At 39.1% G+C, this 72,089-nt stretch overlaps 1 protein-coding gene and 1 pseudogene across 3 annotated transcripts; one reads left to right on the top strand and one right to left on the bottom strand.

Annotated features, from left to right (window-relative positions):
• Positions 1-17,400: 17,400 nt before the first annotated feature.
• On the top strand, positions 17,401-57,026 carry TM4SF18 (transmembrane 4 L six family member 18). 3 transcript variants are annotated; one of them, XM_077765885.1, is made up of 10 exons: positions 17,401-17,485; positions 19,842-19,895; positions 20,007-20,222; positions 31,855-31,977; positions 37,707-37,808; positions 37,900-38,093; positions 41,099-41,188; positions 49,293-49,435; positions 53,551-53,731; positions 54,515-57,026. In XM_077765885.1, the coding sequence occupies exons 6-10, from the start codon at positions 37,917-37,919 to the stop codon at positions 54,527-54,529; spliced, it is 606 nt and encodes a 201-aa protein (XP_077622011.1). In that variant the 5' UTR covers positions 17,401-17,485; positions 19,842-19,895; positions 20,007-20,222; positions 31,855-31,977; positions 37,707-37,808; positions 37,900-37,916; the 3' UTR covers positions 54,530-57,026. The 3 variants fall into 3 exon arrangements, with proteins under 3 accessions (XP_077622011.1, XP_077622012.1, XP_077622013.1); XM_077765886.1 differs by lacking the exon at positions 31,855-31,977; XM_077765887.1 differs by lacking the exons at positions 17,401-17,485; positions 19,842-19,895; positions 20,007-20,222; positions 31,855-31,977 and having other exon boundaries at positions 37,653-37,808.
• Positions 20,017-20,525, bottom strand: LOC144233118 (SREBP regulating gene protein pseudogene; annotated as a pseudogene).
• Positions 57,027-72,089: the final 15,063 nt, after the last annotated feature.

The raw sequence follows: 72,089 nt of genomic DNA, 5'->3' as shown, positions 1-72,089 counted from the left end.
TGTTTATTAGACAAAGCTGAATGTATTGCCTACTGCCATCCAGGAGACTACCATCTTGAAAAAGCTTTCGTTGGAGGGGGAAGGAAAAAGCTGAATTTGAGATTTTGATTCTGGTTCGGGTGAGTGTTTTAGTGTGAAGACTTGAATAGGATTTGTAGAATTATATCATTTAGGATTGTGGGGAAAAGCAAGGCAAGGATTTTTAGGTGTGAGGTTCAAAGACTTCTTAGATAGAAACTCTTGATGTTTTCTATTGAAGAGATGATGGGTCTTTTGTTAACTTCTGTAATGAACATTAAAGTGATTTGTGAGGGCAAGAGTATCCTGGAATAGTAAAGCTATGTTAATGAAGACTATGGAATAATAAAATCATGGTAATATAGACAGTAAGCTGTGGAGCAGTGTATGGTTTTAATCCTCAGTGTCCACGTGGGGGTTGGAAGGTAGGTGGTTTGCATTTGCCATAATTTTGGTATTCATCTGTGTTGTCTTATGTAGCAGCAATTTGTTCTTGTCCTTTGCTGTATAGTGTTTCACTATTTGAAAATAATACAGTTTATTTACCCATTGATTCTATTAATGGATATTTGGGGTATTTCCAGTTTTTGTATCTTTGGAAATATGTTGCTATGACATTCTTGTACATGTTTTTTGATGCATATAGGACTCACAAGTGTTGGTTTGCTTGCTTTTGCCTTGGTAAGGACTCAAACGGCCAGTGGAGGTTCTTTTCTTGTGCTCTAGTTAGCATCCCAGGGAGCCCAGAGTTCCCCCTGGCCCAGCACCCCCCAAGGTTCAGCTCATCTCTTCACTCAAGGGATTGTCAGTCATTAGTGCAGTATATCTGGACTGACCACTATTGGCCCTGTCCTGTACAAGGTGCTGACAACACAGCTGTAAACAAGATTTTACAAGCTCTATGAGGCAGAGTCCTTGACCATGTTGCTCACCACAGTATTCATGGCTCTTAGAATAATGCCCAGCAGGCAGCAGGTACTCAACAATCGGCGGGTCAACAAATCTGGTCTGCTGACTGTTTTTGTAAATAAACTGTTGTGGAAAGACAGCCATGCTCATTTGTTTACATGGTGTTTACTGTTTCCTTCCTGCTGCAGTGGCAGAATGGGTAATTGTGAAAATAAACATATTCCACAGAATCTAAAATATTTACTATCTGAATCTTTACTGCAAGAGTTTGCTGACCTCTAGTCTACTTGGCCATTTGCCTAGTAAAAATGATACTTCCATTACAACAGGAGAAGAATGGGTATTTTTGTTATTTTTAAGCCTATTATAGAAATTAAAAAAAAAAATCTTAATAGGTAGAAAGGAAAAATGAACCTGGTTTACCTACCACCCAGCTAGAAGAATGAATACTAGGGAATATATTAGTTTCCTGAGGATACCATAACAAAGTACCACAAACTAGGTAGCTCAGAGCAATAGAAATTTATTGTCCCCCAGTTCTACAGGCCAGAAGTCTAACAACAATGTGTCAGCAAGGCCATGCTCCCACTGGAGTTGCTAGGGAAGGATTTATTTCAGCCTCTCCCCTAGCTTCTAGAAGTCTCAGGCATTCCTCTTGTAAAAGGACATCCTCTCTGTGTCTCTTCATGTAGACTTGTCTCTATGCATATCTATCTCTGTGTCCAAATTTCCCATTCTTAGGACACCAGTTGAATTGCATTAGGGCCCACCCTATTAACCTCTTGATTAACTTGATTGCCTCTGTAAAAATCATATTTCCAAATAAGGGTACATTCTGAGGTACTAGGTATTAGGACCTCAACATATCTTTCTTGAGGGGACACAATTAAACCCACAACAGAGGAACAGATAGCTGTCTCTGTCTGGGACTTCATCAGCATCTTCTAAACTAAACAGATGTCCTGTGATACCGCTTTGGAAAAAGTCTGGGAAATAGTACACACAAGACAAATCTTCCTGAAGATTCACCACACCCATTAACATTCCATAAACTCTGAGAAGTCTTCTTGTAAAGCCTGTTTAACTCAAAACTTCCCAAATTATTTAACTCTCAGACCCTAGGGCTGGAGCTTTAGAAAGAAAGTAAATAGCAGATAAGAAGGGAATCACAGATCTGGAAACATGATAAACTTGTAAAGTGACAATAGACGATAGAGGTCAGGGGAAATTTTTTTTTCTTTTTTTTTTTCACAAATAGTTTATTGTCAAATTAGTTTCCACATAACACTCAGTGATCATCCCCACAAGAGTCCTCTCCATGCCCATCCCCCCCTCCCCCCCACATCCATCAGTCCTCAGTTTTTGTCAGCATTCAAGAGTCTCTCATGGTTTGCCTCGGTCAGGGGAAATTTTTAATGATGACCAGGAACTTAGGATGAAAGAAAAAAAATTCTCAATATAATTAGTTGCTGTCTATTCAATGGGCAGAAACTCTGATGTGCTTTATCTACATCTGCTGTTCTGGAATAGCTATGCAGGGTTACCTCCCTTCTGGATCTTGCTCCAATTCCCTCGGAGAATATTATGCGTCCTTCAAGGTCCCCAGCTCCCTAGGTTTTGTGAGGAGTGTTGATTTCCAATGTCACAATTTTGGAAAAGAAAGTTTCTACTGTAGTTGTCTTGGTCTCCAAGTGGGAGAGATCTCTGAGTGGGAGAGACCATAGAATTTCAGAAATATAAATAACTTAATTATAAGGCATTTCATCCGTCCATAATTTAGGGTCAAGGCAGATCTCCCACCAACTCCATTTCCAAGTCCCAATGTGTTTATCGTGGGGTATGCTTATATGTGAGTGTGGGCACTGGTACGTGTAACCTACAAGCCCTTGCAAAGATTGAGAAGCAACTTCCCTCTGCATTTGCCCATGCATCCTCTTGTGCATGGGTGTAGAGTTATGGGGAGCAATGACATGCCGTGGATGTGAGGCAGGCAAAGCTTGAGGTTGGAAAGAGAGAGAAATGAAATGACATTAGTAACTAGTTTCTGCAAAGGCAAGTTGGATGATTCAGTCTTTAACACCTCTGGCTAGAGGGTTGGGGTGTCCTGTGAGTCAGGTAATCTGTGAACAATTAGGCGTTTCTTTGGCCCAGGGAAGCATCACACTGGAGGCAATGGTGAGTCTCATCTTGTATAATGAGAGAAGTATTCATGTTTACATCTTCAGGGCTCCCTATGCAGATGAGAACATCAGGGTTTGAAAGCTTGTAGATGTGCCAGGTGGGAAAACAGCACCCAGATGTAGAGAGAAAGTATGAGGGCTGCAGAGGCCCCTTTGGCCTTCCCTGAGCACTGCGCTTTTCTTGGCTCCACACCTAGTCTCCCATGACCTCTGTTTCTGTGGGTAAAGCAAACTAAATGAAATGGTTTTCATAGACCACAAGGGGTGACTCTATTTTCCTTTCTGAAGATTTATTCTTTTTTCTTTGGAAATTATTCCCCCTTTTATTATTATTTTTTTTTAATTTTAAATTTTATTTGTTTATTTTGAGAAAGAGAGTATGAGTTTGAGCCGGGAGGGGGAGAGAGAGGGGGAGAGAAAGAATCCCAAGCAGGCTCCACAGTGTCAACTTGGAGCCCATTGTGGGGCTTTAACTCACAAACCATGGGATCTGACCTAAGCTGAAATCAAGTGTCAGACACTTAACCAACTGAGCCACCTAGATATCCCTCACTCCCCTTTTAATGCCTCATGGAATTAAATGGCAACTGTGCTCTTATTTTGACTTTTGTCAAAATATTTGAATAACTAAAGATCCACAGAAATTTGATTAGCTGACGAACTATGCAGAATGGGTGCTGGGTTTCACTCAAGAATCCAGGATTTGGGTTATGGCGGCTGACCTTGAAGAAGTCATTTTTTTCTCTCTGAGCCTTAGTTTCCTAATTTGCAAAGTGGAGATAATAATGTTATCTCTAACTGCCTATCAGGATTAGGATGGTCAAACTAGATCCTATATGAGATCATTGTAATCTATAAAGTTTTGTGTCATATTATTATTATTTTGTCAATGAATAAAAAGATTAGAATAGCAGTTCCATTCTATTATCACTCTCATTAATTCTTGCCTCCTCATCATCTTCCTCACCTAAATCAGAGCTCTGGGATTCAGTAGCCACCCAACATGTGAAGACTTTGCAAATAATTTCTTCTTCCTTTGAACTCTGAGAACACTAGCTCAACTCTGTATGTTAAAATCATCTAGCAACTATGCACCAATATCTTTCATGAACATAGAAGTTAAGAATTCTCAACAATATAGTAGCAATCAAATCTTAATAATGTATAAAAAGAATTATATATCACAACTAAGTGGGATTTAGCTCATGAATGCAAGGCAGGTTCAATTAATGTAATCTGCCACAAAAACAGACTAGAAAAGAAAAATTACATACTCATACCAATATATGGACAAAATTCAACACTTAACACTCATTCATGATAACGAAACAACTCTTACCAAACTAGGAATAGAGGAAATTTCCTCAACTTGATAAAGAATATCTACAAAAATCCACAGCTAACATCTGACTTAAGTGAGTAACTAGAATGTTTCGTGCTAAGATCAAGAACAAAGCAAGTATGTCCCCTCTCACCACTCCTTTTCAACATCATACTAGAAGTCTTAGCTAATATAGCAAAACAAGAAAATGATATAAAAGGTATACAGATTGGGAAAGAAGAAATAAGCTGGTTTTGGTTACAGCTGGCAGGATTGTCTCTGCAGGAAATCCAAAAGAATCAACAACAACAACAAAAAAACTCCTAGAACTAATAAATGATTTTAGAAAGTTGCTCACTGATCTGTAGCAAGAAGGGCGAATTTCTGGCACATATGCTCCAAACTTATTTGTCCTGTCACCCACAGCAGACCTCACTAACCATTCACAAACTCTTTCCCAGTGAGCCTAGACATGGCCTTAGGATCCTTCTCAGCCCATCAGGCGGGCATCAATAACTGATCAGTTTGCCAAAGGAATCCCCTTTGTCATCTGTGCTTTATAGATTCACCCCATCTCCAAATCAGGGTCTGCTTTGTTGGATCTGCCTCCCCTATTCCTGCCTCCATCTCCATGACTTGAAAAGTTTGGCATTTTCATAGGAGAGCTCTCCAACAGACTCGCTGAACAGATTCTGTGACAGCTCTTCAGGCTTTAGGACAAAGCTGTACCTTCATACTGTGCTTACAGTCTTTAGATCTCAAGCACTTTCTGCAAACATTAACTCATTTATTTAAAAAGTCTGGGGCTCTAAGAACTAATGAGATAATGCTGATGAAACACTCTGTGTTCCCAAGATGAAAGACAGCAGGCTATTCACGTAAAAGGCATTTTTAGAGGCTACTGAAAACTCTCACAGGGGTTGGCTGCCTTTTTTGCTTTGCTGTGAGTATCATTTAAGGCCAGGAGACAAGGCCGCACTACTGTTCTTCAGAGAAGGCTCGGTGATGTGGGAGGGGTAGCGGTGAGACCAGCTTGGTAGCACTCCTGCATCTATCATTTTCTAGTTTTATTATCTTAAGCAAGTTTCTTAGTGTCTCTTAGCTCCTCTTCCCTCCTATGTCCAGTGGGAATGGTAACATATGGCTCAGATACTGTATGTGAGAATAGACACTTGATATCAGCTCTTCTAAGGAGCTGGGCCAGCTTGGGCTGATTTTATAGAGCCACGTATGCAGTATATTTGCACTTTAGTAAGAGGAAATGCAGAGGACGGCAATGATTAAGAATCCGGAAAAGAGCCTTTCTCTAACACGAGGATTAGGAGCACATACATCTTTTAAAAATTTCCTTTATTGATCTATAATTAAAAACAAGATCTATGATGAGTCCAGCATGGCTCCAGAAGTCAGGTTGTATCTGTTCAGACAGTCAACCTCTCTATTCAAAACATATTAAGTGGTTACTCCACACCAAGCTAAATAATGAGGATGAAAAACAAAGCTGTCATTTCCTTAATGTGTGAGAAGAAACCCTTGCTACAAAATACAAATAACACATTTCACCAATTTTAAGATGCATATTTTCCTCACCCTGTAGCATACCTGAAATTGGAGTGCATCTTAGAACCGAAGACACATCATAGTTAAAGTAACAGCACTTCCCTCTTGTCTTAATGTATCATAGAATGAATGGAGCATCTTGCAACTGATGACATTAGATTCAGTGAAATACAGCAATAGCTATCTCTCAGGACTGTTTGAGGGTTAAAGGGGGGTAGACTGGGAAAGCACCTATATTTATGATTTACTGCTGCATAGCAGATTATCCCAACATTTAGCAGCTTAAAGCAATAAAATTTTCTCCCCCTCATGGTTCCTGTGTCCAAGAATCCAGGAGCAGTTTAACTCAGGTTCTAGGTCAGGGTTGCTCATGAGGCTGCAAAGGGAACTGAGTCTACTGTCCTGTGAGGTTTGACTAGGTATGGAGGATCCACTTCCAGGATCACTCATGAGGCTCTCAGCTCCATGGAGGCTTTAGTTCCTGCGGTGTAGCCTTCTCTATTGAGCTGCTTACGACAAGGCATCCGGCTGATCCTAGAGTCAGTTGTGTGTGTGTGTGTGTGTGTGTGTGTGTGTGTGTGTGAGAGAGAGAGAGAGAGAGAGAGAAGGCCCAAGGGAAAGATGGAAGCTAGGCTTTTATACATATTCTTGGAAGTTACATACTGTCTCTTCTGCTATTGTGTCTTGGCCACACAGACCAACCCTGGTACACGATAGGAGGGCGAGGAACACTGGGTGCCATCTTGGAGACTGACTATCATAGTAGCCTGGTAGTATCTTCAGAAATGGAGATACAGAGTAGTTTTGCAGAAAGAGCACTACACTGGGAGTCAGGGCCCTCAGTCCCAGGTTTGCCCCTGACTTGATTAAGTTCACTCTCTTCTCGATGCACATGACATTAGACCAGACCATGTATAAGCAGATTATGGTAAAAACATGCACAGAGCTGGAAGTGGAGATAACTGGAAGGATAAAACACCTCTGAGGGAGTTGGATATATTTCCTATCATGAAGATATTATATTACAGATCTATAACTTCGTTGAAAAATAAAAATGATAGGATGAAAATATATTTGGTATTATTTTATTGTAGCCCTGTAAGAGGAGTTGATCTTTCTTGTATCTCTTCACTTTTCTACTGAGAGAAGGGCAAGTTACGTTTCCTAATACGCCAGGGTACAAAATAGCTTTGTTGACTTCCCAGGGGAGTTTTTCCTTAGGAGGATACATATCAATTTAAACCATAGAAGACATATAAGTAAAGGCTGAGTAGCTCAGATCGTCCAGGGAAAGATGAAACAGAGAGGCCCTTTATGTTTGGGAAGTTGAGGAGGGAGGGAATGGGTGGTGGAAATAACACGGCGACTCCACCTCTTGGGGATCACTGGAGCCAAAGGACTGCGAGAATTCTGTAGACAGTGGAATCAATTCCGACTCAGAGCTTCAGGGCCAGCTCTTCGTGCACAGAAACTAAAAGAGCTGGGATGAAAGGGCGGCCACATGGGAGCCTCTGACAGAGCGAGGTGCCGGAGGAGGGCACTGTCCCTGAAAACCCCTTGTGGCTCCTTCAGAATCGAGCATGCTGACGGCTCCTCACAGCAGAGGAAGCGTTTTAAGGCGAACCAACCGATCTTCAACAGCGACACCATGTGGCTGAGAGAAGTAAAGACAGCACTGGACTTGAAAGATCCAGGGTCAGCCTGCGCCCAGAGAACACCAAGAGAGGGTGTATGTAGGTCAGGAAGAAAACTGACCTTTTTATTACCAGGCTAGGTAAGGGCTACCGCGATTTTGTTCCGCATTGGTACTTTGAGTTTTGGGAGCAGTTCATACTAGTTAAATACATTCTATGATAAATGTTATGAATAGATTTCTGGAACTCTGTAACTACAGTGTTTTGACTTTTGGAGGTTTTGCTGGAGCCCCTGAGCATCACACTGCAGACTACTGAACATAAAGATTATTTGGTTTCCTCTTTCACTGCGTGGTGTATCAACTTGTTTTTTGGAAAGGAAGAGGGAGAATGGAGGACTCAAGTTTTGAATTTCAAATGAAATTACACTGGGGTCATTACATTTTTTTCTAAGGTACCTTTCAGCTCAAATGTCTATAGTTTTATGGAACCGTTTAATGCTTAAGAGTCTCCTGGAAAAGTTATTCATGCTACTCATGAATTTCCAGCAGAATAGCACAGTATTGGTTTCTTAAAGCATTTATTTGTAAATATATTAGGAATAAGACTAACTAGTCAAATGGGTATAGTCCATGGCTATAGACTTGGCTTAGAGTGTCATTCATTCAAACAAATAGGTAATATGTGAGCCCCACTGTGTGTCAGGCATTGTTCTGGTCATGGAAGACAGAATGGGTATAGAACAGAACATGGCATTTCCCTCAAGGAACTTTCCTGGCTAGAGAGACTCACAAGATGCTATAAGAGCAGAGAGGAGGAAGATATGAGCCAGTCTCAGTTACCAGCACTGATTTTGAGGAACATAAAGGCACAGATGAATGCTAACAACCAAGCACAGAACCAGCCCATGAAATCAATAATTTACATGTAGGCAGAGCTGCTCAGAAGTTGTGGTTGAGTATTGGAATCAAGACCACTTGGGTTTGAATCCCAGTTCCACCACTTAGCAGCTATGTGATTTGGGGCATGTCACTAAAGTACCAAGTACCCCTAGTTTCTTACCTGTGAATTGGAGAGAATACCTACCTCAGGAGGGGTTTAAATTAGATAATACTGGTGAAGTGTAATGTTAGCAGCATTGCTGTATAAATTGAGCTTGATTTTAATAATAATATCAAAATTTTGTAGACCAATCAGATCATCAGTGCATTGTTGTTATATTCAAATCAAGAATTGACCCATTTAATGAAGACTTGCTGGTTTAGACCAGATGAGATTTGCCATGTTTCTCTAATTCTCTCGATCTTGACCTTGGCTGTATAATCAGAATCACTTAGAGGATCTTAAAGCTGATGTCTAGAGTTTCAACCCCAGAGTCTGATAGGTCAGTCTGGAGTATGCTTTGAGCCTCAGGATTTTTAATCATGAACTAATGTGCAGCCAAGGTTGAGACCCACTGGTCTAGCTGAATATGAAAAGTGAGCCGACCTGTACTTGGGTCACAGGCAACCAAGGCAGTTACTGATGACTTTCCCCTTATATACCTGCATTCTGAGTTAGAAGTTGTCTTGGAAACAACCAGTGGGAGAGGGTTTAGCACCTCTACCAACCGGTGCTAAAAATTGACAGAAGTACCTGTACTTCTACCCGCATGAGGCATCAGTTAGTACCTATGGTACCAGGACATGTTCCTCAGCCAGCAGCTGTGGGAAGCCTGGAATAGCGGGAGTTAGAAAGGTGGATTCCAGGGACAGCTTTGCTACAGCGCAGCCAAGAGACTATTGACAAATCTTGTGCCTGCCCCATCTCAGTTTTGTTGTCTCTGTCTGTTTATGGAGATGAGAGTATTCTTCCCGCATGCCCATAGACCCGTTCTGGGGCCCGTGAGTTATGTTGGCGAAGCACCTTGCAAACCATAGAATACTATATGAATGAAATAAAATACCCAGTAGAGATTAGACATTGTAGTTTTCGAAACTAAAAACTGCAGTTTTGCTCTAGTTCTCTTGATAGAGAGATTCTTTCTCTCGATTTTGCTCTAATTCTCTGCTGTCCAGAGCTAAGTTTTTAGATACCTTGTACAAAGCTGTGATGATTGAGACTATCTTCTATAGCAGTTCTATGTCCTGGGTTTCACAAAAGCAAAACAGCAGTGAACTCTATTTTCTATCCTAATCAATAGTTCATCATGATAAACCTTTTGCAAAACACCATCTAAGGTGTGGGCCTATAGGGTAAAATGACTCCTTTTTTGTGGAGAAATAATTACTGTAATGAGTTTTTGTTATGTGTGAAGCTCAATAAAGGAAATCTAATTCAAAATGGATTCAGAGGCCAGCAGGTGGAGCTCTCCCACCAAACCACTGGCTGCAGCCCTTGTAGTCCCAACCGGAAGAAACCTATACTTTACAACCCTAGCGGCAAGGAAGATTTTCTCCTTAGGTAGCAACAGCCAAGCCAATGAGAGACTGCCACAATTCAGCCAATGAGAAGCCACTACCCTTTGAACTCCCAGTTTACTCCAATGAACTTTTTGTTCACAGCAGCCTCTCCCAATTCCCCCACTTGCCTCTATAGAAGAACGTTCCTCTCCTTTGTTCTCTGAACTTGGCGTATGGTTTTGGCATAGCTTGCACGTCCTGAGTGAAATTCTCTGCTATTCCCAAATAAACCCATTTTTGCTGGTAAAATAACTATTTTATTCTAAAAGTTAACATATGCAAATATAAAGCACTTGGGGTCATGAGATTTTATTGAAGATAAAAAGTAACCAGAATTCAAATTAAGGCTTCTAATTAGTAGTGTAAATTATCAACATAAATTAGTGAGGGTTTTTTTGTTTTGGATTAGTTTTGTTGTTTTTTTTTTTTTTAAGCAGAATTATTTCCTTCCAGGTTATGTATGGAGACGTTAAAGAACATTTATTTTTGTTAAGAAACAGAATTCAACTAAGTAAATTTTAAAGCTCTTACTAACTTTATTCAGAGATTCATGAATCTGGCAGCACCCAAGCTACCAAATAAAAAGGAGCCCCAAGAAGTTGTACAATTCCAGAGGGTTTATAGACCAAGTGAGCAGGAACAAGAAGTTATACTGGGCAAAAGCAGACTGATTATTGATTGCAAGGTTATCTTCCTTACAGCAAAGGGAAGTCTTGGAGCTGGGTCAGGTTAGCTGTGCTGAGCAGAGAAGCACTGATTGGTTGCCCTGGGCCTTTCTTTCTTGGGAGAGCTGAACCTGGAAACTTAGTTAAAAGTTTTGGTTTGCTGACATTAGACTTAATGTGAGTGACTCCATGTTGAGCCCAAACTCATTACATTAACACCTTCCTAAATCTGATTTGGACTGCCCAGCAAATGTGCATTATTGTATGTTCTTCCAGAGCTGTGTGCGCTGTGTTGTGAGCAGCTAGATGCCGACGTGGAGCTGGTCGGTAGGGACCACTGGAGAAATCTGCAGGCTGATCTCCTCATCTCATGCTGCAGGAAAAGGCTACATGAAAAAGGCAACTTTTCTAAGGAAAAGTTAAAAGTATGTTGAGAGGCAGCCTAAAGTACAGATTCCATCTAGAGTCGTATTGCCCAGTTTGAATCCCAGCTTCAATTTTACCAACTGTGTGACTTCAGGCAAGTAATTTAACCTCTCTGCCTCAGTTTCATCTTCCATTAGATAGTGATAATAGCAATAACTACATCATTAGGTTGTTATAAAGATTAAATGAGTTAATATTGGTAAAATGCTTAAAACAGTAGCTGGGGCATAATAAACATCATGTAAGTGTTAAGTAAAATGTACTTTTTAACCCAGTGTTATGGCATCTATAATGTACTCTAAGGCACATTGGTATAGACAAACTATAGGAGTATAAATAAACTTTAATCGGGGCGCCTGGGTGGCTTAGTCCGTTAAGCGTTCGACTTTCACTTAGGTCATGATCTCGTGGTTCGTGGGTTCGAGCCCCGCGTCGGGCTCTATGCTGACTGCCAGCCCAGAGCCTGGAGCCTGTTTCATTCTGTGACTCCCTCTCTCTCTGACCCTCCCCTGCTCACCGCTGTCTCTCTCTCTCTCTCCTAGAAATAAATAAAACATTAAAAAATAAATAAATAAACTTTAATCTACAAATTTAATCTACAAATTAACAATAAAATGCCTAATTTGAGAGTCTACTTTCTGAAGATGGTTAGAACAGAGCTTCGAATATTGCTAGATAAATCTATACCAGAACGTGAGCAGTTTGATTTATTGTTAAGAAAAAAATAGCGGGGCGCCTGAGTAGCTCAGTTGGTTAAGCTTCTAACTTTGTCTCAGGTCATGATCTTGTGGTTCCTGAATTCAAGCCCTGCATCAGGCTCTGTGCTGACAGCTCAGAGCCTGGAGCCTGCTTCAGATTCTGTGTCAACTTCTGTCTCTGCTCCTCTCCTGCTCATGCTCCCTCTGTCTCTCAAAAATAGGTAACATTTAAATTTTGTTTTTATGTTTTATGTTTATGTTTTATAAAGCGAAAGTCGGACGCTTAACTGACTAAGCCACCCAGGTGCCCCAAACATTTAAAAAGAGAAAAAAGAAAAAATGGCAAATGATGGTAATAGCAAAAAAGCAATTTGTTGAATAATATGCTTCATACTCTGTCATTTACTGAAAAGCACATTTATTCATTCAACATACATTTATTAAGAATCCACTATGTGGCAAGCACAGTGAGAGACGTGAGATACATATTTGTCTAAGATGGATGTAAAGCCTGCCCTTTGGAGCTTCAAGATGAGACCTGAAGGATGAGGTGGTGCCCACCAGCCAAGGCAGGTGGGGATAGAGTTCCAGGCAGTGGGAGCAGCAAGGACAGGACCTGGAAGCAGGTTTGGGCAACTGAAGGGCAACTTGGGTGGTTGGTTAGTGGTGAGCAAGAGGATAGCAAGCAGCAGATGACTCCCTGGGCATGTTTTACTCGATCCTCCTGAAGCACTGGGCCAATTGAACCTTGAAATTGTATCCCCTCAATTTCCATGTTGCCTCTACCACTTGATTTTTTTCCCACTAGGTTGAATAGTTTCCCCAAATTCATATCTACTCAGAGCCTCAGAATATGACCTTACTTGGAAATAGGGTCTTTGCTGATGTAATTAGGCAAATGATTAGTTAGATGGATTAGAGTAGGCCCTAATTCCAAGGATGGGGGGTTCTTATAAGAAGCCCATGGGAAGACACACAGAGGGATGAAGGCATGTTATTATAGAGCCGAGATTGGAGTGATGCAGCATGAGCCAAGGACTGCCAAGAATTGCTACCACCACCATCACCACTGGCGTATAGGCCTGGAACAGAGTCTCCCTCAGAACCTCCAAGGAACCAAACTTGCTGGCACCTGAATTCAGACCTCTAGTTTCCTAAACTAGGAGACAATAAGTTTCTGTTGTTTTATACCATCTGGTTTGTGGTAATTTGTTATGGCAGCCTTAGAAAACTAACATACATCCCTTCAGCTGTACATTCTTAGTCCTTTTTCTGGTTTCTTCTTCCCATTCATACCCTTAGTGTGATACAAGACTTCTATCCTTGTTGATACTCACTTCTTATATCCTGTCCTTGGCACCTCTTGGCAAAGAGCCTTACTCTCCATCCAAGGCAAACAGGAAAGAAGTTTGGGAGTTAGCCAGTAGGGTTTCCTCTATTTTAGTTTCCACATTCAGTTAGCCACCAAGTCCCATGGACACTGCACTCTTTCTAAAAATTATTTTTCAAGAAGAATGGGTAATACCTTTATATGATTTTAAAAGATATAGCATGAATAGATAAACACACAGACCAGTGAAAGAGTAGACATTCCAAAATAGACTCAAGCATATATGGAAATTTATTAAATAATAAAGGTGATCACTAGAAAAAATATCAAAACTTAAAAAACTGGTGTAAGGGGGAGCCTGGGTGGCTCAGTCAGCTAAGTGTCTGACTTTCGTTCAGGTCATAATCTCATGGTTTGTGGGTTTGGTCCCCGTGTCAGGCTCTGTGCTGACAGCTCAGAGCCTGGAGCCTGCTTCAGATTCTGTGTCTCCCTCTCTCTCTTCCCTTCTCCCTCTTGTGCTCTGTCTATATATCTCAAAAATAAACAAACTTTTAAAAAAGTGTTTTTAATGCTGTAGGGACAACTGAATAGCCATTTCAAAAAAAGATAAAACTAGATCTTTGTCTCATACCATGGACCAGAATAAATTCCAAACGAATCAGTAATCTAAATGAAAGAAAGAAAAAGGGATGAAAGTACTAAGAAAACATAACTGGGTTTGGAAAGAACTTCTTAAAGCTATAAAACAAGATCCCAAAGCAACAATAGAAAATCTTGATAAATTCAACCACATAAAAATAAATTTTTTTGGCATAAAACATCACAAGGAAAGGCAAAAGGCAAATGACAAATTGGAGGAAAATATTTGCCACTTATATTGGGACTAATCTTTTTAATATATAAAGAATGCCTAAAAATATAAAAGAATGAAATGTACAACCTGATAGAAAAATGGACAAAATCATAAACAGACAATTTGGAAAAGGGATATACAGTTGACTCCCTTTTTTTTAAATGACTAATTATTTTTGAGAGCAAGGGAGACAGAGTATGAGAGGGGAGGGGCAGAGAGAGGGAGACACAGAATCTGAAGCAGGTTCCAGGCTCCGCAGTATCAGCACAGAGGCCTCCATGGGGCTCGAACCAATGGTCTGCAAGATTATGACCTGAGCTGAAGTCCCATGCTTAACTGACTAAACAACCCAGCCACCCCATAGTTGACTCTTAAACATGTAAAACGATGTTGAAATTTACTTATAATAAATACAAATTAAAAATATACAAATATATCATTTCTTACCTATCAAACTGACAACAATTCAAAAGCTTGGCACATACTCTGTTGGTGAGGCTATGGAGAAATAAACACTGTCATACAATGCCAGTGGGAATGCAAAATGATACAGTCCCTAGTGAAGGGAATTGGGCAATACTTAAAAATAATGATGTATTTTACCCAGCAAAACCACTTCTAGGAAATTGCCTTGAAAGGAACTTCTACAAATATGAAAGAATGTATGGGGCACCTGGGTGGCTTAGTTGGTTAAGCCTCTGACTTCGGCTCAGGTTCGGGTCCCATGTTGGGCTCACTGCTGACATCTCAGAGCCTAGATCCTGCTTCAGATTCTGTGTCCCCCTCTCTGTCTGCCCCTCCCCTACCAGTGCTCAATTTCTCTCTCAAAATAAACAGACATTAAGAAAAACTTAAAAAAATGAAATATGTATGTACAATATTCCTTATTACAGTATGATTTCTAATAGTAAGATAGTGGACACAATCCACACGACCACTAATAAATTAAACTGTGGTACAGCTACAGGAGTACCATGCAGTCATAATAAAAAAAATACAAAATACTTCTATCAACTGATAGGAGTGATTTCCAGGATTATATTATTAAGTGAAAAAAATGAGGTGTAAAAAATAAGGGAAGATTATATATATACTTATTTTCTGCAAAAAAAAATACAGGAAGGATAAAACAGAGGCTGATGAAAATATCTGCTTCTGGGGATGGTGGAAACAGAGTGAAGGAAAGGGATGAGAGTGACACTTCTTTCCCTTTTATATTGTTTTGAGTTTTGAACCACATAAGAGTGGTCCATAAAAACAATTTAATAAAATGTAATAAAAAGATTTTAAAAATCAAAACCTAAAATCAAATATAAAAAGAAGCAAATGAATCTCTATCAAATTATCAAGCTTCCTTTGCAGTCCCTTTTGTCCTTAGAATGTATCTTCGTAAAGATATACAGAAGACTGTGTTCAAGGTGACTTGAATTACGCTGTTCGGTACTATACTGTACCATGATTGCCTATCTCTGGTGTCCTTAATTATAAAGAAAAAAGGAGATTGCAAAGAATCTAAACTCTACTTCATAGATTTAAAGTAACATTAGAATTGAGATTCTCAAGCTGCTTTACATATACAATATTGTAGAATACAGCAAAAAAAGTAAATATGTGAATGCAATTAGGAGCCAAGACTTTCAGAGTGATCATGTAGAATAGTCTTGGTCTCAGAAGATGCCTACTGAAGTTCTTCCAGTGAAGTTTCATGATGTAAAACTTTCTTTTAAATGATTCAGAAAAAAAAAAAAGCATGTAAGAAATGGAGCAAAGAGAAAAATATGAGCAATTGCTGAATCTAGCTGAAGAATAGTGATCTTTGTATATTTCTAATTGTTTCAATTTTTCTAAGTTCAAAATTGCAATAAAAATTTTAGGATAGGCAATATATCTCATTGGCATTTTATAAAACACATGTTTTGCTATGAACTCTAATCAGAAATGCATCACTTATAGCAATAAAAATAAGCTAGATTTTTGCTTCAGTAAGAATCAGCAGCAAAGTATCACGGACTTAGAAAATCAAAGGTCTGTTTCTTGCTCATGCTACCTACCCATCACCCAGTCTATGCAAGAGGAGAAAGAGAGCTGCCGAAGTTCTCCCACAAATAATGAAATGCTTGACTAGAAATGACACACACAACTTGTTAATCACATGGCCTAGCTCACCCTGATGGGGAGTGAGACATTGGGCAATATCTGATGAACGCTATAAATGATAATCACCTTGCTCGTTCACTATGTTTCATGCCACAGTAAACACTGATAGATGTGAGAAGTTGATACAGTGTAGAACTAAGAACACAGATCCTGCAGCCATATCACCAGTTACTAGATCAATCACTTGCTAGCTAGTCTTGAGCAAATTACTTGCTCTCTTTGTGCCTCAGTTTTTTCAGGTGTAAAAATTGGGCCTAATAATAAGTAACTGAGGAAACGTTAGGTAAGTTAACATAGCTAAAGTGTTTAGAACAATGGCTGGCATATCACTATCATCAACAGCATTATTATTTTATAGTATGGAACTCAGTATAATGCATTAAAGGAATTTCTCAGTATCCCTCCTCCAAATCAAACAGCACAAAGATTTATAGTGAAAAGTGAGCTTCTCTCTCACATCCGAGCCTCATCAACCAGTTTTTCTCCCCAGATATGATTGTTACCAGCTGTGGCATTTAGGAATTTATTGCCTTCCATCTCCCAGCTCCCCATCATCTCTCTGCTTCTGATAAATGAAGCCTCTTTCCTTGACTCCTGACAGAATGTTAAGCTTGGCCAGTAGAGGACACTGGTGGGACTCTGGAGGAAAGAAGGGCTTCCTGGGTCCGGTGGGTTTTCTGTTCTTGCACCTGTGGCTGGGCAGGTGTGTGGGAGACCCGGTGATGGCGGGGACCCCAGGTGGCTTCCCCAGGGCCGGTTCAGCAACACTCCTGTAAGCAGTTTGTTTCCTGGCAGGTTTCTGCCGCAGCCAGTTAGTCACCCAGCCAGCTTCCCATCCAGTTCAACAGCATGCCCTATGGCAGTTTCCCCCAAAATTCCCTCCGTAACCCCAAGCAATGACTTCTTTCCTACCAGCCTCAGATGACTGGCTCCTCACTGGAGGTATTTCCAGCTTGTCAGCCCTGGCCTGTCAACCATGGACCAGCTCTGACTGGAGACAACCCAGCAAAATAATGCACCATGCCAGGGAAGGGGCTTCTTCCTCTCCAAGGAGGTCTGGGTCCAGCCTTGAGGCTCCTCCATCTTTCAATTCCTTCCTTTCTTGGGTGCTCTATCTTAGCATAAGGTGTTCTTCAGAGTTCCCTTAGTATTGTTTAGTAAATTATCTTTAAATAACCCCTCTTTTTTTTTTTTTCTTTTCAAGAACAATTTTGTGATTTCTTCAGAAGATTGGCTTCCAGATCACTGTGGACAAGACCCAAGATGCAGTCCTCAGCAGAACCACATGGACAGGTGAGATGGCCAAATTTTATTCTCAGAAAGGATCAGAAATGAAAGTGCTCTGATTTCCCTAAAGCCCTGTTTCAGTAGCGAGGAGGGTGTAACTCTCACATTGAAAAGCAAGTCGTTTCAAGAAAAAAATTCCACTATAGGTTAGTTCTATAATGTATACAATTATGTTATACAAATTCAATGATAGCCGTCCAGCAGAATAAAATAACAATCATAACAGAATAATGAGAAAAAAGATAGGATAAATGAATGAAAGTGCCAGGCAAGCTTTCACCTGTCATTCTTCTCCCAGCATGGACCTGGGGTTCATTCAGTAAGCCTCTGCTCCTGAGTGCCTCTGTGCCCCAAGCATGAGTCCAGTGCTTAAATATCTACTGTTTTCATAGAATACAGCTTCTAACAGCTGGCCAGCTTCTTCATCTGGTGTTCAGCTGAACAAAGGACAAACTTCTACAACACCATAGAAAACCTGGCTGTGCTGGACAGATGGAGAAAACACACCAGTCTCCAGTTTAATATCTCTCATAGGTTTTCACAGGTCATTTCTGACCATAGGAATGTGTGTTCCTCCCCAGAGCTCCATGAACTATAGAGCTGCCCTACCATATCAGATAGGACTCCCCTGGAGCCTCAAAGCTGACCAGAATCAGGTTTTGTCCATATTGTCAAGGCAAATATTTACTGGAAGCCAAGACTAACCCTGTCCTGGGTTCAGCAGGGGCCACCAAAGATAAAATTAAAAGCAAGTCAATCAACCATGCTATACCCCATTTCCCATTCCCTTGGCACTTCCCCCCGTAAAAAAAAAAAAAAAAGAGAAAGACAGAAAGACAGAAAGAAAGAAAGAAAGATCCCTGGAGAAAACATGTTTAATCTGATTGTGCTACCTGAATGAGGTAACTCTTTAATCCTCAGTAGACTAGCAAGGATCAATTTATCCCCTCAGTCTACAGCCCACTGAAGATTGGGGGTGAGGATTCACAGATCCAGAAGGCTCAGCATCTTGGGGAACACAGAGCCAGTTCTTGCTCTTTCTCAGCTTCAGCTTCTTCCCCCCTGCATACAAACTTCCACTGTCCACAGAATGATGCCCAGTTTCAAGAATCTTTGTTGGACCAGGATGAGCTGAGTGCCCCAGGCAGGGTCTGGTGCTCACTCATCTGCAGGTATGCTCAGCACTAAGCACAGCTGATGGCACATAAGCCGAATGGAGCTCAATGAAAGAATGGCAACCGAGTAAAAATGTAACCTATATAAAACACAGGTGCCATATGTGCAAGTCTTGACACAGTCTCATGTCAAAGTAAAAAAAATTAACTGGAGAGCCTTTTATTATATTTTTTAAATAATAAAATTTAAAAAATTTTTAATTTTGAGAGAGAGACAGCATTGGGGGGGGGGAAGGGGCAGAGAGAGAGGGAAGGAGGGAAAATCCCAAGCAGCCTCTGTGCTGCGAGAGCAGAGCCCATTGCAGGGCTTGACCCCATGAAACCATGAGATCATGACCTGAACCAAAACCAAGAGTTGGATGCTTAACCGACTGAGTCACCCAGGCACTGCAACTGGAGAGCCCTTTAAATCTTTGCCAAATTTCTCAAGGAATACCCCCCAAAATCTGTTTATAATGTAAAACAAACATATGAACTTATTATCTCACCTCCATGGCAGCTGCATCTCTCTCAAATTACCCCCAATTTTCCTAACCTTTCTCATTCCCTTCCCATGTCCCTTTCCACACACATAGCTTCCACTCTTTCCTAGAAGTACAGAGTAGCTGCTTAAAAACACAAGCTCTGGGGCTTATTTTGCTGGTTTCAAATTTCTGTCACCATTTAACTGGAGCAGGTACTTGGCATGTGGTAAGTGCTCAATAAATTCAACCGGTTATTTAAACCCTGCTGGCCTCTCCAATATCTTTTTTTTTTTTTTAACTTGACCCCTTTTTCCATTAATACAAAAGGAATGTCTTGTTAGTTTTCCAGGGCTTCCCAAACAAATTGTCACAAACTTGGTGGCTTAAAACAGGAATATATTCTCTCGCATCTCTGGAGGCCAGAAGTCCAAAGTCAAGGTGTTGGTAGGGTTATGTCTCTCCAGAGCTCTAGGGGAGACTCTGTTCTTTCCTTCTTCAAGCTCCTATGGGCTGTCAGCATCCCTGGGTGGCTGCATCACTCCAGCAGCTGCTTCTGTCTCCACATGGCTTTTCCCTGTGCTCATCTCCTCTGCATGTTTCACCGGTGTTTTGTCATTGGATTTAGGGCCCACCCAGATAATACAAGATGATCTCATTTCAAGATCCTGAACTTAATTATTGTATCTGCAAAGACATTTTCTCTAAATAGTGTCATGTTCACAGGTTCCAAGGGGTCAGGATGTGAATGTGTCTTATTTGGCAGCCACGCTTCAACCGGTATGAAATGACCCTGGGTCCTTCCTCTTGTGGGTGGTGGGTGGGGAGAGGACTGGATATGCCTGTGATTTAATTGTTTTCTTTTACCCTTGTCATGATGATGATATCAAGTCAGCCAGCAGCATCAACTATTTGGAAACCCGGGATGAGGTCCTGCAGTTGGCCGAACATGATTCAAAGTGATCTTCGAGGGCCATGAAGAGGTTCTGGAATGCCACGCCTGCCCAGTGGAGGAAGCGCTCCAGAAGTTGCCTGTGGGGTTTCATGCAGGGACATGCAGTACCGGAAAGCACTGCAGCAGCTGTTGGGCAAGCAGCCGTCAGAGAGGTACCGCTTCTTGCCAGGGAAGTTGACATTACAGCAGCCGTTCCTTCCTTTCACAAATGTATCCTAGCTCATCTGGGATGAGGTGCTTCTCTAGAGTGGAGTTCCAGTACTGGTTGCCAGGCAGACAGCTGTGGACCAACTGAAAATGAACTTTCGATAGACTGTGGGGTCATGGTCTTGAACCTGGAGGACATTCTGATCTCTCATTGCCTTCTCCTCCTGCCTGAAGGTGCTGGTGAGGAAGTGGATGAGAGAGAGCCAGAAGACCAGGGCTAGTGCCCACCTCTTCCAGAGGAGCCGGCATCACACTGGCTCACTATTCAAATTATTGGGTCGTTTCTGTCTCCTGAATGGACCCTGACAGATAGAATAGCTTCTGGTCATAGTCTTCCAGAGGGGGGAGTGTGTGTGTGTGTGTGTGTGTGTGTGTGTGTGTGTGTGTGTGTCTGTGTGTGTGTGTTTGTGACATCTCTTTTATTGCATAATTAGCAATATTCTGTACAATGTTTTCTTTTTATTTAAAAATTTTTTAATGTTTATTTATTTTTGAGAGAGAAAGAGAAGCAGAGAGAGGGAAACAAAGAATCTGAAGCAGGCTCCAAGCTCTGAGCTGTCAGCACAAAGCATGATGCTGGGCTCACCAACTGTGAGATCATGACAGGAGCCAAAGTCTGAAGCTTAACCAACTAAGCCAACCAGGCACCCCAGTTTTCTTTTTTTTTTTTAACTCACCAATCATTGCATATCAGCACACATAGATTTTTCTCATGTTTAACAGCTACATAGTATTCTGTTGTACAGATAGGTCATCATTTATTTAACCATTCTCCTACTGGAAAATTAAATTATTTCCATTATTTTCCCCCCATAAATACTACAGTAGTAGTCATTTTTTTGTTTGTTTATTGAGAGAGAGAAGGTGCAAGTGAATGAGGCAGAGAGAGAGAGGAGACTCATGCTTACAAACCGTGAATTCATAACCTGAGCAGAAGTCAGATGCTGAACAACTGAGTCGCCCAGCTGCCCCCACAGTAGTATTCTTATTTGAGAGATCCATATGCCCATGTGTAAGCACATCTTCTCTGAAAAACCACTTCCTGGAGAAGATTCTGCCTCTTAAGTTCTCTCCAAACTACCTCCATGCTTACTGCTTCCACCTTATTATAGGCATTCTTAGTAGTAATTTTACCACTAGGTATTTACTCAAGAAAACTAAAACAGAAGTCCCCACAAGAACTCTGACAGGAATGTTTAGAGGAACATTACTCATAATCACCAAAATTGGAATTTTTTTGGAAGTATATTTAGTGTTTTTTATTAATTAGAATTAAGAAACTATTTTCCATATATTTTAATTTTTTAAAAAAATGTATAAAATTGGAGAAAAACATAACCCAGGGAAGATTATGATCAGATATTTTGAAATAGGAATGCCTACACACACACACACACACACACACACACACCTTTTCCCAGAATTTAAGTTTCTTCTCAAGAATCCATTATGGATTAAAAAAATTTTTTTAAATGTTTATTCATTTTTTTTTTTTGCTTGCAGTCTTGTTACTTTANATTTGCAACTATCTTTTCCCATTCCGTTGGTTGCCTATTAGTTTTGTGGGTTGTTTCCTTTGCTGTGCATGTTTATTCATTTTTGAAAGACAGAGAGAACAGAGGTGCATGGGTCGGGGGGGCGGGGGGCGGACAGAGAGAGAGGGAGACACAGAAGCCGAAGTAGGCTCCAGGCTTCCATCTGCCAGCACATTTCCTGACAAGGGGCTTGAACTCCCTGACAGCAAATCATGACCTGAGCCGAAGTTGGATGCTCAACCAACCTACTGAGCCACCCAGGTGCCCCTCAATTATGCACTTTTTAAAGGTAATAACATTTTCCTCATACTTGTGCCAAACTGGTAGCTAACGTAATAACATAAAAACAAATGAAGAAAATATTTTAATACATTCTGAATTCCTCCTATATATAACTTGATTGATCATTTTATTCTTGTAGCAGTTAACTGGCTGTACCAGGTGCTATCTCTGACATTTATACTTCTTGTATTAGTATATCTGTTTTCTTTTCCTGTTTAAATTTACATCCAGGTTAGTTAGCATATAGTGCAACAATGATTTCAGGAGTAGATTCCTTAATGCCCCTTACCCATTTAGCCCACCCCTCTCCCACAACTCCTCCAGTAACCCTCTGTTTGTTCTCCATATTTAAGAGTCTCTTATGTTTTGTCCCCCTTACTGTTTTTATATTATTTTTGCATCCCTTCCCTTATGTTCATCTGTTCTGTGTCTTAAAGTCCTCATATGAGTGAAGTCATATGATATTTGTCTTCCTCTCACTAATTTTGCTTAGCATAATACCCTCCAGTTCCATTCACGTAGTTACAAATGGCAAGATTTCATTCTTTTTTATTGTTGAGTAGTACTCCATTGTATATATATACCACATCTTTATCCAATCATCCATCGATGGACATTTGGGCTCTTTCCATATTCTGGCTGTTGATGAGAGTACTGTTATAAACATTGGGGTGCCATTGCCCCTTCAAAACAGCACACATGTATCCCTTGGGTAAATACCTAGTAGTACAATTGCTGGGTCAGAAAGTAGTTGTATTTTTAATTGTTCGAGGAACCTCAATACTTTTTTCCAGAGTGGCTTCCCCTGTTTGCATTCCCACCAGTAGGGCAGAAGAGATCCTTTTTCTCCGCATCCTCACCAACATCTGTTGCCTGTGTTGTTAATGTTAACCATTCTGACTGGTGTGAGGTGGTATCTCACTGTGGTTTTGATTTGTATTTCCCTGATGATGAATGATGTTGAGCATTTTTTCATGTGTCAGTTGGCCATGTGGATGTCTTCTTAGGAGAAATACCTGTTCATGTCTTTTGCCATTTCTTCGCTGGATTATTTGTTTTTTTCAGTGTTGAGTTCCTTATAGATTTTGGATACTAACCCTTTATCTGATATGTCGTTTGCAAATATCTTCTCCCATTCTGTCGGTTGCCTTTTAGTTTTGCTGATTATTTCCTTCACTGTGCAGAAGCTTTTTATTTTGATGAGGCCCCAATAATTCATTTTTGCTTTTGTTTCCCTTGTCTCTGGAGCTGTGTTGAATAAGAAGTTGCTGTGGCCAAGGTCAAAGAGGTTTTTGCCTGCTTTCTCCTTGAGGATTTTGATGGCTTCCTGTCTTACATTTAGGTTTTTCATCCATTTTGAGTTTATTTTTGTGTATGGTGTAAGAAAGTGGTTTAGGTTTATTTTTCTGCATGTCACCGTCCAGTTTTCCCAGCACCACTTGCTAAAGAGACTGTTTTTATTCCATTGGATAGTCTTTCCTGCTTTGTCAAAGATTGGTTGGCCATTCACTTGTGGATCCATTTCTGGGTTCTCTATTCTATTCCATTGATCTGAGTGTCTGTTTTTGTGGGAGTGCTATAATGTCCTGATTATTACAGCTTTATACTACAGCTTGAAGTCTGGGATTGTGATGCCTCCTGCTTTGGTTTTCTTTTTCAAGATTGCTTTGGCTATTCGGGGTCTTTTCTAGTTCCATAAATTTTAGAATTGTCACTTGTATCTCTGTGAAGAATGCTGGAGTTATTTTGATAGGTATTTCACTGAATATGTAGATTGCTTTGGGTAGAATTGATATTTTAACAATATTTGTTCTTCCTATGTAGGAGCATGGAAGATTTTTCCATTTTTGTGTGTCTTCTTCAGTTTCTTTCATAAACTTTCTATAGTTTTCAGTGTATGCATTTTTTACCTCTTTGGTAATATTTATTTCTAGGTATTTTACAGTTTTTGGTCAGTTGTAAATGGGATCAATTCCTTGGTTTCTCTTTCTGTTGCTTCATTGTTGGTGTATAAGAATGCAACTGATTTCTGTACATTGATTTTGTACCCTGCGACTTTGCTGAATTCATGCATCAGTTCTAGCAATTTATAGGGATATATCCATTTCTTCCAGATTGCCCATTTTATTGGCATACAATTGCTCATCATATTCTTTTATTATTATTTTATTTCTGCTGTGTTTGTTGTGATCACTCCCCTTTCATTTTTGATTTTATTTCTTCGGGTCCTTTCCCTTTTCTTTTTGATCAAACTGGCAAGTGGTTTATCAATTTTTTTAATTCTTTCAAAGAACCAGCTTCTGGTTTCATTGATCCATTCTGTTTTTTTTGTTTGTTTGTTTGTTTGTTTCAATAGCATTGATTTCTGCTCTAATCTTTATTATTTCCTATCTTCTGCTGGTTTTATTTGCTGTTCTTTTTCCAGCTCTTTAAGGTGTAAGGTTAGGTTGTGTATCTGAGACCTTTCTTCCTTCTTTAAGAAGGTCTGGATTGCTATGTATTTTCCTCCTATGACTGCTTTTACTGATCCCAGAGGCTTTGGGCAGTAATGTTATCATTTTCGTTGGCTTCCATGTACTTTTTAAGTTCTTGTTTAGCTTCTTGGTTAGCCCATATTCTTTAGTCTTCAGCAGGATATTCTTTAATCTCCAAGTATTTGATGTTCTTTCCAAATTTTTTCTTGTGGTTGGTTTCAAGTTTTATACCACTGTGGTCTGAAAATATGCACGGTATGATATTATCTTTTTGTACTTGTTGAGGCCATTTGTGTCCCAGTATGTGATCTACTCTGGAGAATGTTACATGTGCACTGGAGAAGAATGTATATTCTGCTGCTTTAGGATGAAATGTTCTGAAAATATACATTAAGTCCATCTGGTCCAGTGTGTCATTCAAAGTCATTGTTTCCTTGTTGATTTTCTGATTAGATTATTTGTCCATTGCTGTGTTTGTGATTAACTGATTTATATATTTGGGTGCTTCTACATTTGGAGCATAAATGTTTACAATTGTTAGGTCTTCTGGGTGGAATAACCCCTTAATTGTGATATAATGCCCTACATCTCTTGTTACACTCTTTATTTTTTTATTTATTTAAAAAATTTTTTTAATGTTTTATTTATTTCTGAGAGAGAGAGAGAGAGAGACAGCGTGAGTAGGAGAGGGTCAGAGAGAGAGGGAGACAAAGAGTCTGAAACAGGCTCCATGCTCTGATCTGGCTGTCAGCACAGAGCCTGATGCAGGGCTCGAACCCATGAACCGTGAGATCATGACCTGAGCCAAAGTCGGATGCTTAACCGACTGGGCCACCCAGGTGCCCCTACACTCTTTATTTTAAAGTCTAGATCGTTTGATAAAAGTATGGCTACTCCAGTTTTTTTGTTGTTGTTGACCATTAGCATGATAGATGGTTCTCCATCCCCTTTTAATCTGAAGGTATCTTTAGGTCTAAAACTGGTCTCTTGTAAACAGCATATGGATGGATATTGTTTTCTTATCCATTTTGTTACCCTGTGTCTTTTGATTGGAGCATTTAGTCCATTGATGTATAGCGTGAGTACTGAAAGATAAGAATTTATTGCCATTGTGTGTCTTGTAGAGTTGGAGTGTCTGGTGGTGTTCTCTGGTCCATTCTAGTCTTTCTTGCTTTTGGTCTTTATATATATATAAATTATATATATATAATTTTTTTTGGTCTTTTCTCCCCTCAGAGAATACCCCTGAAATTTCTTGCAAGGTTGGCTTAGTGGTCACAAACTCCTTTCATTTTTGTTTGTCTGGGAAATTTTTGATATCTCCTATTTTGAATGACAGCCTTGCAGGATAAAGAATTCTTGGCTGCGTATTTTTCCAATTCAGCATGTTGACTATATCCTACCACTCCTTTCTGGCCTGCTAAGTTTCTGTGGACAGGTCTGCTGCAAACCTCATCTGTCTTCCCTTGTAGGTTAAGGACTTTTTTCCCTTGCTGCTTTCCTGATTCTTTCCTTGCCTGAGGATTTTGTGAATTTGACTATGATATGCTTTGTTGATGGCCAGTTTTTGTTGAATCTATTGGGAGTCCTCTGTGCTTCCTGGATTTTGATGTCTGTGTCTTTCCCTCAGTTAGGAAAGTTTTCCACTATGATTTGCTCATGTAACCCTTCTACCCTGTTGTCTCTCTCTTCATCTTATGGGACCCCTATGATTCTGATGTTTTTCCTTTTTAATGAGTCACTGATTTCTCTAATTCTTAAATCGTGCTCTTTTGCCTTAGTCTCCTTTTTTTCTGCTTCATTATTCTCCATAAGTTTGTCCTCTATATTGCTGATTCGCTGTTCTGCTTATCCATCCTTGCTGCTGTGGCATCCATTCGAAATTGTAGCTCAGTTATAACATTTTTTATTTCATCTTGACTAGCTTTTCTTCTTTTATCTCTGCGGAAAGGGATTCTAATCTATTTTCGACCCCAGCTAGTATTCTTATTATTGTGGTTCTAAATTCTGGTTTAGCCATCTTGCTTGTATCTGTATTGGTTAAGTCCCTAGCTGTTGTTTCTTCGTGCTCTTTCTTTTGGGGTGAATTCCTTCATTTCATCATTATGAAGGAAGAAAAGGAATTAGTGAGGTAAAAAAATTAAAATTAAAAAATTAAAAATAAAGCACACATAAAAATCAAATAAATGGTGCTATATCCTAGGTGTGTTTTGGTCTGGGTGTTGAAAGGAGCTTGATCAGTTAGAGAAAAAAGGGTGGGGGGGAAATGGAAAATATTTGAAAATTGACAAAATGAACACAGTGAAATAGAATAAAATGAAATGATGGAAGTAAAATACAGTTTTAAAAATTTGCAAAAAAATAAAACATATAGTAGAAAAAATTAAAGAAAAATATTTTTAGTCAAAGTTGGAAATGAAAATAAAGTTTTTGTCTTTTTATATTCAAGAAAAAGAAACAAAAAAGAAAAAGAGTTAAAAAAGAAAATTGAATAGACGGACCAGTGAACAGACTCAAATATGATTGAAATTACATTGTTTTCCCCTAGAAGTCTGACTATGAAGCATTTTATAGTCAGTAAAGTAAGCAGGCAGAGGGACTTGTTGTTCCTGAAGAATGGTTGGCCTAGTTGGGTAGGGCTTAGTGTAATGTCTCCATTCTCCACTATGTGGTGCTGCTTAGCTTACTGGGGTGGATTGTTGTGGCACTTGTTGGTGCATATGTGCATGCATGGGAGGGATGAAAATGGCATTACTCAGCTACCCAGTCTTTAGTATCAAACTCTCTTTATCCCAATCAGCAATTCTGCACCCATCCTTTGTCTCTGGCTTCCATCCACTCCTGGCTTTTAGACTGTCTGTGACCAAGCCTTCAGGTTGCCAGATGGCACCTACTCCTCAGTTTTATCACAGATGCGGCTAGATTTCCTGACCCCTCACTTCTGAGGGACTGCGGCTTGACCCATTCTGACCTTCCAGGGGAGGGTCTCAACAAGCAATGGCTGTGTGCTGGACGCACCCAAGAACGTTTACAGGACCGTGCTACTGCTGAGGCCCAGAGACTGCGACTGGGTGCCTGCGACCCCAGAAAAAGCTCACACAATCATGTAGCAACAGCGTTTCAGGAATTATGCAAAACCACAACACACTGTCTGGCACCAGGCTTCACCCTTAATGACCTTATTCCAGCACCAGCAAATGTGGTTGTTCTCTGGGGTTCACTGGGGCCTTTGCCTGTGGGGTGGCTGTAGAGCCTCTACCAAATGTCCTCCCAGCAAGGGAATTGCCTTTCCCTGTGTGGCCTGAGGATCCCCCGACCTCACTGTGCTCCCGGAGATTTGCCCTCTTCACCAGAGCACTGCCAGGTATTGCTAAACTGCAGAGTTTCCCTTGTTTATAGAGTCTTAATGGAATTAAAATCCTCTCCTTTCCCCCTTTTTAGTTCAGTACCTGTGGCTGTTTCTACTTTTCCACTTTCTCTACAGCTGCTTTTAGGGGGTGGGTGCTTTTCCTGTACTCTCCCCCCCATCTCCATCCTCTCTCTGCAAGAAAAATCAGCTCCCTGCCCTCCACAGCTTCTCTCTCCCCCAGTTTACTTCTCCACACCGTGTACCTGCTGAGTTCTGTGGTTCAGGTTGTGCAGACTGTTGTGTTAATCCTCGAGTCAGTTTTCTAGGGGTACAGGATGGTTTCATGTAGATCTGGCTGTATTTCATGGATGAAAGACACACAAAAAACTTCTATGCTGTTCCCAGTGTATCTGTTTTCTTGATCACCAAAACATCTTTCACTTTTCCTTTTCCTATTTTTTATCCATTCAATCTTCATGTCCTATTATTCTTTTTATTTACCTTTTTAAAAAATATTTATTTTTGAATGAGAGAGAAAATGAGCAGGGGAGGGGCAGAGAAAGAGAGAGGATCTGAAGTGGGCTCTGTGCAGACAGCAGACATTGCAATGTGGGACTCAAGGTCATGAACCATGAGATCATGTCCTGAGCTGAAATCAGACACTTAACTGACCGAGACACTCACATGCCCCATTATTTTCCTTTTTTCTGAAGGGAGCTATATTGAGATATAATTTCTGTACAGCAAAATTCACACTTTCTAGGTGCACAGTTTTAATAAATGTATGTAGCTGTGTAACCACCACTATGATAAAAATACTGTATAAAATATTTCCCGATTACCCTAGAAAGTTCCATGTGCCCCTTTGTAGGCAATTCCTTCCCATACCCCAGCACCTGGTAACCACTGATCTGATTTCTGTACCAATAGCTTTGACTTTATCAGAATGTCATATCCATGAAATCATACAATGTGTAGTTTGACTTCTTTCACTTCACTTAAGGCTTTTGAAATTCATCCATGTTGTAGTATCAGTAGTTTATTCTTTTTTATTGCCCAGTATTCTGTTTATGAATATACAATTTATTTATCCATTTACTAGTCAATATTTCTAATTTTGGTGATTATGAGTTATGTTGCTCTAAACATTACTGTCAGAGTCTTTGTGTGGACTTCTGTCTTAGTTTTCTTGAGGAAATACCTCGTAGTAAAATTACTGGGTTGAATGGTAAGTATATATTTAACTTTGTAAGAGACTGCCAAACCCTTTTCCAAAGTGGCTTGCTTTGCATCTTCTCCAGCATTTGGCCTTCTTTATTTCTGATGTAATTACTGCACTTGTCTCTGTAATGATCTCTTAGCTCAACACCTTCTACACTCTGGTCTGTCCCTCAAATGAGCCTCTAAAATGCCCTCCACTCTTAAGTTGTCTGATTTCCTTGGGATAAAGTCCGAACCCTTCAGCCTGACACACACAAGACTCCTGAAGTGCTGAGGTCGTTCCTCACCCACCCTCCCAGCCACATTCATTCCCACTCGGGCAGCTGGACACTGGCTCTTAGTTAGAGAGTCGGCCCCTCTTTCCTAACTCAGTGCTTCTGGGTTGCCTAATGCAGTTGTTGAGCAGAGCATTTATTTGCTACTTTGAATTCCCAGCATGAATACACTCTCTGAATTTTGGGTAGTGTTGGCATTTATCCAACTGAATGTGTCTACCGGGTACTTTTTTTCCAACTATTTTTTATGAAAAATTTCAAAAACTCAAGAAAGTTGAAAAACTAGTACAATGAACACCCAGCTTCAATTCAGTAATGGTTTACATTCTGTTATATTGGATNTTCCAGAAATCATTCTTCCTCCCATCCCCCTCTCCCACCCTCTCTCCTCCTCCTCCCACTTCCCTCCCCCTGCCTCTCTCTTTCCCCTCTCCTCCTCCACCTCCCCCTCTCCTCCTTTTCCTCCTCTTCCTTCTTTTCTTTCTCCTTTTCCTTCTCTTCTTCCTTTTGCCAAACCATTTGCTAAATATATTTCAAATGTATGTATCTCCTAAAAATTAGAACAACCTCTTCTATAACTATACCATTACTTTACCCAAAATAAATTTAAAACCCCTTCTAATATTGTCTAATACTCTCTGTATTCAGAGTTTTGCAATTGTCCTTAAGATATATTTCACCTCATTTTCCAAGCCAAGATCCAATTAAGCTTGATATATTGCATTTATCTACCAGTGAATGTTTAACTTTGATTGAGTCTCATTTTGCCCAGTTACCTGCATCTTAACCTTGGTGACTCAATTCTGTACCTGTCCCTTTAAGAAATCTCCCATGTACACCCAGCTCCATTCCAGTTCCTTGTGCCTTACTGTAGTCCCAAGAAGCCTATGCTTAAATCTACTGAAGATTTGACATTTTGTATCACAAACCTTTTGTTGAACTTTTCTATTTCCCTAATTAGACTCTGAGCACAGTGCATCTTGAGGGCAAAAAAATGGGTGTTCTTTGCCTTCCTGTTAGATGACAATTGCTCAATATAGATTTAAAGACTAAATGATGAAATACAGTTCCTTGGTCCCTCCCTATGAAGAGCTACAACGAATAAATGGACACTGAGGCCTGGGCCCAGAAGGAAGAAGGAAAAGGTCATTTAAAACAAAGGTTTGAGAGGCCGTTCCAAATATAGAATACTGCTTAGAGAGCTTTGAATATGAATTGTATACTCCTTCCCCTCTCTCAGTAGGTAAAACACTAGGTGTTTACCATTAATTAGAGATAAACGTAGAGTCTAGCAGCACCATACACATTTTTGGCCAGATAATTCTTGAGAAAGAATTATAAGCACAAAAATCAATGGCTACTGCAAGCCATTGGTCCATTTCTGTTTATACAGCGGTTCTGCTGCTTTTAATGTGTTTTTAAGGAAACATCCACTCCCAGTGGGTTCCTAGATTGGGCCACAACTAATACTTTATGCCCCTACTTACTGGAGGAAATCACAGTTCATCCACTTTGAACTCCAGGATGAGGTTTCTCCCTGAATATTAGCCTATTCTGCAATTAAATTTTCATCTTTGTGGCAAACTTGTCTTTTCGGTAAACTTGTTTGAGTTATTTCCTTCTTCTCCACTTCCCATCATCTGTAGGATTACTTTCAGGATCAGACATTAACTCTGACTCCAGAGTGACTCAGAGGCTGCACACCAGGACTATTTTAGGTGGAGTGTTTCCTCCTGAGTCACCTTGTCCCCTGGTAGCCAGCATCCTGCGGATTTCCTCAGCGCTGCCGTGAACAGGAAGCCAGTGCCAGAAGCAGCCAGTAAGCACAGCAGCCAGGGACTCTTCCCGGCTTCTGGAGGGTGAACAAGAAAATCTTGATTTCAGAAGAATTCCTTGGCAAGAAAATGGGGAGTTTTCTGGAGACAAATGGCTTCAGAAATATTTTTTTATGAGTATACATATGTTTTTCAGGAGGCAGGTTATAAAAGTGTTCTTAGAAATGAACTTAAGTAAATTTTATTTATTAACTTTGAAAGAGCAGAGCATGTTCTGGAGTAGGGGAGGGGCAGAGAGACAGGGAGAGAGAGAATCCCAAGCAGGCTCCGCACTGTCAGCACAGAGCCCTATGTGGTCACTTAACTGACTGAGCCACCCAGGCACCCCTCCCCTCTTAACAATTTTATCAAGTCTTCCAGCTTGTCATATTCTCTTCATTCACATCTGTCACTCTTACTGAACAGTCTTCTAAATGACACTTAGTTCTGCACCTCCTCAAGTCTTCGTAACTACCTGTGACATAAAAACATCACTGAAGACATCCTTCTGGGCTTGACTAAGATGAGAATATTAGCCATGAGAGTTGCCCTTCTGTGACCCTGTCTCCACAGCGGACATCACTAGTCTGTCTAACTAACCCGTCTGGCCTGTGTGTCTCTCTCCAGCTGAAACCAGGGTGTCTTCAAAATAACATCGCAGGAAGCCACTACCAAGGAATCACAACATACAAATTCAAAACCCATTTGCAATGAAGAGGGGATTGATGCGTTGTAGTGTATCTGGCAAGGGTAGGTGAAGAGTCCAAAAAACACATCGAGTTCTTGGGCAAGTTTAAAAATTTTTTCTTAGATCCATTTATTTCACATGCAGAATGAGATTAATAATGCCTTTGCCTTAGGGTCATTGAACTCATTTTTTGTTTTAATGTATGTCAGGGCTTCTAACACAAAACAGGATGTTCATTAGATACTAATTTGTCATGATTATTTAGAGGGACACCGTGATTGGGGGTGAGCACTCATCCCAGACACTGAAATGTACTAGAAACCATAGCATTAAAACAAGAGAGAAACTGCTCAACGATTTCTCTTCTCCATAAACTTTTTTTTTAAAAAAAGGTATTCCTAGTTACTCCTCTTCAAAGTACAAAATATGAACAGTAGAAATTTTTATAAAATCTCAGCTAAACCCTTTCAATTCTTCACCCCCCCCCTCCCCTGATCCTCTAGCTTCCCACCCTACCTCACCACTCACTCCCATGGCCACACCTTGTGTTAATCTGCTGGGGCTTTTATAACAAAACACCATGGACTAGGGATTTAAACAAAAGAAATTTATTTTCTCACAGGAATGGAAGACAAAAGTCCCAAAACAAGATGCTGACAGGTTTGCTTTCTCCTGAGACCTCTCTCCTTGGTGTACAGATGCCTTCTTGTTGTGTCCAATGAAGGTCTTTTCTCTGTGTGTCTGGTTATCTCTTTGTGTATTTAAATTTCCTCCTCTTATGAGGACACAAGTCAGATTGGATTAGGGACCATCCTATCAGCCTTATTTTAACTTAATTACCACTTTAAAGGCCCCATCTCCCAAATATAGTCACATTCTGAGGTTATAAGATTTAGTGCTTCAACATATGAATTTTGAGGAGACACAGTTCAGCCTATAATACACCTTTAGACTTTATCTTCATCAATTTTGGAAGCATCTTAATCTCAAATTCCAGTATCCCACTTCTTGGTTTATAAATTCTGTCTTTCCACCTCTTTCTCTTTCTGCTACCCCAAATCAGTGATTCTTCAACCACACTGGGACACAAACTCCAAATCCAACTTCTTTGTTTTGTTTTGTTTTGTTACTCTTCTTCACATTCTCTCATGTCCATACTTACTTGCCTCCTTTCTTGCACTGAGTTCCACAGTCCATCATTGTAATCACTCTTACGTACATTCTTGTTTCCTCTGCCCCTCTCTGTTCATGGTACTTGCCTGGCAAAGTCCAAATCCTGGTGATTCCAGCTTTCTTTCTACTCTGCCCGCACCTCTGGAGGTGAACTTCACTAGAAAAAATACTCAATTATGATGCCTAGTCTTACTATAAATTCATGGCCTCATTGGGCCCTCCCTGCCTGCTGGTGATCCTGCCACATTGCTCTAGACTGTCCACCATCCTAGGCAACTGTTTCATACCTTTTTCTCTCTGTCCAAACCTTTAATACTCTCTCCCACTCTCATTCTTGGCTGATAAACCTGCTTCCTGTTTCACCGAGAATACAAAAGCAATCAGAAATTTCCACTACTTCCAATTCCATCTCTTCTGTCTTCCCTTCTGTGAGTACAACTGAAGTACCCAGGCTGTTAATACCATTCCCTCCATCTGTGTGCATGCTCCCAGCCCTTCTCATTTACTCAGGACACTTTCCAACAATTCTCTCTTTTCTCTCTTGCATCATCAAACCCCACCTCCCCTCCCCCACTCCCAACAAGAACATGACCATCAGTGTACAGACATACTATAATTCTTCCCATTAAATTTTTCCCCTGACTTACGCTTTCCCTCCAGCTATTGCCTCATTTTTTTGCTCTCCTTGGAGTAAAACTCCAGAAGAGCTCCCCCTCTCTCTGTTTCCAATTTCTCTCTTTCCATTCTCTCATGAACCCTTTCCAGTTCGATTCCTATGTCTATCGCACCACCAGTTTCTCTTATTAAGGTCATTGGTGACCTCCATGTTGTCAAATCCAATAGCTAACTCTCAGTCCTCCCATATTACTTGCTATATAGGGAACATTTGACTCACTTGTTTACTTTCTCCCACGGCAGAAACTCAACTTCTAGGATAAGCTTCTGGTTTTTCTTCTAACTCACTGGACACTTCCCAGTATCCTTTGCTGGCTCCTCCTCATTCGCCCAAATTTTTTTTTAAGATTTTTTTTTCATTTTTATTTATTTCTAGGAGAGAGAGAGACAGCGTGAGCAGGGGAGGGTCAGAGAGAGAGGGAGATACAGACTCTGAAATAGGCTCCAGGCTCTGAGCTGGCAGTCAGCACAGAGCCGGACGGGGGGCTTGAACCCACGAACTGCGAGATCATGACCTAAGTGAAAGTCGGACGCTTAACCGACTAAGCCACCCAGGCGCCCCGAGTTTCTCATTCGCCCAAATTGAATTCACTGGACTGCCCAGGACTTAGTCCTAGGGCCTCTTTTCTGTCTACACTTATTCTCATGGTGTCTTATGGCTTTAAATACCATTCAAATGCTGACAACTCTCATATACTCCATCCCACATCTCTCCCTTGAACTTCATATTTGCATATCCACTGCCTAATTGGCATCTCCACTTGGATTTTAATAGGTATCTCAAATTTAGAATGTCTGAAACTTACCACATCATCTTCTCCCTCCGAAACCTGCTCAACCTATTTTGTTCATTTCAGTTAATGACAGCTTCATTCTTCCAGTTGCTTGGGCCCTGAACCATGTAGTCTTTTTTTCAAAAAATTTTAAAACATTTTTTTATTTATTTTTGAAAGAGAGAGAGAGCATGAGTGGGAGAGGGGCAGAGAGTGAAGGAGACACAGAATCTAAAGCAGGCTCCAGGCTCTGAGTTGTCAGCACAGAGCCCAATGCGGGGCTCCAACTCATGAACCACTAGATCATGACCTAAGCCAAAGTCAGATGCTTAACCTACTGAGCCACCCAGGCACCACCCCCCCCACACACACATAGTCATCTTTGATGCCTCTCTCTCTCTTATATCCAGTCCAGTCTGTCACCAAATACTGTTGATTTTGTCTTAAAAATACATAGAGGGGCACCTGGCTGGCTCAGTCAGTAGAGCATGCAACTCTTGATCTCAGGGTTATGAGTCTGAGCCCCACATTGGGTGTAGAGATTACTTAAAATAAAATCCTTAAAAAAAATAAATGCATGGGGTGCCTGGGTGGCTCAGTCAGTTGAGTGTCCAATTTCAGCTCAAGTCATGATCTCATGGTTCGTGGTCTGAGCCCCACGTTCGGCTCTGTGCTGACAGTTCAGAGCTTGGAGCCTGTTTTGGATTCTGTGTCTCCCTGTCTCCCTTCCCTCCGCCACTCGTGTCTGTCTCTCTCTCTCTCTGTCTCAAAAATAAATAAGCTATAAAAAAAAAATACATGCAGAATCCAACCTTTTCTTACCATCTCTGCTTCCTCTGTCATGGTCTGAGCCACTGTTATCTCTTACCTGGGTTAGTGACATGATTTCAGAACTCATCTCCTTTCTTTCATCTGGATGCTTTACAACCTATTCACAACATAGCAGCCCTGGTGAGCCTTTTAATGTGGCAAGTCATTTTCCTACTCAAAACTAATCTCAGATGTTAGTACTTTTCCCCTCTTACACTTGGCTCCAGCCCCAGTGGTCTCTGCCAGAATTTACTTCTACCTCAGGGTTTTTGCACACTTGCCATTCTCTCTGACTAGAATGCTTTCCCCCAATTTCCCTGCATGGCTCACACTCTCCACTTCCTTTAAATCTTTACTCAGATGTCATCTTCCCAGGAAAGTCTTTCCTGACCACTCTGTTTGAAATGATATCCGCAACCCCATTCTTGGCTCTCCTAGTTGCCCTTTTCTGGATTTATTTTAGCCACACTTATCATTACCTGACAAGCTGTATTTTTTTTTTTTATTGTTAGTCTCCCCACAGTAGACTGTAAGCTCTACAAGGGCAAGGATTTTGGACTATTGCGTTCATGGAGCCATCTCTCCCCACCTCTTAGAACAGTGCCTCACACATAGGAGGTGCTCAATAAATATTTAGCCGAAACTGTTGCTCTCCCCATCATCCCAAGGGTTCTAGTAAATATGATTTTAGTTTGCTTCTATGTCCCTGGGGAAAAAAATGATTTAATGACAGGACTTTGTGATGTACTTTGCTGGAAAACACTCTACAAAGCAAAACAAAACAAAACAAAAAATCACATTCATCAGGGGGTACCAAGAAATCTCCTTGGAACTCATCATAGAATAAGACTGTTAGTTTCTAGGTTTGTTTTATTTGAATCCAAAAGTGGTTCAAACATTGAGATGTTTGAAAATAAGTACTGTTTAAATATAATACAATTTAAAATTATTTACATAAAATAAGTTTTTATTCTTTTGAATTAAAAGTATGTGTATTTTAGAATATCAATACTTTCTGGAGGATACCAACAAATTAATGTAAACACTCTGGGATGAAGATTTTAAGAGCTCATGATACAGATACTCTGAGTATCAAGAGAGGATAAGTAAACAGACTTTACTTCTGATTTCTGTACTATTTTGACAATTACGTCCCTCTAACTTCTATTATTATTATTATTTTAATTTTTTTTTTGAGAGAGAGTGCATGCATGCAAGCAGGAGAGGGGAAAAGAGAGAGGGGAAGAGAGGATCCCACGCAGGCTCTGAGCTGACAGCAGTGAGCCCCATGGGGGCTCAAACTCATGAACCATAAGATCATGACCTGAGCTGAAGTCAGATGCTCAGCCAACTGAGCCACACAGATGCCTCATCTCTTTTTATTACTACTGATGGCTCCCATTTATTGCTTATTCCTTCTATATCACCTGACACTGTGATATAATCTTGTTTAATCTCCACATTCCCATTTCATAGATGAGGAACTTGAGGCTTAATTAAGTTGAGCAGAGTTCTGATGTTACCAATAGAAAAGGGTGGCAGTGAGGCCAGGCAATCCTTGAGTTCCTTACCACCATTGTCTACATCATTTTTTTTTTTTAGCATATTTTTTTTTTACAAATAGTTTATTGTCAAATTAGTTTCCACATGTCTACATCATTTTTAACATATTAGTGCCAGAATTCCTTCCCTTAATCCTTTCCTCATGCCATCCTAATTAGAGAGGATCTGTGGCTCTTTCAATTTAAGGCAATCATTTGGAAGGAAGAATTCTTAAATCCTTATTTCAAACTTATTGCTCGTAAAGGCTTTATTAAATTATCCCAATTCTTTTACCCATTTTCCTGAGCAGTAAGAAATATATGAATTTATTTTTGTTATTATTTTTCAGAGAGATAGAAATAACAGGAATGAACTCTTGGAAGGAAAGCTTTACCAGTATTTGGTAAACTCACCAACAGCACTATCTTGTTTTTCTTGCCCACCAGCCTGTCTCTTTCTTTGTCCTTTTTGTGGCCCCTGCAGGTTGAATAAAGCTTGGTGATAGTGAGCACAAAGTAAAGAACATTGAATAAAGGGCTGATATATAAAGTCAGGATATTTGAACAAGCACACCACATACTAGGCTATAATATAAACTCTCTTGTTCACTGTTGGATGAAATTTGCCAGATTCAATTCCAACCCCCACAGCCCCAACTTCCTTCTTAAAATTATGCTTAGGGTTAAGTCTTCAGTGTTGTAATCCAGAGGAAAATGACTTATTTTAAAATGCAGTAAAAACACCACATTCCTTTGGCACAGGATGAAGACCAGCTCAGCTCTTCAGCCGTTGTTCATTGTCTATTGTTCTCCCAACAGTAAACCACTATTTCATACCAAGAGATTGTGAGCTGCAGTTCTGGCTGAGTCCTGGGCTTCTCATGAATATGAAGTAAAGAAAGGGCTCTGACCCAGAAAGTGGTAGGTAATCTCAAAAAGGAAAAAAAAAAAAAGGACAGGTAGGAAGAAAATTGGGCTCTATGTAATGCTACACTCTTGAAATCTCCTGCAGGTTCTGAGCAGGGTAAAATGGGGTCTCGGAAATGTGGAGGCTGCCTAAGTGGTCTGCTGATTCCGCTTGCACTTTGGAGTATAATTGTGAATATATTACTGTATTTCCCAAATGGGCAAACTTCGTATGCATCCAGCAATAAACTCACCAACTACGTGTGGTATTTTGAAGGAATCTGTTTCTCAGGTGTCATGGTAAGTGTGACTTTGGAAACCTGGGATTACAAAAGGGGGTGTATTTACTAAAAACTGTCTTGTTCCTAGCAGAAATGATGAATAACAGAAAAGTCATTCTACTAATCCTGGGTTTGGGATTTGGAAGATGGTGGGGGTAGAAAGGCAGGTAGTCCATGAGGACTTGGGAGGGAAGCTTTGTTTTCAGTAAGCTGCCCATTTATGCAATGCAGGAAATTAGTCTCATTGAAAGTTTGTGGGATGCTGGCTTGTAGAAATACTATGTCCTCATGAGCCCTGTGTGAGGGTTTAAGCTATTTAATTTCCAGTGGCATTGCTCTTTTCCAGAATAGCTTCTATCTGCCCTCATGATTTCTCTAGATTGGAGAGGTATTGAGATCGTGTGGAAATAGCAGAGATGTAGAGAGTTAGACAAATTTGCGTTCAGATATAAGCTCTGCCATTTGTGCCATTAGAACTTGAACAAGTTACTCAATGTCTTTGAGCCTCAGTGTCCTATTTGGAAAATTAGAGTAATGGAATTTACTTTTTAGGATAATTGTGGGGATTTGATAAAATCTCATGAATGAAGGGCCCAGGATGGAGGCTGATACATCATAGGAAGTCAGTGAATATTATGATTATAAATACTTGATGGGCCATATCATCATGAAATAATCTGATATTTTACCCCTAATAATGGAGCATGTTTTTGAAAACTAAATAGAATTATTACAGTAAGAATCCATGAATGTTTTCCTGATGACTTTGTGCTCTTTAAAAACAAACTGACAGTAAATCATGCTGGCAACTGAGAGGAAAAAACACTTTTCCTGATCATGTCATTTCTAAAAACAGCACATTGTGCACTGTAAGCTTATCATACCTTCAATAATATAAAAGAAAATGCATTATAGTTTATCTTTACATCTTTGTGGATGTTTAATTACTTTAGTATTTGAATAGCTAAGATGAAACGCAGTTTTCCTTTAGTTACTACTTTGCATAGTAAGTTAATCAACTTTAAAGTATTAATACCTAATGCTATTAAAGTTGCTATGTGATAGGTACATAATGAATGTTTGGTGATCAGACTATAAATAGAAGAAAACCTTTTGGAGAAGATTTTGATATGCTATATTAAGATCCATGAAAATGCCTGAAAATTCATTCTGAGGAAATAATGCATAATAAGGAAAGAGATGCACAGATATTTCTGGCAGCGTTATTTACAAGTAAATAATTAGTAGGAGCACCCTAGCATAGAATTGGCCAAGTAAATTGTGGTATATTCACTTCATATGGTGATGAAAATTATAATTATGAAGATGGAAAATGCATATTATTTGGTGTTAGGCAAAAAAAAGATACAAAAATTGTGAACAAATTACTATTGCAACTATGTAAAATATACATGTGCGGTAAAACATAGAGTAAATACCTAAAAACACGTGAGGGTGGTAGGATTTGGGGTAATTTTCCTTTATTATGCTTGAGCCCTGTATTTCTGTTTTAGTTTTACAATGAAAAGAGAAAGCAGTTTCTCTTTCAACATGGGAAATGCCTGTATTTCTCTTTTGACAAAGGGCTCCAGGGTCTAGGTCTAATGATTTCTACTAATATTGGAATGAAGCCGTTACTATACCTGATATACCATGCCTTCTCTCGCCGTTGTTTCCCTCAGTATGTAATTGTAATAAATAGACTAGTTGCAAGGCATTATTAAGATTAATGCCAGAATCTACTAACCTCTGTGATACCTAATGGTATTGAAAGGAAGAGAATATGGGACTCTTTTGTTTATTTTCCGTGTAAAATTTAAAACACGGGAAAGAACTTGTTCTCTATTTTCCATGGTGAAGGAATTCTTGAAAAACATTATTGTTACTGCATTGAGTCTTTTTAGGAGAAGGAAGAAGAATTAGATAAATAAATAAACAGATAAAAGAAAGCTTAAGGAATTTGGAAACTGGAATTGTTGAGTACACATAGTAAAATAGCAATGAATTCAGCTTCAGGATTCAAGTCCTAAATGTTGAGAGTGAAGGATAGGTGGAGAATTTGCCAGAAGCAATTCACGGTCCATAGCATTCTCAAACCAGGAACTGTAACAATAAATAAACCTATGTTCTTTCCAGAGTTTAAGCCTTTGGCTTAAGATACCAAGAAAGGGAAGTAAATAGAATACATTGAACTCTCCCAGCCTGTTGGCTTGATAGAGACAAAGCACACTAAAAAATTTGAACCTCAGATGGTTTGAATGCTTGGGGAAATTAAACTGACTTTACTTTGAATTAAGACATGTAGTTTCAATTTCTTTTCTTTTTCTTTTTTAAATACTTTTTATGTTTATTTTTGAGGGGGAGAGAGAGAGAGACAGAGCATGAGCATGGGGGAGGGGCAGATAGAGAGAGGGAGACATATAATCCAAAGCAGGCTCCAGGTTCCAGCTGTCAGCACAGAGTCTGATGTGGGGCTTGAACTCAAAACTTGGGAGATCATGACCTGAGCAGAAGTCTGATGTTCAACAGACCACCCAGGCATCCCAAGACATGTAGTTTCAGATTAAACATGCCTCTCACCTCCATTTTCAGAGGGCAGTAAATAGAGAGAGGCTGGCAAACAGCAAAGTCTGGTGAATGATTTTCCTTTGACCTCCACAACTGAGTGAGTGAGAAATGTGGATTTGCTGCCCAGGATGGTATTCCCATGTCCATACCGTTTGCTGCTTAATCATTAGCTTTTGATAACTGATAACCAGGATAATAATAGCTAACGTTTATCAATCACTAACTATAAACCAGGCTCTATGTTCAAAATTTTACATACGTTACCTTATAACAACCCAAAGAAGTGAGTCTTCAGAACCATTTTACAGGTAAGGATTCTCAACTTCACACTACTAGGAAATGGCAGATGTGGGATTCGAACCCAGGTCCACTTGACCCCAGAGTCTCTGCTCTGAATCACTGTGCTCTGATTATGACTAGTATTCCATTTCTGATATCTCCTCTTTCCTACTACAGATGCTTATGGTAGCAGTAGTTCTTCTTGTACTGGAGAATGATAACAATTGCAAATGTTGCCAGAGTGAGAACTGCAGCAAAAACTACATGGTAAGAGCAATAGTACTTTGAGGATGGTTGAGGGGAGCCCTGGCCCACTCAGAAACATGAAAATATTGACACTATTTTACCCTCTCCATGATCTTTTCAATTCAGAACCCAAGTTTCCTCAAAAAAATTATCTTTCATTTTGTTTACAGTCTTTCCTCCACCTTTGTCCTGCTGGTGTTCTTCCAGAAGTTCAGGATTTAAAGATACATGAAATTAGAAAATAATACTACCTTTTCCTAACTGGTTTTCTGTGAGTTTATTTTTTTCCCTTTTTCTACTTTATTGAAAACAAATTTGCACAAATAAATGGCATGCGTTAAAATTGTACAATACCTTGAGTTTTGACAGCCGAACATACTCATGAAGCCACCATCACAATCAAAACACAGGACACTCCCATCAGCCCCAAGAGATTCATCTTTGACCTGCTTCATGTCATTATAGATTAGCTTGTACTCAATGTAAATAGAATTATGCAGTATCTGTCTCTTGCATCTGGCTTCCTTCAGCATAAAGATTAGATTTATCCATGTGTTAGGTATATGTGATGTACATTTTTTGAACTGGGACTTTAAAAATAATTTAAATAGAATCAAGAGAGAATAATACAACCAAATTTTCTAAGCCTGTTCTCAACAGGCAGGTGGTGGGCTCCTACATTTACATCATTCTTCTTCTCCTCCTCAAGGTTAGCTTTGAATCTTATTTGTGTTGCACTTTATAGTTTTTTCACTTACCCAGTGAATTGGATTATTGTTACCCATACTTTATATGAGTTATCTGTGGCTCAGAGAGAACATGTGATGTGTTAACTAAGAAAGACTTTACTAGAGACCTGGTAGGCGTATCTTGCAATGGTGGTTGCCCACCTTGGCTGCACATTGCAATCATCTGAGGGCTTGGAGCTAGAATCCAACCCCCAGATGACACCCTGACCTAGTTGGTCCAAGGTGCAGTCAGATTTTAATGTGCGGCCAAGATGGCATGGCTGGCTTTCTTTGACAGATGCTTTTGGACGACTAAAGTAGCTGTTCAATTTAGAACTGTGCTTCTGGAAGAGAAGAATTGAAAAACTGAAATGCACTCTGTGCACATGCATGCACATATGTGTTATGTGCATGTGTTTTCTTAACCAACTGACTCGAGCATTCCCCATAACTGCTGGCATTATGCTTATGGAAACACTTGTAAAATGGGTTAAGTGAAGCAGTAGATTCAGGTAAACATGGACTTATGATACTCAGGGAATCTCTAGAAAACAAACCGTGTGCCATTAAGTTTGTAATAAAAATAAAGGTGTCCATTTTGCCATGACTCACTTTTAGCATCTCCAGCACAAATGGATGTTATAAACAGTATGGAGTCTGGACAGGGTCCTATAATCAAATTGAATAAGATGGCTAGCATCTCAAAAGAAAGAGCAGGGAGAAAGGAGGGAGGATTCCCTGGATTGTCTACCTTGGCTCTTTCAAAGTAGGCTTTAGAATAGGGTCCCAGTTTATATGCCCCCAGGAATCAAATACCTGGGGCATAGCTTTTCCTGAAAAGAAAAGAAGTGAGCCTGGTAGGCATTAGAGCAAGATTTCTGTTTAAGGAAGAGAGGAAGCCATTACTCAAGTCCAGCCAAAGTTATCAGACAATACTGGACAGTGTTTCTCAGGTTTCAATATGAAGTAGAAATATGGAGTTTTATGTAAAACTTCTCAGTTATGTTGGTAATTGATTCTCATTTAAATTAAATAAAGCACATCTTGCAGGCTAAATGTGCGTCTGCACCGGTTTGCAACTGCTTGAAGCTGTGTGATGGAAATTGATCCACTTTACAGTTGAGAAAAAGTTTTCCTCAAAAGTTTCCTTTCTCCTTAAACAAAAACACATCTCCGTATCTCTTTATTTTTTAACCAAACTACATACCTTTTTTAAAAAACCAAAATACATCCTTCTTTTTTTGTATAGAGTTGTTCCCTTATTACTTCTAGAAGTTTTATTTTATTTTTTAGTAGTTTTAATCACATATATTCATTAGAATTCTTACCTTTTAGAAACCTTAATTTCAAGGGAAAACCAGGAAGTAAACAATTGTGAAGTGTTGTATATCAACATTCTGTTGATTGGCAAATTCATGAATATGCTATTTCATAATTTCTAAAGCATATATATCCTCATAGTATGATTTTTCAGTGTGGCACAAGACATATACTCACAGACCCAAATATCTTTAGTTCCTCCCTAATAGAAAGACAAAAGTAGGTAAACTTATGTTCAGTAAGCAGTGTTTCAGTAATTTATTTTTTTGGAAGTGATCTACTTATTCAATTGATTTCCATCATTTAACTTAACACAGTATAACTTGAAAGTTTCAAGGTAGCAAAAAAATTTTGGAAGCTAATTTAAAACTAGTGTAATCATTGTTGAAAAATTCACTATTAAACTTTTAACACACATGTATTTAACTTGCTCTGAACACTTAGATTATTTAGATTATTTATGAAAATTTCCTGACACAACAGACAAAGTTAGCTATCATTTGAAGTTATCTTTCTTGTTGATAAACTTTGTAAATTATGTATAGTAGGCAAGCATCAAACACCATAGAAATGAAACACCTATAAAGTTAAACATATGTTTTATCTCTTTCTCTCAACTGCTGTACTTGACATACATTCAGCAATTTATTTTTACTGTAGGCTTTGGTTTTAGGTTGAATTTATAGTTTTGTATTCTTAAACACATAGTAGAGATAATATACGTTTCTTTGACTAGTAATCCTAGATAGAAAAAAATTGTATGATTGTATTATGTTTAATGATGACAACTCTAAAGATATGCTTGTTAGGTTTTTTTCACCAACAATTTTAAAACTAGGTTTATTTACTGAAGATTATCCTAGATCTTGTGAACTTAATTTTTGTTTAGTCTCTGTGTTTCTGAGAGTTTTAAGAATACTTAATTTATATGAACACTCACTTATCTGTACTCCAATCTCGCTTTTGAGAGATTTTATAATTTATTTTGGTAATATCATCTGAAGGTAGGAAAATATCACACATCTGTAACATTCATATATAGACATAAATAAACATATAGACAGACACAGAGATCTTACATACTTTGTTTTGACACAGAACTCACTAGTTTATAAATGAGTCCATATTATGTTTCTGGTAAAACAAATTATGGCTACCAATCCAGATGGCTAAAGCTTTTTACTATTATTTGGGGAGAAGACTGTTAAGATTTTTATCTGCCCTTGACAAGTCATCTTATGAGGTTGGTGGACTGGATTTTGGGGTGAAGGAGTTTCTATAGCAGTTTGGTTTTTTTTAAAACTTCTCCCTCCCCCACACTCCTTCAGTCTCAGGCAATTGTGAGCAGTGTTTTAATTATCTCCTGGGATGTTTACATTTCAAAGACATGGTAAGAGTTATAGCTCCTAGAGATGCAGAATGTAGATTTCCTTTCAGAAGGAGTTTGGAGGTATATTTGTCTTATTATCAAGAGGTCTAGAATAATTACTATTTAAATTTTTCCTCTTTTATTGAAGCTCAGGGCAATTCTGTTTCCAATGTCCTGATCTTTTATAATATCTATAGGCATTTCAAGATGAATAGGTTTGAGGATTTGACAAGGAGAGCTGGTTTTTAATTCCTCAAGGAATTGGGTCACAGCCTGAATATCAAGAGACTGGCCCACCCATCCAACTATGTCATCTTCAATTTGCTTCTTTATATCAGGGAGAATATTTTCAACTAAGATGGACGCCAAACATTTTCTATATTCTAGATTTACAGTGGTATATCTTTCTAATATTTTCATAATTATTTCACAAAGCCTTCAGAATCTTTTCTCCCCCCCAAGTACAGGGCTCCGTTTCAGCTTAGGAAAGATGGTCTTGACTTTAAAAGTCTCTATTAGGATCTGGATATGAATTTTCAATTTGGCCAACTTCTGACCATAGAGCCTCTTAAAAAAAAAAGGGTTTCAAATATTTACATCAAAAGTAACTCTATCAAGTGACTCAAAACCAAAACCAGTACTTAACCATGAATGCAAAAGATGTCCCCAAAGAGGATGCAAAAAATGCAGTCCTCTCAAGATCTAGAACCACTCCCAAAGATTAGCAAAAGAAAGACCTAGACAAGTCCTCCTGAGAGCTAGTGACAGTTGGTAGGACACTAGCCACAAGCGGTGTGCAACTCAATTTCTGTATGGCGTATTCTTTGGGGCCCAATCTGACAGTTGGCTGCCTCCAAGAACTGACATTCACATGCCCTGTCGGTCAGAAGTCAAGCCAAATTCTCAGAGCTCAAATAAGAGACAAACAGGAAAGCAATAGCTGTCTGGGAGGGAAAGGATCAATAACCAACGGATGACTTGACCAAATTTTAACCAGAGTTACAATCCAAAAAACCAATTTTTACAATGTTTTTCTTCTGACAATCTGAATCTGAAAAGGAAAAGACTCTTAGCACCTACTCAACCAGTCCTCCACAGGCGTAGATCCAAGCGACTGATATGGCAAGAATTCTTCTGTGGTTTTTGTCAGAGATCCAGGATCTCTAACTGTAGCTCCTGTACCAAGCAAGGTGTCCCTGGCCAGTGTGCCCAGTGTTGGGTGCCAGAAACTGTAGGGGAGAAAAAAGTTTACTCGGCTCTCCTGGGGTTTCCTGGCTCAGTCTGAGAATTAAACTGATAAAGACAGATTGACAAGACAAAGGCATATACATTTAACTACATTTTTACGTGTACATGGGAGCCTTCACAAGAGAATGAAGACCTGAAGAAGTCAGAGTAGCAAGTTTCTATGCCTTTTAGACAAAGAAACAGCAATGAATTTGTCAAGAATTGGCAAGAGTGGGGGGTTGGGACTAGAGGTAGTAAATGGTGAATAAGTGACTAGGAAGATAAAGTTTAGTTTATCAAGGTTTGTTTATACAGGTCTCTTGGCCCCAAATTCCCTGTCTCTGCTGATAAGAATGTTTTCCTTCCTCCTGGTACAGAGAGGGTAGCTTGCGCATGTCAGNTGTCAGAATGACCATCCTGCTTCTGCCATTTTCTTGAACTCCTTTCAGTTTAAGATATTCACTATGCTAAGGTGCCATATTTTGGGGGTGACCTGCACCCCATTATCTTATTGTTTGCTCTTCATTCTTCTGTGGAGCCTCATTTTATGCCCAAATCCTGTGGGTTGTTATCCCTGGAAACAAGTCTCAGCTAAATCAAGGCACTTGGAATAATAGATAACATTTTAATTATATTTACACTTTTCAAATAATTTTGATATCCACTGTGTCCTTTAATTTTGAAATGGCCCTATTATGGAGGTACTATAATCATCTACATCATTTACATTTTATAGAAAATGAAACTGTAACTCAGAGAGATTCTTATTCTGGCTTTATATTGAGGCTTCTCTGGATTGTGCAATGGTATCCACTCATTAGACTGTAATTTATATATGTACACAAGCATATGTGTTATTCTATGGTTGCCAGTTTCCCCAAATGAAATAATTCTTCACTGATCTTTCCAGTGAACTGCTTAAGAACACATCTGGTAAACAAGGAGCTCAATCTTTTCAAAACATCCTTCTTCCTTTTTGGAAGATTGTGTTGGTGAATAGGTAAATTTTCTTTATAAAGTGTAATGAATAGTAATCTACTGTTTAAAAAAAAAGGTGGATGTGTTTATCACATCCCATGATGGGGCAACATTCTATTAAGATCAATGTGAAAAATATAATTTGAAAGATCTTTTAATCATATGTAAAGATGTCAATGAAATAATACCAAATAGGTAAAACAGAATTGTTCTTTTCTTCCTTGTGTTTTTAAAGTATATTTTTCTGATTTTTCATAATGAGCATGTATTAATGTTATTAATCAGTAAAATAATGCTAACTTATTTGAAATATATGACTTTAGATTACTTTTGTTCCAAAAAAATCACAGGGTGTTTGTCCTTAGTTTTTCTAGTTTCAGTTTTTGAATTTACTACCAACTACTCTCTACTCTCATTTGAAAGCAACATTTTTAAAGCTAGATTAAATTGTTTCCCAAATCAAACTACCCTACTTAGCATCCCTATTTCTGTCCTTTTTGTTCAAGTCCCAAACTCTGGAATTTTTTTTTCAATCCATCTCCAGCTACCTATTTCTGTCCCAATGTCTTTTCCTCCAGTGCATCTCTTTGTCACCTCAGTTTAAGGATGTCTCCACCTGGAATCCTTATCTTGGACTCTCTCACTTCCAGCTAGCATGCCATCGTTGCCAGAGCCATCTTTCAAAACTATATATTTGCTCATGTCACTTCCTTGCTCAAAAATCAAGTACATGGCTTGTTGGAAAAAGAGCTATTCTGGGTCTTTATCAATTCAAAATGAACTTGGTACATTTTGTTCCAGGAAGCAAGGAGGTATTCAAGGAATGACAAGGGTATCCAAAGGGTACAGGCATTGTCTTAACAGGATGTTCACACTGGCCATATTTGGACCAAATGAGCATCTAAAAGAACAATAACGGTTATGAATTATAACACATTGAATTAGAAAATCCATGAGTCCACAATAATAGTAAGTTAAAAATGCAGAAGAAATGATAGAGAAGCAGCACCCTGCAATCAGTCATTGTGATAATTGGTCATCAGTGGATATAAGGATCATCAGTGGATGGTAAATCCATTAGTTGAAATGTCCTTAGGGAATAGCATATGACACAGTCTCAAAGTATTACCCTACAAATTATTTACTAAATGCAAAGTGGCATATGTTTATAGATCTGAAAAACATCACCCCAACATCACCAATCAACAAAAGTATCACCAATAGCAGTGAGAGGTCCATGATGCACACCCAGCAGGTGTTGTTGACAAAATGTTGAACCTAAGTCCGTTTGGGAGGAAACAATCAGAAAAGCCCAGGTTGTGGGACATTCTATAAGACAACTGGCTGAGACTCTTCAAAAACAGTTTACTATTCTAAAAAACTAAAAGACAGCAAAACTAATATAGATTAAAGGAAACTAAAGAGATGTAACCCTGTGCATAAACCTTCATTGAATCCTGTACAAAAAACTAAAAACCAGTTGTAAAATAATAGAATATCTTTATTTTGGGGTGGTATGTACTGATGCATTTAGGTGTGAGATATCACAATATCTACAACCTAGTTTCAAGGGGTACAGCAATAAAAATTATAAATAAATAAATAAATAAATGTGCATGTATATATGCATGCACATACAGAGAAAGAGAGAGAGCAAGCAAAAATGGTAAAATATTCACAGAAGGTGAGTCTAGATAAAGAATATACAGAGGTACATTGACTATACATTCAGCCTGTTGATAGATTTGAAAAAAAAAATGAAATGCTACTGGATATAACAAGTTGCACTCATTTTGTAAGCAACTCAAGGGCTGGGTCATGTCCAATAACCTCATTTCCCCAGCATTAGCAATCCATGTCAAGCTGGTCTTCATAAACTTGTCCCCTCTGATGCTCTGTAGGAGCCCTCTCTTAGGTCAGACCAGTCGTCTTATCCTTTCAACTCTGCTTGTACCCATCTGCCTGTGAACATTGCTCATTCTCTCTACTCAAATGAAAACACCTTCCTCCCCATCAATACCATCCTCACTTGAACATAAATACAGTTATCTAGGCTGACTACTGCTATTTCCCCCTCATGTTTATGTAAATGAAAATATCGACATATCATCTTTACATGAGAAAAGTAAATGTCATAGCTAATGATTCTTAGAGACCTAGAAAATAACATCTTCAATAAAGAAATATAGATTGATTGATACACACCTTCACTGCATTAATGTATGACTGTTATTTTGATACTGAAATTCCAGAAGAAAGGGGCAAATTTAGCAAATTAACTAGTTTACTCTGTGGAATGCCAAACAAAAAGTCATTTTAAAAACTTATTTTAAACATCAGGTGGGTTTGGATTAAGTGTTTCCGCTTTTATGTGGACATTTGGTATTACACAGCCTGCAGTAGGCATGGATGAGTAGGGGAAGGTACCTATCTGATCATTTATCCACAATATCTCCTTGTATCATTCTATAGCACTGACCTTCTTCTTCTATGTTTAATTTAGACACTGCTGTCAATGATTTTTTCTGCCCTTGGAATTGCTTTCTCTGGATACTGCCTGGTCATATCTGCTCTGGGCCTTGTTCAGGGTCCATACTGCCGCACTCTCGATGGCTGGAAGTATGCCTTTGAAGGCACTGCTGGACGGTAAGGAATAATTCTCCCAATCAAGAGGCTCAGAAAACCAGAAACATGGCTTCATGCTTATGCTCACTTTCCATGATCACTCTGGGGTTCTATGTGGGTATATTAGGACAGAATTTTCCTATTAGTTAATACTACTCAGACCAATTTCCTCATACACACATCTCTGGTTAGATGATGTTCTTTGTTGTTGTTGTTGGGGTTTGGTTTTTTTTTGCCAATCTTTTAATATCATATGCATTCACTATTTTGAGGCTGATGTGGAGATATCCAGATGAAAGGTGTGTTCTCCCCATACTTCAAAACAAAGCTTTGTGGTTATCAGGGTTTGGCAACTGCTGGAGCCTGGGACTTAAGTGGTTCTAGCAACTCAGTCTTGTTTTGTGGCCAATTTGGATGTGTGGTCTGTTACAGATGGAAAGGGGCTTGGTCAGGAGAGAACCACAGTACCCACGGACAGTGTTACTCAGGCTATGCCATCAAGGACAACATAGAGATAGAACAAGGCAGGGTGAGCGGCAAAGTGCAGAATGATATCCAGGGACATGACCAGGTGCAGGAATTTATGGAAGAGCCAGCAGATTATCTAGCATGTATTGAAGAAGAGTATTGGGAAGTAGCCTTACTTAGAGGCTGGTGGTTCAGTCAGGTGCTGGGGAACCCAATCCTAGACCAAAGAACACCTCACACTGACATTGTGCCTACAGCACATGATTTATTGGCCTGCCAGCACCTGCAGAAACAGCTCTAGAGGAAGCAGGGCTCAGGCAGAGATATAGGAGAGGCTCCTTGAATCTTTCCCTGTCTTGTCCTGTGCTCAGAATTCTAATGGTATAAATTGAGGGAGTGTCACTAGGGGAAGTTGCAGTTTCTTCTCAACACCCTATGACTGGTTCCATTGTTCAAGGCCCACAACTGGTTGAAGACTTACATGCTCACCTAGGCCTGCACTGCAAAACTACTTCATTCATTCTGAAGCTTCCAACACCACATGCTTGAGCAGAGCTCTCTCTCAGGTCAAGAGAACATAGAAAATAACCTCTGAGCACTCCTGTGGGACATAAGGGGCTTAGGAAAGGGGACCTAATGTAGAAAGTCTCACTGGGTGCAAAAAATCATTTTTTGTGCCACCATCCCCTGAACTTTCCCTGACACGCAAACCAATGAAGACTTCCCTGTCAAAGCAAGAATCTCAGACTACGCACATGCCTCTCCATTAATCTTTAAAGTTGCCCTTGATAGTAGTATTCATCTGATTCCAGCCATATACAAATGTTTGGAGGTAAAACATTGGAAGCTATGAAGGGAAGTTCAGTCTCTGGTCTCCTAGAGAAGTTTCCAAGGCTTGGCAAATTCTGGATGTAACAAGTGTTAATGTTAAAATTAACGTTAACTACAAATCAGTTATCCATTTGCACATTTATGCAACAAATACTTATTGAGCATCTACTATGTTCAGGCCTTGAATTAGGTGCTGGAGGATCAAAGATAAATTACACAAGTTTACTTCCCTCTAGGAGCTAAGACAGACCTGACAGAATGGAATGCTAGGAGGGAAGCTTTTTTGTGGCAGAAGCCTTCAATGCTTCTACATCTGGATTTAAGTCTTCCACCTGCTTCTTACAAAGTGTATGACCTTAAACAAACATCCCTAAGCCTCTTTAAATGGGAGATACTACTAATCATTTCTATCTCATATAATTGAAATTAAATGGAAGGAAAGCACAAATTAGAGTTAATAAATGCTTAAGACATGCCAGATTTTATTATTAACATCATTACCCTGTGTAATCTTTTATGCCACATGATGTCCTCCATCTGCCCAGGTGTGGGGAGCCAGCAGGCTCAGCCACTGACATGGTGAGTGATGAGGATACTGAATCAGTTTCATTCAACATGTCTTTGTTGATCTTTGCTATGTGCCAGGTACTGCCTTAGGTCTTAGACCTGGCTATTCAGATATGCATAAATCACAACAGGGCTCTCAGAATACCCATTTTATAAAGGGAATAGATATAGATACAGATAAGGTAAAATTACAATATAATGAAGTAAAAGTTGTGATAGAGCCATATATGAAGGTTGTGGAGGAAAGGACTATCAGAAAAAGTGTCTCTATTCCTTCCAGAGCCTGCTAATGTACTTACTACTGTGTGGTTTACATGAAAAATAAACAGCACCATAGTCCAGGAGAAAAATTAAAACCCTGCAAGTCATCTTGCTTTAAAGTGTTGGGTGATCTGTGCATAGCACATGCTGGGAATGGTCTCGAGTAAGGATATTGAAAATTAGCTTTTCTGGTGGCTGAGACTGAGTTAAGAGTGTGAGGGTATATAAAATGGGTCTAGGAAAATAGTAACGAAAATTATATCAGTATCATACTTTACAGGCTGCAAAGCATTTTTACACACCTTTCAACAAATATTCGTATTAACCCCAGGGTTAGATATAGTAAATCCATTGTCCAAATAAGACTCTAGAGGTCAGAGATGTAAAGTCTCTTGCCCAAGATCCTATAGATTCAGGAGTTCCATATTGAATATTCATTGCCACTTGAGATCTAAGGACCATTAGCAATGCCAGGAAATTCTCAGAGTGCTTCTGAGTGCCCTGGAGCATAGAGAATAGGAAATAAAGAGAAGAAAGAGAAAACTAAAGGAATAGGAGAGAGATGGAGGGAGGAGAAGGTAAAACAAAGAGAAGAAAGTCATGGTGGTGGTGTTCCTCAAAATGCAGAATTCATCTCTTTCTTCCACAGACACCAATGCTCAAGGCCACTTGTTCAGTACCCAGGCTGCCTTAGTTGCTGTCTTAAGAAAAAGCATATTGCTGCTGACAAGATATTTATAAACAACTCTGCCGCATAACTAGGTTTGATTATTTTTATTTGGGGAATTTTCTGAGGAGGCCAGTTTTCCATTTTGGTTCAGCTGAATAGTGTCACCCTTATGAGAAGTGCTGATAGCCAGAGCATATCTGGAAGTGAACATAGGTCAGTAGGGTAGATTCAGCGTGCTTTTAAGATTATCCTCGGAGTGGGGCGCCTGGGTGGCTTAGTCGGTTAAGCGTCTGACTTTCGCTTAGGNAAAGATTATCCTCGGAGTGGTTTAATACTCATAATCTGGTGCCAAACTAGACTAATCGAACCTTTCAGTCATTTGCATTCCCACTTCAAAATCTAAATCTTAACAGTATTAGAGCAGCAATGTTCTAAAGCCACACCATGGAATCCAAACCAGGAGCAGTAGCATCACTGGGAACTTGGAAAGTCTTGGGGCTTCTGGGTGGTTCAGTCATTCAGGTGTCTGACTCTTGGTTTTGTTTCAGGTCATGATCTCATGGTTTGTGAGATTGAATGCTTTATTGGGCTCTGCGCCAACAGCATGGAGCCTACTTCTCTCTCCCTCTCTCTGCCCCTACCCAACTCATTCTCTCTCGCACATGTGCACACTCTCTCTTAAAATAAATAAAAAACCAATTAAAAAAATAAAAAGAAATGCAAAATCTCAAGCCTCATCCAGATCTTCTGAATCAGAAATTCTCTGAACCTGCATTTTCAGAAGCCCTCCAGATAGTCCTGATGTATTCTTTGAAAACCACTGTTCGAAAGGGCTTCAGGACAGTCTAGGAACTTCTAGCAGCATTTCCCTTTGCTATTTTGCCACATGTGTGATTTTTGTATCTAGCACAAACTCGGCCTTGTCCCTGACAGCCCAGGCTAACTTCTGGACTTTTAGGGAATGAATAATCTTCATCTTTCTTGGTATTGACACATGCTGCCTTTTATTACTAGTGAACTTGTCAGTCTGTGCTTGCCTTCTAACTGAACTAAAATTATCTCTGAGGCAGGCAGCATATTTAAATAAGCACAGTCCAATGCTATGCATATTATATCTTCTCTCTCTCTCTCCTACATATGTAAGATATAGTATGCATATATATATGAAATATATATCTGAATGATTTTTTAAATGCATTAATTCACATTTAATAATATTATGTATTTCAATCATATGTATTAATTTCCCGAACATGCAAACATCTGTAGCCTTCTTACTTGGACCAATTATTTAGGCTTGTCTGTGAGTCTTGTTGACCATATCCTTCCTCTCTGTCAGTTTCCTTACAGATTCCAGCATATGGATTCAGTGCCTGGAACCTGCACATGTAGTGGAGTGGAACATCATTTTGTTTTCCATTCTCATAGCTCTCAGTGGGCTTCAGGTGATCGTTTGCCTCATCAGAGTAGGCACCCAGTTATCCAAGATACTGTGTGGAAACTATTCAGTCATCGTCCAGGTAATAGATCACCAGTGGCACCTGAACCTCTTCCGTTTTACCCCCACTGTCCAAGATCCAGTGATTCTTCTTGAAAAGTTCTTAGATTCCCATCATTTTCTCTCCATTCCTACTGCCCTCGTCTTTACTCAAGCTCTAATATCTCAATTTTTAAAATATATTCCAGTGTGTCTGTTGGCTTCCCTATGTGAAATTAATCAATGGAAAAGTTAGAATATCTGCACTTAGTGTTCAGTGGTGAAAACAGCAGAAGTGTTTTGCAACATTTCAGTGTTCTGTGCTTCTACACAGAACCCAAAAGCATAGAGCACATAACCCAAAGCACAGAGAAGTCGTACTATTTATTGAAATTTTCCCTGTTGATAAGATAACTGAAGGCTCACAACATTAACCCACTGAAATAATTTCTCTTCTGAATGCTGCTACATTAACCTAATAATCATTCTTTATACTGAATCATTAGCAACTGATTTTAAAAGAGATAAATCTGTTTTTATCCCATCAAAACTGCTTCTGCTTCATCTAGTAAAATACTGATGTTAATTTAGTTTGGTTGAAACTGCTAAAACTATCTAACAAGTTCTGAGTGAACAGAAATCATGAGTGAGTTATCTGTCTTGTTTAACATCTATTTAATAATAGATCTATCTATTTAATAATAGATATTTTCCAAATTCATCATGTTTTAAATGTGAACTATAATTTTAAGTTGCTACCTGGATTATGGATCATTAATCAAGCCAAATTTACATCTTTACTCCCTTTCTTTTTCTTTTTTTATAGCCTGGACTCATTTGAATAAGGACAAGAAAGTTTTCCATTATCAAGATACACCATCTGTTTGTCTCATATGTACTATATAGACTTAAGGGCGATATTCCAGTGATGCTGTTTTCTCCATTTGGTGTTTATTATGCTACTTATGAAATTTACAGTCCTCACTGAATGTGCCAACTATGCTACCTTTCCATTTAGAATATTTTTCTAAGCAATATGTGTCAGGATCTTCAGAAATTTTTAAACCCTTTGGTCAATCAAATCCATTTCCAATAATCCATACTATGGAAATAAATAAGAATAGAAGATAAGACTTTATCCAAATATAAGTAATACAGTATTATTTAATACTCTGGAAAGTCAGAAATACTCAACAGTCTAACTTTAAGGGAAGAATTAAATAAAGAGCAGTACATTAGTTGTAGTATTATACAGTCATTACAAAGTATGTTACACAATCATTAAAAATTATATTTTTAAGATGATGAATACTGTTAACTTAAAAAGCAGATTATAAATTCATGTTTACAGTATAACCATCTAAAATAAATACCAAATAATCAAATTTACAAATCTAGAAGGATTTTCAGAAAAATGTCAACTATCATTGACTTAGATCATAGGTGACCTTTCCTACTTTTCTATATTTTCCAAATTTTCTTTATTATGTTTTATAATTAAAACACATTTTAAAATTCATGTTTTTACCATTAAGATTTTTGCTTTTTTCCCAACCTTTAAAGACATATGCTTTTTCCATATGTTTTCCTACTTTGAATATCTATAAATATCATAAAGTAATATTTAATGTTCAGTAAGGAAACTAGTGAGATAGGTAAGACAAAAGTTTTATATAAACTGATATAATCTTACTGAGCTGTTAGCCTAATTTTCTCACTCCTGATGCTGAGTGTGGTGGACTACAAGAGGTAGCCTTGAAATAAACAATCAGTTGAGGACATGCTCAGTGGGTTAAAGAAAGTGACCATTGATCAGTTGATACCTATATTATGGGCAGTTACCACTACCTCTATTTATAAAAAAAAATTTAAGTAAAACATTTAGAAACTTTCTACCTATACTTACCATGACCTCTTTGAGAACAGAAGCTATGCTTTATATTTCTCATCATCCATTGGACATAGCATAAAGTGGGCATAGTAGACACTCATTGTTGGATATTCATGCCAGGCCCTTCTGCCCTTCATGGCTGCTCTGCTGAACAACCGTCTCCAACATAGGCCCACCAGGCCATAACACTTCTGCCACTTCCCAATTGCTCTCCTCTATGAACACTGTCAAAAATGCTCTGTCAACAGTTGCTTTGTGCCAAAGCTGGACGGTAGCCTGGAGGAAAGGGGAAAATGCTTCTCTCTTTGGTTCCTGCTCTGCCTACATCCTCCTTTGAGAGCAGCCGCCCTGTCCACAGTCTCTGCTGATGTAAGTAAGCATCTTGAAAGCAAGCCATGTTGTATATCAGACGACCTCCATGCCCTGGACCCAGGTGAAGGAACCAGGATGGGCACCAAAGCCATACTAACTCTGACTGAGCCAAGAGTGAAACACTATCCAAATGAGATTAGTGGTCATCCTCACTTGAGAACATCAACTAGGAAGCTGAGAATGAAGCAACCCAGTCATTGTTGTCAGGAAAATAATTAAAGGATGAGAAAGGATGCCAAAATACATATAGTATCTGATTACTCCACCAAACCCATAAACTTGTCATATCCAGCACCCTCTCTTCTTAGGTCTTCCAATGACTCCTCAGTCCTCTTGTCAACAGACTTCTAGCAGGCCAGCACCACCAGTTTGTCAGGCACATTCAGACTGTCTCAATCTTATTTAGATTCAATACAGCATCATACCTTGAGTGGACCATGAGTAGATGTCAGCTGAACGACTCCACTACAGAACTGGAAACATTGTCTAAGAACAGGGGTGCAGCCAAATGCAGTACAGTGTATACATTATTAAATATTAACACAGCCACCAAAAATGTTGTTCTAATTTATTTATTTTTTAATGTTTTATTTATTTTTGAGAGAGCACAAGCAGGGGGGGACAGAAAGAGAGGGGCAGAGGATCTGAAATGGGCTCTGTGCTGACAACAGTGAGATGATGTGGGGCTTGAACTCATGAACTGTGAGATTATGGCCTGAGCTGAAGTCGGATGCTCAGCCGAGCCACCCAGGTGCCCCCCATCCAAATTTTGATTTTAAAGAGCATTTGCTAATGAAGCACTTTCAAAGAACAAAGCTAAATACAAATCTATGTGTGCAGTTTGAGCCCAAATTTCTAAATAACCATCTGATTACCTGCAGATGTGTACAAACTTTCAGATACGGACCAAAAAAGATGGGAACAGTACCTAAATGTTAATAGTCAACAATTATTCCCTAGTGATGGGATTATGACTTATGTTTCTTTTCTCCACATTGTTTTAGATTTTTCAAATTTTCATTTGAAAATGTATTTATTAAATAATGAGAAAAAATAAATCTCATTTAAAAATGAAGTATCCTCTCATCCTTTCTGTAAAATCTATTTAAGGAGCTGAAAATACAAAAGCCCTAAACATGAAGGCATGTGTGTTATAGCCCTTTTTCTTACTCTTCATTTTCTAATTCTCAGAGAGGCGGACTATTTATTGTTAGCTAATTCTAATTAGGAATGAATTCTGTTCTATGCATTTATGCTTTTATATTTGCAATATCTCTCTTATTTCCCTTGCTTCAATCTCATTGTAATTTTTCTAACTTCTTAAATTCAATGCCTAGCTTATCAATTTTCAACCTTTCTTTTTCTCTTCTTAAAATAAGCATCTAAGACTTCGTACTTTTTCTCTAAGTAGCACTATGGTTACAACTTCCAAGTTTTGAAATGTTATATTTTCCCTATTATTTAGTTATAAATATTTTCTTCTTTTCTTTATGATGTTTTCCTGTCTATGTGTTTTTAAATGTGCTTTTAAAAGTGCCAAATATATGAGTTTGGGTTTTTTAAATTGATTTCCAGCTTAGTTATATTGTGATTATACAGTGTGGTCCATATGATTCTGATATTTTGAACACTTTTAAAACATGTTTTATAGTTACTATTTGTAAATATTTTATGTACTTTAAAAGTATATGTTTTTCCAAATATTGGGTTCAAGAATCTCCTCTATAGGAGAAGTTGTTAATTCTGTCGTTCAGGTCCTTGGTTTCTTTCCTTTTTGGTTGCTTGATCTATAATATCTATGAAGATTAAATGGGTGTATATATGTATGCTAACTTGTATAATATTATTTATATATTATATATAATAAAAATTTATATAGTCTATATAAATATATAATCTACACACACACACACATCTCAGAAAACAGTTTGGCACATGGTTGCAATTTATAAGTAATCTATAATGTAGTAGTTAAAAAAAACTTTTTTTAATGTTTATTCATTTTTGAGAGAGAGACTTACAGAGTGGGAGTCGAAAGACAGAGAGAGAGGGAGACACAGAATCTGAAGCAGGCTCCACGCTCTGAGCTGTCAGCACAGAGACCAATAGTGGGCTCAAACTCACAAACTATGAGATCATGACCTGAGCCAAAGTCAGATGCTTAACCAACTGAGCCACCCAGGCACCCCTATAATGTAGTGGCTTCAAGATGTTCTCTGGAGTTAGAATGCTCAGAATCAAATCTGGGCTCTGCCTTATTAGCTGTATGATCCTGGTCAAGTTTACTTAAGGTATTTGTGCCTCTGTTTCTGAATTTGCAAAGTAGGAATAAAAATAGAGTTGTTGTGCAGATTGTGAGTTGGTACACGTAAAGCTCTTAGAACCATGGTGACATAAATCAGAACCTAGTGTAGTTGGAACAGATTTGCATGACTGGGACCTGGAAATACCACAGATACAACAGAAGGGGAAGGGAGTAAAGAATGATCCTAGGTTCTAGGGGAGAGAGTAGGGTCAGAAGTCTGGGGAGGGAAAGGTAAAGCAGGCAAAAGTAAGTGGCAGGCACTGCTAAGCTAGAGAAAGTGCAAGAGAGGTGAACATGAGAGCACTTTGTTTCGTCACATGTTTGGAGAGTGTAAACATAATAGCCACCAGAATTCGGGTCCTAAAACCCTAAGCCTCTGGCCTATATACTTCCATCCCACTGAAAAGCTACAAGGAAGGGGTTGTCTGGGTGGCTCAGTAGGTTAAGCATCTACTCTTGATTTCAGCTCAGGTCTTTGTTTCAGCTCAAGTCTTGATCTCAGTGTCGTGAGTTCAAGCCCCATGTTGTGTTTCATGCTGGGCATAAAGCCTACTTAAAAAAAACAAAAAACAAGCTACCAGGAAAGGGTACTATTCTGAAAACTACAACTGTTTATATTCAGAATGACTCCTGTCAGTTCTGCTTCCTGCTTTGTGAGATGAAGCTGAGAATTAAGGACAAGATTGCAGTGCCAGAGGAACTGGGATACCTGGTAGGAAACCAAGGCAAGAAGTTAGGCTTGAGTGTGCGATTGGGCAGGGGCAGGGCAGCACACAACCACCTGGCTACTAAAATCCTATACTAAATACTAGACGTGTTGCCTAACTATTCTGGACAGAGCCAGCCCATGCCTGACCCAAGGAACGAAACCAATTCAAATCAAATGTTTTTTCTGCATTAATATGAAAACGTGCACACACACACACACTCTCTCTCTCTCTCTCTCTCTCTCTAATTTCATTCCTGCCTGAAATCACACTAAATTTACAATAAAGTTTTTTTTTAAAGACATAAACCAACAAATATGCAGATATTAGGGGAGGAGACAACAGCAATAAAATTATGGAAGCTACAAAACATACTGATAAAACATAACTGACAAAACCAGCTAAAAAATCATGAAAATCCCAAGCTTCAGGAGTGGGGGTGGGAAGCTGAGAGCTGGCATAAATTACATGGCAGAATCTTCAAGATTCCCGGATGGATAGCACCAGATACATCTGGAACTGGGAGTAAAGGAAGACCATCAAACGAAGGATTAGGTGAGTCCCTGTATCCCTTCTCCTCTCCATATCACTGGAAAGTGGGAGGCATTTGAAAGTTTATTCTCTGTAAGGGGTAAAATAGAGGATCCCTGAATTGGAAGGAACTAGATTCACCAAAGATAGGGATTCTGCACCAAAACTAGAGAGATTAAGTGACTGTTACATCCTGAATAAGGAATACTGAGACACTCCTGCCACCAGACCCTTTTAATCCACTCTGATCTCAGAATCACTGGTAGCCAGATTTTTCCCTTCCAAGTTGGAGCCTCTTGTAGGGAGTCTGGCCAGTGCCAGAAGGAAAATTTAGATACTGACTGTGGTAGGCTGAATAAAACCCCCAAAGTGTCCATGTCCTAATCCCAGAGACTGTGACTATGTTACCTAGAAATGGAATTTACAGATGTCATTAAATTAAGGATTTTAAAAAGGGGAGAATATCCTGGATTCCCCAGGTAAATCCAACATAATCATAAAGGTCATAATAAGAGGGAGACAAGTATGTTCAGAGAAAGACGATATAAGGACAGAAACAGAAATCGGAGAGGAGAGAAACTGCTACCATTCTGGCTTTGAAGAAAGGGATCAATCAAGGAATGCAGGCAGCCTACAGAACCTGGAAAAGTCAAGGAAATAGATTCTCACTGAGACCTCCAGAAGGAACTTGGGCCTGCTGACATCTCGATTTTAGGACAGTGAAACTGACTTTGGGCGTGGACTTCCCAGACCTATATGATAATAAGTTGATAACAACTTTTGTTGTTTTGTGTTACTAAGTTTGGAGTTATTTGTCACCACAACAATAGGAAATAATATAGTGACATTTGCAATTCTTCAATAAATGGCTCACCTAGTTTACCCCACAGTGAAGTTCAGGGTCAATAAACACACAGTCAACTTCCAATCAGCTCTTCCCTTCATTCATAATCATGAGCAGCTAGGAAAGGGCCCTTACGTATCTGAGGAACATATCTTATGTGAAAGATACTTTAGTTTTAGTCTCTATCTAAATGAAGGCCAATTCAGAGGAAACCAGCTTGGAAAGAAGGAAACTTTAAAAAATACATATCATGCATTCCTCAGGAAGATGAGAAGTTTCTGTGTTCATGAATAAAGACAAGAATTATATTTTTAAAAGCATTCAGAGAATAACAACAACAACAAAACTCTTAGAAATTAAAAATAAGATAGCATAAATGAAAAACTCAGTAGAAGATTTGGAAAATAAAGACAGGAAACCACTCAGAGACTAGAGCAAAAAGAATAAGAGATTGTTTTAAGTGGATCAAAACCTAAACCAGTCAGTCTAAGAAGTCAACACCAAATAATAGAAATTTCTCGAAAAAAATAACAAGTTGGAAGACTGAAATAATTTCAATGCAAGAAAATTTCATGAAACTGAAGAACATGCAGATGGAAAGTGTATATCAGATAAAGTTTTAAAACCCCTGACTGAAAGAGGATATTCTATAAGTTTCCAGAGAAAAGAAGAACAGGTCACATAGAAAGTATAGGGAATCATTGGCTTTAAACTTCTAACAGCTAAATTAGAGAAAGAATGGAGCAATGCCTTTAAAAGGAAGGAAATAATGTTGAAGGAAATTATTTCCATGATACATGAGGTTTTCTATGAGTAAGTTTTCAAAATATCACCTTACTGGAGAATGCACTCCACCAAAATGAGAGAATTCTTCCTCCTTGAAGAGGAAGAACTAAGATTCAGGAAACAGGTGATAGAACACAGAAGAGAGGTGAGGGGAATTCCCAGAAAGAAGGAAAAGAGTGTTCCAGAATAACACCTGTTCACCAGGTGTAGAGCAACCAGTCCCCTGGAGCAGTATGACTTGAGAGACAGATACACATCAAGGGCAGTCAAGCTCTGAGGCAAACATACTATCCTTGAACTCTAGGACAGTATGCCTGAGTGAAATTTGTATCTATATTTGGTTTGATTTAACCATGTGCTGATGATGTTACTGCTCTCCCTTCTGTTGTCCACTCTTTGAATCAGCTGAGGACATTCACTTCACTCCACAGGAGTGCTCCTCTGCCAGCTCCTGAGAGCCGAGAGGCCATGGGAACAAGACCGTTCCAGTTATCTGGAGAGCCTTCGGCCAGCAGTTACACAGTTGCCCTTTTCTAACACAAATGGGTTTATGTTTGCTATTAATTTTTTTTCTTCAAAAAGAAAGAATATATTGTTTAAGAATAGATATCTTAAATAAAATGATACAGAAAAGAACAGCTTCCTTTCCAGGGAATGAGCTGTGTTCACCAAAGCAGATTCAAGGATCACCTTGGCTGTTCCTGGGTCTTTGACCATCAGTTCTGGATTTCATACAAAATGGTTTTTAGATGTCTTAGGGGATTTTAGCTCAAGGAAAGTCTCAAGTACAGTAGTGCAGGTACTTGCGTTAATATTGAGGTTTGGGGGCCTTTTCCACATTCTCCAAATTTGTAAGCAAGCATCTGTGCAACCCTGATCTTGGCCCCCATGTTTTTCTATATGTCCTGAGGTATTTGGACACACTTAGGAACTCTGATTCTGGTAGATTTCATAACTTGTCCTCTAGGCACTGAGGTTAATATATTTGAGTGATTCTAAAGATTTTTAGAGAAACTTATTTTTATTTACAGATGAACTTGGGAGCCTGAGATCTTTAGAGAACAACTCAATATGGCTTCTGGACTATCCCTCCTCCCTTTTATTTTCTGTGAGAGTCTAGTTCTCTGTTTCAAGAACCACTATATCTAATGTAGAGATACAACAGAAGATACTCAATGGAAATTGAAACTCCTTTAAGCTAGGAGTTGAGCATTGCCTCTTGGCCTTTTGGCTAAGATCAAGTGTAGGCTGGGAGCTGAGGTTTCCTCTGTAGACCAAGGACATAGACCCGTGCTAAATGAGTACCACTAAGTAATCTTGACCTCAGGGCATCCATATAAAGCTATTCCTGAAGGGCCTAGAGAAAAGAACCCTGGAAAATGAGAAAAATATGAAAGCTTCCATTCCAGGGAGCAGGATGAGGTACTCTAGCTGAGTCCTACATCTCTAGGGAATCCATAGGGTCCACCATGGTGGAAATCTCTAGAAGTGCAAGTGCTGACTGTCATGGAGGAGTCTTCCGTTAACTTCTCCAAACTGGAAAACGAGGTCCCTAGGAGCCTTTTGTGTTCTTGGATATGACAGGGCAAGTCTCACTGCTTTGCCCCTAAGTTCAAAGCCTACTCTTCACCAGTTTTGACAGAGGCAGCAGTAACCAGCCTAGGGGAAATGCAGGAAGATTGAAGAGAAACATTTGCAAGAATCCTGGAGGTAGTTCCTAGTACTTTGAGCGAGCTTCTATAGTACCATAAACCCCTAAGGATGAGTTCCTTTGTACCTGAAGATCTAAAAGGATAGCCAAGGGGAAAGACTATGGCCGACTCAAAGAGTTCAGGGACCCAGATTATAGCTTTTTTGGAGCTCAGTGGTCAGAAATAGTTTGATCCCTTACCTTAAAGAGCCATAGTAAAATCATTGAGTAAAAAGCATGTTTGGAGAGTATGACATTTATTTGATCTCAAAAATCACCTTTGAAATTACTTGTAAATTACAAAGAGGAAAACATACCTTTTAAATGGAGATATATGACATCACCTTCACTAAGTGACCCAGCTGAACATAACAGACATGTCAGGGCCTCTCACATTTCCCCTTGGTTCACCCGATAGGGCTTCTGAAGATAGTTCCAATACAGGCAGACAGCTTTCTGCATCTCTCTGACTGATATGTTCTCTGGATGTAGGGGCATACTTGTACAGGAAACAAGGAGGCCAGAAGTGCCTGGGAGTCAACACCTCAACAGTGACCTTCAGGTGGGTAAATTCCGTAACCTCTATGCTCTTTGATCAGACAGTTCTGAGGGGGTACTATTTGGTTTCTCAAAAAATCCCCAGCCTGACTGAGCCCAGCTACCCACAACATTAACTCACTTTTTGGCTTCTTTCCCTCCTTTGATTCACTTCCCAGTGCCAATTAAATGTAAATATTGCAGGATTTTAAAGTCATTGAAAGTAATGGGGAACTGCTCAAATCACACACAAGGTTTTGACAAATAAGGATCTAGCAGTTAAGGTTAAGGTAGAAAATGTTTGAAGAAAAGTAAAAGAATTGTAACAGGCTATATGTGTCAAAAGAATGATTGGAATCATTCTTAATCTTACAGATTAAGAGATGCCCTTAGGATTCCCTTCAATAGTTAGGCAAAATGATCCTATTTGTGAAGGTTCTACATATATCAAAAGCAAAATGAAAGAGTCTATATTGTGCTCTCTTAAAGCTTTCTTGACAAAAATTATAAAATTTAAATCCAAATAATGCTTGATTTGCTTTTGTTTCATCCTAAGATTTGGTGCAGACTTATAGGCCTACTCAAAATTCTGTGTTAGTGCTGGGGTGCAGGTCATGATCCCAAGGTCATAGGATCGAACCCCTACATCGGGCTCTACTGAGCCTGAAACCTGCTAAAGGTTCTCTTTCTCTCTCTCTCTCTCTGCCCCTCACCCCTAGTCATACTCTTTCTAAAATAAAAAATAAATTAAAAATTTTTTAAATTGTGTTAAACATTAAATTAAACCATGTGAAAATTATAAATAAAAGTAGGATTTAAACTTATATAAAATAAAATAAGTTTATTTTCTTAATTGGTTTCATTTCTTTTTTAAAAAAATTTAATGTGTATTTATTTTTGAGAAAGAGAGAGTATACGTGAACAGGGGAGGGGTTGGGGGCGGGGCACAGAATCTGAAGCAGGCTCCAGGCTCTGAGCTGTAACACAGAGTCCAACATGGGGCTCAAACCCACAAACCATGAAATCATGACCTGAGGTGAAGTTGGACACTTAACCAACTGAGCCACACAGGTGTCCCTATAACGTAGTGGTTTAAAGATATACTCTGTTTTCTTTGAAGAACTTATATCTCCAAAATCATGGTTTGATCATTCTTAAATATATTAGGGGGACCTGGATAGATAGGACTAGCCAGCATTATATTGTCATGGGAGGGAAAAAAAGTTTTCTAATGCATATTGTGTCACAGTTGCATCTGAAAATAGGAACTAGGAACATTATGAAGGGTCTGCAATATGCTGTCCCCAGAGCCACCAGTTCCTGGTTCCTTCAAGTCACTATCTTATACCTTAGTCTGAAAGCCATCAGTGAAGTAAATGAAATAGTGAGGCAGAGTGACTCGGTTTTATGGATGTGGAAGGATCCTTTAAAATACTGTGGCACAACAATTTGTAATGAAGAGGAAAATGCTTGAAGTACAAAGAAGATAATCTGCTTTTTCAGCATAGCACATTGCTTATAAACTTGAGCCCTTAAGCCCGGATGCCTGGGTGTTCAAATTCTGGCTCTGTCTCTAATTGACCATGTAACCTTGGTCTTAATTCCTTCTGCTTTACTTGTCTCACTCTTGAGGTTGTAGAGATTAAATAAGTTAAACCCCTAACGTGCTTAACGCATATAGAAGCAGTCCAAAATTGTCACTATTGTTGCTGCTCCTGTTTTTCCAGGTCACAAAACCAGTTTCAGGATGTTCTACAATGCATTCATTCAACAAACATTCATTAAGCACATACTTTGTTCCAAATCCTGTTCTGAGTGCTGAGGATACATCAACAAACAAAACCAACAAAAACATGCCCTAATGGAGCTTACATTTTAAAAGAGACTGACTACAAACCTGATAAATAAGATTTTATAGTGAATTGGAAGATAAGTGCTATGGACGAAAGGAAAAGTAGGAGGGAATCCCACATGTTGGGGAAAAGAGAGGTGGAGCAGGTGTAGATATTAAATTGTAGTCAGGGTAGATCTCATTGAGAGGGTGACATACATTTATTTATTTACTTATTTATATTTTAAGTAGGCTCCACACCTAACATGGGGCTTGAATTCATGACCCTGAGACCAAGAATGACATGCTGTACCAACTGAGCCATCCAGGCACCCCGAGAGGGTGATATTTAAATTAAAACCTGGTGGAGATGAAGAAAGGAGCTATGAGGACACCGGAGGGGAAGCATTGAGGCAGAGGAAGAGTTAGTGCAAGAGCTTTCTGTTGCAGGTGTGGCTAGTATGGCTGAGGAGCAGCAAAGAACCTGGTCAGAACAGAGCAAGCAAAGCAGAGGAAAGTGGAGATGGGAGAAAAGAGGTAACAGGAGGTGAAATCCTTAAGGAGCTTTGAAAGCCATAGAAGGGTTTATGGATTTTATCCCGCAGGAAATGGGGAGCCATTGCAAGGCTTTGAGAAGAGGAGAGACCTAATGGAATTTATATTTTTAAAGGTCACTCAAGCTGTGTTAAGAACAGACTGGAGGGAGGCTAGACTAGAAGCAGGGGAACTATTTAGGAGGCTCTTACAGTTCCCAATGATGGCTTAGCCCAGGGAAATGTCAGGAGAGGTGGTGAGAAGTGGCGGGATTTTAGATTACAGTAAAACCTTGGATTGTGAGTAATTTGTTCTGTGAGTGCTCCACAAGATGAGCAAACATTTCTAATAAATTTTAACTTGATAAATGAGTGGTATCTTGCAATATGAGTAGTACATGACACAGAACATCATATGATCATGAATGAGCCAATGATTCTTCTCTCTCTCTTGCTGCGGGATTGTGGGTAATCATCTCCCATGCTTGGATGCTTGGTCTTGGGCTGCAGTGTTTGGCAGAAATAAGTGATTTTTTGCAATGTTGGAAGGTGCCCACTACTGGTACTAGTGGTTTTGGTTTTGTGTGTGTGTGTGTGTATGAGTAGTTTTGTTTGTTTGTTTTTGGTCACTTCAAAATACCTATGGATAGTCCTTTGCTTTGCTTTTCCATTCAAGAGTAAGCTTAGGAAGGGTTTGCTTCATTCTAGGTCAGGCTGCCTGCAGATAGACCCTTTCCTCTGCTGCCTCATTGCTAGTTATATTAAATACAGTACATGAGAAGAGTTTATTAATACTGTACTGTAGTCAACATCTGTGTGAATGTATACAATGGCTCTGTGCAGAAAAAGGTAGAAAAGAAAGGAGGTAAAAAGATGCAGTTAAGAAGGAAATTATTGAGAAGTGTGAGTGGCCATGTGAGAAGTATTGAGGCTATGCAAGTGGCCGAAATTGCAAGATTTTATAAGAAGTCTACCTCTTGCATCTTGTCTACAGAGGAGGGGGAGAAAAAGGCAGAGGAATCTCTCACTTCAGATGAAATTAGGGAGATGTGCAAAATGTGGAAAACAGTGCAAAAGTTTGGAGAAAGGCATCACCTGAATAAGGCTGTAGCAGTGCAAACAATGAGTCTGTTTAATGACAGTGCAATGTCACATTTCGTCGAAATCCTCAAAAGGAGGCAAAAATCAAGTGTCATTGGATAGGTCCCCGTTAAAGTTGCATGAAAAGGGAAAGATTCCATTGAGCCAATAGATAGCAGTGAGTGAAAAGTGATCCTACACAATAACCCTCCTCTCTCTTGTCTCCCTCACACCAGCTGAAAGTTTTCAAAGGTAAGTGCAGATTAATTTGTTTATTTTTCTTTATATTTTGCATTTTCTTTAGTATTTATTATATTAAAGTATTGTATCATTTTTATAGGAATATTTTTGGGTTGTGGAATAAAATCATCCGAGTTTCCATTATTTCATATGGAGAAATTTGCTTTGATAGATAAATGCTTTGGATTACAAGCATGTTTCTGGAATGAATTATGCTCACAAACCCAGGTTGTACTGTCTACTTTGAACAAGCTAACAGACTGAATATGAAATGAGAGGAGCTAAGGATGAATCCAACATTTCTGACCTGGCTTAGGAGACTGTAGGTGCCATTAACTAAAAGAAGGAGGTGAATAAAATGACTTTTGGAGGATGAGCAAGATCTGTTCAGTTTTATAATTTTTAGTTTTGTTTCTCTATAGGTGAGATATTTTCCTCTTTCTGGCTTTGAAGATTTTCTCTGTAGATTTGGTCTTCTGTAGTTTGAATATGATATGCTTAGGTATGAAGTTTTGGTTTTGCTTTTTGGCATTTATTCTAGCATTTGTTCTCTAAGCCATTCAGATTTTTAATTTAGTACTGTCTGTCACTAAATTTCTAACGTTCTTAGTTTATATTACTTTAAGTATTTATTTTAGTCCATTTCTTTTGTTGTTCTTCTGGCCCTCCAATTTTGTTACATTTTTTAAAATGATCCCATTGTTCTGGAATATTCTCTGTGTGTAAGTGTATGATTTGTTTTTGTTTGTTTTGTTTTCATTCTTTTTTTCTCTTTGCATTTCAGTTTTTGAAGTTTCTATTGGCTGATCTTTAAGCTCACTGATTCTCTCCTTAGCTGTGTCCAGTCTAATGAAGCATCAGAAGCATCTTTATTTCTATTACAGTGTTTTTGATTTCTAGTTTTTTCCTTTGATGATGATGATGATGGTTATTATTATTCTTTTTTTAGAATTTTCATCTCCCTGCTTGCATTACTTCTCTTATGGGTTCAGGAAGAGTTGTTGATTTCCAGTTTGTCCAGTGTTTCTTATTGTAAGGATGGTAGCAAAGACTTCAAAGCTCTTAACATGTTGGAGCTAAAAATGAAAGTCTTAGAAATTCATATTTGGGCATATTGATACTGAGATGTCTATTGGGTTGTTGTTACTCACAGTATGGTTCATGGACTTGCATCACTAATATCACCAGAGAGCCAGCACAGAAATGCAGAATATTGAGTTCTACCCCAGATGTACGGAATTAAAACTTGCATTTTGAAAGATCTTCAGATTTTTCTGGGGATTCATCAGCATGTTTGAGAAGTGCTGTATCAAACAACCAAATGGAGATGTTGAGTAGACTACTGTATATACTGGAATTAGGCAGAGAGGTCCAGGTTGGAGACATAAATTTCTGAATTTTTGTCATGTTGATAATATTTTTAAAATTTTTTCTTAATGTTTATTTATTTTTGAAAGAGAAACAGAGCATGAGTGGGGGAGAGGCAGAGAGAGGAAGACACAGAATTGGAAGCAGGCTTCAGGCTTTGAACTGTCAGCACAGAACCCCATTCAGGGCTTGAACTCACCAACCATGAGACTGTGACCTGAGATGAAGTTGAACGCTCAACCAACTGAGCCACCTAGGCACCCCTATAATATTTTAATAGTAGCCATGTCATGGACTTTTATCTAAGGGAGATTAGTCTCAGTGCACTCCAAACAAACCACAGAAATTTACCTGTAATTAAATAATTTGTGTTTATTACTTGTTGCATGGAATAACCATGGAATACCTCAGAAAGAAGGTGTTACAAAGGACTTATAGGATTGGTGCTGTGTTAGATGATTTAAGGGATGTTTAAAGAAATAGGGCTTCAGGGGCACCTGAGTGGCTCAGTCAATTGAGCATCCAACTTTTGATTTCAGCTCAGGTCATGATCTAACAACTGAGATCAAGCCCTACACCCAGCTGTTAGCTGAGTGTGGAGCCTGCTTAGGACTCTCTCTCCCCTTATCTCTCTCCTGCTCCTCTCTCTCCCATAATAAATAAATGAGCATTAAAAAAAAAAAAAAAAAGGAAGCAGGGCACCTGAGTGGCTCAATAGTTAAGCATCTGACTTCAGCTCAGGTCATGATTTCATGGTTCATGAGTTCGAGTCCTATATTGGGTGAGCTTGAGCCCCACTTCGGATGAACAAGAGCCCTGCTTCAGATGAGCCTCGCTTCTCTCTCTCTCCCTCTCTTTCTCTTTCTCTGTCCCTCATGGGATTCTCTCTCTCCCCCTCTCTCTGACCCTCTCTCACTTGTGCCCTCTCACTCTCTCAAAAAAAAAAAAGAAAGAAAGAAAGAAAAGAAGGAAGAAAGAAAGAGAGAAAAAGAAAAGAACCAGGGCTTTGCTCTAGACTGGATGCAGTAGGGGTGAGTCTATGATTCAATATCTTAATAAAGCAGTCAGTTATAGCCAGGAGAAGAGAATGCTTGGTTATTTTAAAGGTTTGGACAATGTTTGTGTTCTTCATATGTGTTCAGTTATTATTTTGGAATGGATCTGTTTTTGTCTTGATCCATCGTGGTCAGAGTAGTGTTGTCTGATGTGCTTTTCTTTTTATTCTTTGTTCTCAACATCTCCCCAATATTTCCTTCTATGCCTTATTTTGTGGGCATCTAGTCCCTCATGGAGTCTACCCCATACTCTGAAAGCTTGCCGTTTACATAGTTTTAACCTGAGAAGGACACAGGGCTCTAGCCTAAGTGTACCTATCTGACCAGCTACCAGTTGCCCTACCTTTTTAAAGTCTTCTAATCTAGTTGATAGTTGCCCTGAGTTGCCCAGAGTACCAGGCGGGGAGGTTAGTAGTAAGAACATCCATTAGGCTTTAAGGTCTTGGTTTAACTTTGACAAAAACACCTACTTGCTTTGGTAGGTTCCTTACTAGAACCAAGTTCTAGTTCCTCAATTACAAAGAGTTTAACAAACTTTCCTCTCAGGATTTGCTGACACAATTAAAGTTACTGTTTAGAAAGTGACTGAAGATCCGACTTTCAACAAATGGTGGTTATTGGTAGAAGAAACAGAAAAAATGGAAATGGATGTAAAAGTTGCTAACATCTATCCCACTGTCTTTAAATGCCCCATCCTGCTCCCACATCATTTAGATCCCATTGGTCTACCTTGTTGGAAGATACAATTAGAGTTTTATATTCTGAACAAAACTTAGCATTTATTGATAATGTTGAAGTATATATGCTTAAACTACTGAAGCCAATTCATAAGGTCACATGGAAGAAACATTTGACTTGGAATCCAGTGATTTCTATTTGAACCTTGGCACCTTAACTTGGAAATGTAAATCCTGTGGCAAATTACAAGGCCATCTGAACTTTAGATACCTCATGTATTAAACAGGTATAAGGGTTGGGGTGAGGGAGAATGTTTTGAAGATAACATTTCAAAGAATAATTTCTTAAAGGTATTTTATATATTATAAAGCTTTTTACAAGCATAAGGTGCTATTATTGTTAGGTCCTTACGCATATTTTCATGTACTGTATTTATTCTTAGACTTAGTTTTAGCTGTGGAATAGAAAAACCAGGAAGGAATCCAAATTTTCCTCCTAGATGTTTGAGTTTATACATTTGGGCCAAATTCAATAAAGCTTAGCTAAGTAAGTTGCCTTAGGTTCTTGGGCTACAAACCAAGAATATTGTCAAATAATGGTTTCCAACTTCAAATACTGCTGTACTAAAAGATGGATTTATCAAGGACAATGCTGGAAGGAAAGGACAGAAATTTTCATCTTGCCAAGCCATAGAATATAATATTATCTAAGAAAAAGTGCTTCCTTCCAACCTCTTCCGTACCCAACCACCACCACTACCACAAAAAAAAAACAAAAACAAAAACAAAAAAAACCCAAAACCAAGCCAGTTTCCCTATTCATTTGTTGAGGAAAAAAAAAACAAATGAATATTTACCAACACCATTTTCATTGTCTGGGGAGAGGATGCTTATCTTTCTTTGCCAGGCTGGATGGTAGGTCCTCACAGGACCACCAAGCTTTGATTATTATTACCCTCATGTCACAGATAAGGGAACTTGGGTTCAGAATGATTATGTAACTTGTTCCAAATCACACAGCTAATAAATGGTGGAATTGGGAACTGGAGATAGATCTATTTGATTTGAATACACTAGACTTTTCACTTCTTGGGGTACTTACTGAGAAAACAAAATGTCAGCGGAATGCATCTTCTACTATCCACATTCCAGAGTAAAATTAATGTTTCTGGGAGGATGAGGAAAGAAGTCACAGAATTTCAGGATAAAGGGACATTAGAAAGCCCATTTAAGGAATCTCGGCCCTTCTACCTAATGGGTAGATTCTTCCACAGCTACTGGTCTAGACCACAGGGAAGGTCCTAAGGTTCTTCCATATACAGAGCTAAGTATGTGAGCCTGTAGCTTCCAACTACAGCCTATGGATCTCCTCCTTAAACCAGAAAGCCCATCTCAAACTCCTCTCTCTCATAAGACCCACATATCTGATCTGGGTCTTCTCTTCAACCCTTTCACCGGTTTCCCAAAGGGTGCCACTTGTGAATCCCCTCCTCTTGATTTTCCTATGGGCAGTTTCTCCACACACCAAGGTCCCACCAGGCCCAGCTTTTCTGAATCCCTTCCAGTGTTTTCTAGTGACCTTAAAACTACCAAAGAAGTCGACTATTTACCCAACTTCCTTTAAATGTTTGTTTACTTATTTTTGAGAGAGAAAGAGGGAGAGCATGAGTGGGGGAGGGGTAGAGAGAGAGGGAGACACAGAATCCGAAGCAGGCCTCAGGCTCAGAACTATCAGCACAGGGCCTGACGTGGGGCTCAAACTCACAAATCGTGAGATCATGACCTGAGCTGAAGTTGGACACTTAACTGACAAAGCCACCCGGGCACCCCATAGCCTTGTTATTTTTTAACGCAAGAAAGAAAAAATGCAAATACTTTGATTTTTTAAAAATTAAGTAATATAGAAATACATTCTCTTTGTAAGAAATTCCTTAACTATAATAATCCTACCTCT

Source organism: Crocuta crocuta, unplaced genomic scaffold, assembly GCF_008692635.1.
Source record: "Crocuta crocuta isolate KB4526 unplaced genomic scaffold, BGI_CrCroc_1.0 scaffold54, whole genome shotgun sequence".
NCBI classification, from domain to species: Eukaryota; Metazoa; Chordata; class Mammalia; order Carnivora; family Hyaenidae; genus Crocuta; species Crocuta crocuta.
Note: the sequence above shows the minus strand (reverse complement) of the source record. Positions and strands in the feature narration are given on the sequence as shown.

Coding starts and splice junctions, on each gene's coding strand:
- TM4SF18 (XM_077765886.1), top strand. CDS start 37,917: ATGGGGTCTCGGAAATGTGGAGGCTGCCTAAGTGGTCTGCTGATTCCG. Junction 38,094..41,098: donor TCTGTTTCTCAGGTGTCATG/GTAAGTGTGACT, acceptor TTCCTACTACAG/ATGCTTATGGTAGCAGTAGT. Junction 41,189..49,292: donor ACTGCAGCAAAAACTACATG/GTAAGAGCAATA, acceptor TGTTTAATTTAG/ACACTGCTGTCAATGATTTT.